Source organism: Phyllobates terribilis, unplaced genomic scaffold (assembly GCF_046119375.1).
Source record: "Phyllobates terribilis strain yellow unplaced genomic scaffold, ASM4611937v1 Scaffold_35__1_contigs__length_13245226, whole genome shotgun sequence".
Taxonomy (NCBI): domain Eukaryota; kingdom Metazoa; phylum Chordata; class Amphibia; order Anura; family Dendrobatidae; genus Phyllobates; species Phyllobates terribilis.
The window spans coordinates 4,047,771-4,110,443 of NW_027362795.1; the positions used below are offsets into that span (position 1 = coordinate 4,047,771).

Below are 62,673 nucleotides of genomic sequence, written 5' to 3' on the forward strand. Positions count from 1 at the left end.
TCTGAACTGAGTCCTGTCTATGTCTCCTGCCTTGCGGTATCAGTTCCCGTGTCTGAACTGAGTCCTGTCTATGTCTCCTGCCTTGCGGTTTCAGTTCCCGTGTCTGAACTGAGTCCTGTCTATGTCTTCTGCCTTGCGGTTTCAGTTCCCGTGTCTGAGCTGAGTCCTGTCTTTGTCTCCTGCCTTGCGGTATCAGTTCCTGTGTCTGAACTGAGTCCTGTCTATGTCTCCTGCCTTGCGGTATCAGTTCCCGTGTCTGAGCTGAGTCCTGTCTTTGTCTCCTGCCTTGCGGTATCAGTTCCCGTGTCTGAACTGAGTCCTGTCTGTGTACTCTTGCCTGCTGCCTTTCTTGGAGGCTGTATTTCCAGGCCTGTCTGAACACGCTCCTAGCCTGTTCCTCCCGCCTTCTAGGGGCCGATTACCTAGATCCATTCCTGTATCTTGTCGGTCCTGTCTGTACACGCTCCTTGCCTGTTCGTCCCGCCTCTCTGGGGGCCGATTACCCAGACCTGCTCCTGTATCTTGTCTGTCCTGTCTGAACACGCTCTTGCCTGTTCGTCCCGCCTCTCTGGGGGCCGTATTCCCAGACCCGCTCCTGTGTCCCGCTGCAGTGTAGGTCTCGTCCGTACACTCAGTTCCAGTCTGTACTCTCTCCTATCCTTTACCTGTTTTGCCTCTATGTCCGTTCCCTTCCTTTTTCTGCAGAGTCTGAACTCGTACCTAACTCCTGCTTGTTGTCTCTGTACTCCCGTTTGTGAGTTTGTGGTCCACTCGCTACTTCACTGCAAGTACCCTGTGGGTATCTGGCTCTGCCTTTCCCTTCCTGTCTGTTCCGTGTGAACAGAGCCCTGTCCCCCCTACTCAGCCTTGCCTGCTCTGACTCCTTTGCTCACCGCTCCGGCGGTTCTAGCCTGCTCTGACTCCTTTGCTCACCGCTCCGGCGGTTCTAGCCTGCTCTGACTCCTTTGCTTACCGCTCCGGCGGTTCTAGTCTGCTCTGACTCCTTTGCTTACCGCTCCGGCGGTTCTAGCCTGCTCTGACTCCTTTGCTCGCTGCTCCGGCAGCCTTGCTCCGCTCTGACCCTTTTGCTCGCTGCTCCGGCAGTCTCGCTCCACTCTTGCTCACCGCTCCAGGCGGCCTCGTCCTGCTTTACTCTTGCTCACTGCTCCGGCAGTCTCGCTCAGCTCTGACCCTTTGTTCACCGCTCCTGGCGGCCTTGTCCTGCTCTACTCTTGCTCACCGCTCCAGGCGGCCTTGTCCTGCCCTGTTCTCGCTCACCTCTCTGGGCGGCCTCACTCTGCTGTGTTTGTCCGCCACATCTGTGGTTCTGTTCCTGAGTCCCAGTGTGTACTGGGTCCTATCCCGCCAGTGTCCCTACCTGCTAGTGCCTCCCTGTCTGCACTCTAGCTGTGCTTGCCTGTCCCCCTCTGCCTGTATTGTTCCTGAGTCCCAGTGTGTACTGGGTCCTATCCCGCCTGTGTTCCTACCTGCTAGTGCCTCCCTGTCTGCATTCTAGCTGTGCTTGCCTGTACCCCCCTGCCTGCATACCCGCCTGCCTGCATACCAGTCGTGCCTGCCTATACCCACCAGTCTGTGTGCCAGCCTACCAGTCTGTTCCTGTATTCCCCTGTGTGGGTCAACAGCCGTGTCCGGGGTCTGTCCTGGAGTAGCACCTGGTCCCTCTGCTCGGTTCCTCCTTGGTGCACTGGCGTCGTATGCCGTCGTGCGACCCTGGTCGGATCGGGTGAATACCTAGTTAAGCCCCTCCAGGCATTCACTCTCCGGCACGGTCCAGTGGAATCACTACAATCACACGCACACGCCGCTCAGCCCGGGCGTGTGCATTACAATAGGATGGATAGAATGTTGTGCAATTCATGATACATTTGGTATTTGTACGTCAGGGAGGGATGATAGTCTTATGCAAAATCAGATGGGTGAGGGTTGAAAAGGGGGGGTTCTGGTAGGGAGGGATGGGGGTGTTTTTTTTAAATCCTGTAAATATGATATTTTATTATATGTTATATTTTCTGTATCAAACAGTCTGTAAGATTTGTATCAAACCTCCGATGCCGGCACCATTCCAGCGGTGTCGGCATGTGCGTTCCTGGGGCTCATGTGAGATTGTTACGTCGTGTGAGCCCAGTAAGTGCCAGAATCACTGTCTCCATGTTCAGAAAAATCAAACATCATGAGGAAATCTGAGAGCAGCTGCAGCCCTGGCTTCCAGTTGATGTTCAATATGTCCGAAGGTGGGGACAGTGAAGACAGCACTGACTGGGTGCAGGGCTCATGTGATGTAACAACCCCGGGAATGTGAGTCCCGGCACCGCTGGAACGGCGCTGGCATGGGAGCTGAGTATGAGTGTTTTTATTTTAGCTAGGCCAAACATGAGGAATGACACGGGTTGTCCTAGTAGTGAACAACCTCTTTAAGATGATACAATTTTCAGTTAAAACATTTTCAACATTTTGGACATGAAAAAGGCTTTTCCCTTGTCTTACTTTTCTAAAGTTTATTAAGAGTTTATTTTCAAGGAAAACATTTTCCACATTAAGAATATAAAAATGGCTTCTATCCTGTGTGACTGCTCTGGTGACTAAGAAGAGATGATTTCTTCACAAAACATTTCCCACATTGTGAACATGAAAAAGGCTTCTCCACTGTGTGAGTTCTCTGGTGTATAACAACAGCTGATTTCTGGTTAAAACATTTCCCACATTGTGAACATGAAAAAGGCTTCTCCCCTGTGTGAGTTCTCTGGTGTATAACAACAGCTGATTTCTGGTTAAAACATTTCCCACATTCTGAACATGAAAAAGGCTTCTCCCCTGTGTGAGTTCTCTGATGTCTGATAAAAGTTGATAACTGTATAAAACATTTTCCACATTCTGAACAAGAAAAAGGCTTCTCCCTTGTGTGAGTTCTCTGGTGTATAACAACAGATGATTTCTGGTTAAAATATTTCCCACATTCTGAACATGAAAAAGGCTTCTCCCCTGTGTGAATTCTCTGATGTCTGCTAAAATTAGTCATGTGTGGAAAACATTTTCCACATTCTGAACATGAAAAAGGCTTCTCCCCGGTGTGAATTCTTTGATGTCTGATAAAACTAGTCATGTGTGTAAAATATTTTCCACATTCTGAGCATGAGAAAGGCTTCTCCCCTGTGTGAGTTCTCTGATGTCTGATAAAAGTTGATATCTGTGTAAAACATTTTCCACATTCTGAACATGAAAAAGGCTTCTCCCCTGTGTGAATTCTCTGATGTTTGATAAAACTAGTCATATGTGGAAAACATTTCCCACATTCTGAACATAAAAAAGGCTTCTCCCCTGTGTGAATTCTCTGATGTCTGATAAAACTAGTCATATGTGGAAAACATTTCCCACATTCTGAACAGGAAAAAGGCTTCTCCCCTGTGTGAGTTCTCTGGTGTATAACAACAGCTGATTTCTGGTTAAAACATTTCCCACATTCTGAACATGAAAAAGGCTTCTCCCCTGTGTGAGTTCTCTGGTGAATAACAAGATTGGATTTCCTGCTAAAATATTTCTCACATTTGGAACAAGAAAATCTATTCTCTATCGTATGAATTTTTTGATGTATAGGAAAAGACTTTTCGTGGGGAAAACTATTACCACATTCTGAATGTGAAAATGGCTTCTTTGCTTTAGGAGCAGTTTGTTTTTTAGTGCTTATTTTGTGACTATGATTTTCCTTAGTAGTCGGTAATGAATCAGAAGACAGGACCTGTTTCAAAGGATCAGATGACAGATTTTTGCTGTGAAGGGATGATGGTATATCTGGAGTAATGGCATTCACTTCAATTGTATCCTGTGGGATCTCAAGATCGTCTGATTTAAAAATTGAAGATGTCAGCTGTTCCTCTGATCTCCTGGTACAGTCATCTGCTATGATAAAAATCAATTATTATTTTTCATTAAAATATCCTTGAATTTTATATTTTTTAACATTTCTACTTAAACTCTCTGTAAAAATATGAATTATTCAGCAAGACAATGACAGTTCACAGTCTAATAGAAAACCTCATAGGATGAACCTGGGGAAAATAATACCAATAAAAACTTCCACTCATCCCGCAAAGAACAAGCCCCCACTCAGGCCCATCATCTGTCAGTGGAAAAACGGAGGTTTCCACATTATTAGTGTCTCAAAGGCTCTTGAAGAGCAACATGGCTTCCATAAACCAATCCAGCAATATCTGCTCTCCCAAAGTCAAATCTCCCCCTCACTTCGGAGCCTTGCAGTGTGCCTAAACCACATTTAGCATCCATGTATTTGGCATAACTATAGTGAGAAGAATCCACTTAATTTACAGAGTGTGTCTCCTGGAGCACAAGGTGGGCACTATGTGTTGGGTAACAAAATGGCAAATGCACAATTTTCACTCTCCAACATCCACTGCGTGCTAATTTCCGAAAAGTACCTGTAGAGTCAAAATATTCCCTACTTCTAAAGATTAATTCATTCAGGGTTATAATTTCCAAAATGGAGTCACTTTATGGGGATTTCTACAGCTCTAGTTTTCTGCCTTTTGTCATGGCCCACCATGGCCCAAGCCTAGGGGTTTCTGTGTAAGTCCAGATACAGAGAAAACGGAGTAGATACTGCTATAATAATAATAATTTTTATTTATATAGCACCAACATATTCCGCAGCACTTTACAATTAAATAGGAACATGTATAGACAATATAAACAATACAATGTATCACATTTAAACAGCTACAGGAGGAGCGAGGGCCCTGCTCGCAAGCTTACAATCTGTATGGAAATGGGGGGACACAATAGTTAGAACATGGTCATCAGCCAGTATCAGTATCTGTGTGCTATTTGGTGCATGGAGGATGTGGAGACAGATGAATACGCAGGGGCAGATTAACATTTAGGAGGGAACATAGGAGAGTTAGGTTAGTGAGTTGAGGTGATACAGATGTGTTTTTAAAGCATGAAGACATGGGGGCTAGATATTAGTCGGATCGTTTGGGGCACGGCATTCCAGAAAACTGGCGCGGCACGAGAGAAGTCTCGGAGACGGAGGTGTTAGGTTCAGATTAAAGAGGATGTTGGTCTTAGATCAATTGCAGAACGGAGGGCACGGGAGGGGTGATAGAGAGAAATGAAAGATGAGATATATGGCGGTGCAGAACTCGAGAGAACCCCTTTACCCCCGAAGGAAAAAATCATTTACTTACACACAAAAATTGTAAGGCTTGTTTTGAGTTTGCCAAAAGACATGTGGGAGACTCCCCAAATGTAAGGAGGAAGATGCTGTGGTTAGATGAGACCAAAATTTAACTTTTTGGCCACAAATGTAAACAGGTGGCAGAATCATACTGTGGGGATGTGTTTTGGCAGCAGGGACAGAGAAAATGGTCCGAGTCGAGGGGAAGATGGATGATGCGAAATACAGGGATAGTGCTAAGCCTGTTCATGGTGACCATCTTTTGAGCTGCTAGGTGACCATGAACAGTGCCCCCAATACATTGTGTCTGCAAACTATTCCAGCAAGATCTGCATTCAAAAAGTTAAATGTCGCTCCTTCCCTTCTTAACCTGCCATGTGCCCAGACAGTAGTGTACAACCGTATATAGGGTATTGTCGGATTCAAGAAAAGGTGGAAAATAATTTGTAAGGTCCATCTGTTTCCTATTATCCTTTGTGAAGAATTCCAAAGTTATCACCACATAAAGTGACACACGTTAGATCTGAAAAATGGGCCCTGATAGGAACACAAAACTGGCTGCAGGAAGGGGTTAAATCAGAGTATTTTGGGAACTAACTACTGTAGTCAAAAACTGTGACTATAGACAATAACACATCTACTGAAATGATCAAACTCAACAGTCTCCATCAGAGAAAAATGAGTAACTAGTGGTGAAACCTCTCGGGGGTAATTAGAGCATGGGGCTCGGTGGCTCTTGGCAATCTAAACTATCGAAAGAGCCAATATTTTCTGTCAGATGAGTTTCAAGAAGAAATATTAGACATTCAAAGAGAACTTTTTATAATAGTGCAGAGCTGAGGTATCTTAAATTTAGCTTAGAGATATATCATGACACAGGTGTAATGTTTTTATGTAGTTTATCGCAATCCTGTTTGAAGTTAGTTGGTTTTAAAATAAATTGTAAAGTCAGGATAAAGGGAAACTTTGTTGTTATTGGACAGAAATTCACACTTGTCCCTCACTGCACATTTAATGTTGTCGATTCTAAAGGCAAAGTTTGGTCAGAAAGACTGGACCTGATCTTGTAGGGACCATATGAGAACATTCAGCAGCACAGAAAGGACTTTCAATGCCCAAAGTCATTTGAACAGTTTTGTTTTTGGAAGAGGAGAATGTTTTGATCTAGAGGCAAAATGATGATCACACGATTGTGATACGGCCGGACTACACCACCGATAAAGCAGCCACAGCCGGTGATTGAGAAGAATTTGTGACTTCTCTGCATTTAGTGGTTACTACTCACCTGGGTAGTCATATGTAGGAATCTCCTCTTTACACCGATCATCACCCCTCACATATGTCTCTGTAGTATTACTATGGGTCAGATCTTCACCCTGAAACAAATATTGTAAAAGTGACAGACAGATGGAGAAATCACATCTATGATCAGCTCTAATCCTACCATCTCCACCGTTCTCATTACACAAATATAAACCATATAATACTGGTGGATAAAACAAGACTGAGCACAAGACCTTCACAGCCGTCTACACATCATAGGGGAGATCTCATGACACCTTCTCTCATCTACCTGATGATCCTGAGGAACATTGGGATCTTCTTGTTTACAGTCCTGTGGAAGAAGAGGACGGGGACATCTCTCTGGTGTTGTCCGCTTACTGGATAGATCTGGAGGAAACACATACAGGGACTGAATTCATTCTTTACATACAGATAATTATAGGCCGTGTGTATTTAGTCCTGTCTATTACCTGGGGATGTGAGGGACTGGGGAACCTCCATCATGACGTCCTTGTACAGATCTTTGTGTCCTTCTAAATACTCCCACTCCTCCATGGAGAAATAGACAGCGACATCCTGACACCTTATAGGAACCTGACACATACAATGATACCGTCATCACCCCAATCCTTAATAGCGTTACTGTATAATGTCCCAGCATTCCCAGCAGTGTCACCTCTCCAGTCAGCAGCTCAATAATCTTGTAGGCGAGTTCTAGGATCTTCTGGTCATTGATGTCCTCATGTATCAGAGGGTGAGATGGAGGCCCAGTGATTGGGCTCAGGGGTCTTCCCCTTCCCTCAGACACAGGGTCCTGACAGCGCTCACTAGAGGTCTTCTTCACTACTGTGTAATCCTGGTTATGGAGAGACACATTAATACATCTCACTACAGACATTTCCAGAGTCCTCACCTCTCCAGTTCTGTCCATCTATTATTCCCATAGATAAGAATGATGTAATGTGATGTCATCAGAATCTCTCACTTCTCCAGTAAGCCGGAAGAGGATCTCTAGGGTGAGGTGGAATATCCTCTCCGCCATCTTCTCTCTGTTCATGTCCATCTTTGATTGGTAAATCAGGAAAATTCTCTTATATAGAAGATCTTCACTGAGAGGATCCGATATTGTAGAGATCTGAATGAGGAGAAGATGAGCCGATGTAACATCATAAAAATCCTGTGTAATAATACAATTACTGGAGACAATAAGGGAAAATTTATGAGGAGATTTAGGTTTTACAGTATCTAGTTTCCTTCTTTACATCTAGCAATAAAACCTATATATTTTAGGCCACAGACAACAAGCAGTTTCTTCCTCGGAGTCTATAGCTGAATACGTTTCTCACAAGATGGTGGTTTGATGGTTATTATGAGATGGTTGTCTGTTCTCGGCCCCGACCCTTTCACAACTCCTGTCTCCTGGTTTAATCACAAGAGAAACACATAATGAGAACCTGGCTTACACCTTTGGGTTTTCACAAATGCGGCATTGATAAATGTCCACCATGTAAATATGCCGAACACAAGAAATAGATTTAATCACATTAAATAAAACATTTCATTACACAATGTATCACCTGCAGCAGTGAATTTGTGGTATATTGTATTCAGTGTCTGGGATGTAATGTCAGATATGTCGGCTGCACCACCCGTAAATAAGGCAGAGAATTAATGAGCACATAGGAGACCCCACTAATCCCGCGGCGATTAACCCCTCCAATGTTTCCACACATTTCCTAAGGGACTGAAAGAACTTTCAGTTTTGTGGCAGTGAAAGGGTAAATAGTTCAGGTGGAGGGGAGATGGCGGAGGGGCATTGCTGAACTGTGAAGCTTCCTGGACACTGAGGCCAAATCCATCGTACCGGAGGGTATAAAGAGAAGGACGGATCTGATCTTACATTACCAGACCGGTGAAGGGGACATATTGTGATGACTGTAAGATGATTGTGTTTCTTTGTATCACATCTATTACATCTATTAATGCCGCCATTCATCCTGTGCACAGGAGCGGCTGCTCCAGAGACATTTATATCCTGCTCGGGTTTCATTCTTACCTTCGGTTCTGGGTAAGAAGTATCACTCCGAAACGCGTCACCTCCACCTTATCTCTCTGGATTCTTTCCTCCAATGTTCTGATGACGTCCCATCATTATTGTGACATAAGGTTATAAAATGAAGGAATAAAAGTTTTATGTTATTTGAGGTCCTGGATCATCCTCTATGTGTGGACGGTTATCACTACTATCTACATTACTGTGCTGGAACTAGGAGAGGAATAATGGCGCTGTGTGAGGACTTCTCTGGGCTTCTGTCCTTCATCCTGCAGTCGTCTGAATGGATCTAATGTGGACGGGAACCAGCTAAGCCGCATTCTGTCCACAGCTGTTACCTCACTGTTCACACCACACAGAGACCCCAAAAGAGTCTCCGTGCTGAAGGGGTTAATGCCCCCTGCGCCCAGTAATGGGGGTCTCCACATACCTCCACCTGCAGAGCCGCCACCACATATATGGCTGTTCTGTGCACACAGGACCTGTGATGAGGTCACAGGAGGGGAGGAGTCAGGGGTCACATGATCAGGGGCCTCAGTGGATGAACAGTGTGAACTGTGCGGCTCCTGTACAGTGATATCTGGAGCGAAGACGCTACATGGAGACGTCTCCGCAGTCAGTGACATTTCCGGCATTATTTGCCCCTCACTACTGGCACAATTACCCCGCGCCGCCTTTTCTACAGTTTTATGTGAGGAATGTAACGTGGGATTTTCCTGCTTGGAGACAAATAGACGACACATGAGGTGATTATCACCAGTTACCGGACGTCTACTATGTGGCGGCATAAGATTGTGCTATCCACTTCATACCAGGTGCTAAAAGGCCGAAATCTCGTATGTTTAACCCCTTCCAGGGAGGGCGGCCTTGATAGACTATATTCAGAGTCCGGCTGAGAGTTCGCTCACATCAGCGGATTATAAATCGCTCCGATGTCCATCCTGAATAATTGGACGAGTGTCATGGGGTCCCCCTATTTTTTTGTAACCAGCAAAGGTAAAGCAGACAGCTGAGAGCTGATATTATCAAGTTGGGAAGGTCCCTGGTTATTGGGCCCTCCCCAGCCTAAAAATACCAGCTCATAGCCACCCCAGAAGTGGCACATCACACGAGATGCCCCAATTATGGCTTTTTGCCTTTGCTCTTCCCTATTACCCAGATGCATTGACAATTGGTGTAAAGTATCTTGGGGTTAATGTCAGCTGTGGATTGTCAAAACTCACAGCTGGCATCAAACCCTGGTGATAGTAATGGAGAGGTGTCTATCAGACAACCCCATTACTGACCCAGTAATCAAAAATAAAAACACCCACGAAAAAATACTTAATTTGAATAAACACTCCCCAACACTTTTCCTGGTTCACTAATTTATTAAACCCCCCCCAAAAAAGCATGCAGGTGGTCCAACGTAGTCCACCGAATCCGATGATGATGGGCATTTCCGCCATATATGTAATACAGACCAGTCTGCACCACCACACTGCCAGCACAAGTCCGAAGATGCTACATAGCATAGTGTGACAATGGTACCATCTAGATAGAATCTTATCGTTTTTCTCTTGGGCACGGCAAGTAATAGATAATTTGTGGGAGAGTATGAATGTTTTTTGCCTATCCTTCTCTGAAATTTGACGACACAATTCCTTCTCCCAACCCTAGTAAAGGGTAGAGGGTCATTGCTGGTATCAATTTGTGTTGCTTTGTGTATGCAAGATAGAAGTTTAGTACAAGGACCTACTTGAGTGATTAAGGGTTCAAACAGAGTGAGTTCATCCTTTATACTAGAAATATGTTAGAATTTATAAATGACCTGAGCTGGAAATAAGCCAGGCAGGATAGACTCCTAATTGGAAAGGAGCCGCGAAGTTCTATAAAGGAAGGAAAAGAGCCTGATCCCATGAGAATGTGTCTCAATCTAACCCCATCAGATCAGTCCCAGATTAGAAATGAGTCTGTACCTTAAGCAGAGGGAAAATCTGGGTTGCCAAACATTGGCATTAATGGACCCAACCTACGTGGTATAGACGATGAGATTAAGACTTGATCCCATGTTTTCAAAAAGTGTTGAGTGGGTATTGGTAATTGTTTAGTTTGTACATGTATTTAGTCAGTCAATCCAAGGTAGAGATGTGAGTATCCACGGATAGAGGTCCCCTTCCAGTTTCACTCATTGCTTATGTTCCACAGACGTGAACCAGTCCACTGCTCTCATAAGAATCAAAGATTGATGGTAATTTTTTTAGGTCAGGCATACTAGTACCCCCCTTTATTTTTTGGAACATCACAATATTTTAAAACGAATACTAGACCTCAACATTCCCCATACTACCTAATAGCGTTGTCGAAATGGGAGAAAAAGGTCTGAGGCGCGCAGACAGGAACGATCTGGAATATATAAAGAAGTTTTGCCAAAATGTCCATTTTATCACATAAATACAACCAAACCAGGACAAGGGATTGAAGCTATAATTCATTAAATTTTGAAGAGTTTGTTCAAGGACAGTGATATAATTTAAACTATACAGATCATCCATGTTCCCTGGAGTTTACGTACCGAGGTACTTAGGTGTGTCTTTCTGCCACTTAAAGAGAAAGTTAAAAATTAGCTTTTGTCTTATGTTATTGCTTCTGATTTAGAGTAGTTGGCTTTAAAATCGCTTACTTGGCCAAATTCTTCGAATTCCTTTAGTATAGAAGGAAATGAGATAATTGGGTTTGAAAATAGAGCAACAAGTCGTCTGCGTATAGAGCTAGTTTATAGTGATGTGAGCCTATAGTAACTCCACTAATATCTGGATTTTTTTGTAATGCTACCGCGAAATGTTCCATCACCAATGTGTATAGGAGAGGTGATAAGGGACACTCTTGCTTTGTCTCATTTTTAATAGAAAATGTGTTATATAGAAGGCCGTTTACCCTATCGCTTTAGGGTCAGTGTAGAAGGAGAGAATTTTAGATAACAAGAAAGAGCCTAACCCAATTTTTCGTAATGTGCTCTACAAGAAAGTCCAGTGCATTCTGGCAAACACTTTTTCAGCGTCCACAGAAACAAGGCACATTGGGAGCCCCTGTTTTTTTGCACGTGAAACTAACAATGTTTTATTTGTAATATCACGCACTTCTCTACCCTTAACAAAGCCAACCTGATCATTGCTAACAATTGAGTGTAGGTAGTGGGAGAGCCATGGTGCAATTATATTAGAGAATATTTTGATGTGTATTAATGAATTTGGATGAACATTAGGGCAGGCATTTAGTTCTTTTCCAGGCTTTGATAAAACTGTTATGTGAGCCTCAAGTGATTGGGGGGCAAAGGGGGAGTCTTCTGAGATATTATTAAACACTAATGGTAATAACAGAGGTGCAAACATGTTATAAAATCTATTATTGAATCCATCTGGCCCAGGGCTCTTCTTCCCGATAGGGAATGATTTAATGGCCTCTCCTATCTGTTGTTCAGTGAAAGCTTTGTCTAGTATCTCCTGCTCAGGGGTCTGTAAGGAAGGAAGGGCAGAGTCCATAATATATTTGTAAATTTTTGTTTCAAGAAAATTAGGTGACATGTTGTGGTATTTTCCATGAATATTATGTAGTGAGCTATAACAGCAATGAAATATGTCAGCTATGTCAGTGGGGTTATGAATTTATAGCAGTCGTGCTCCTTTTGTTTTGGATACATACAGCTCTGGCAAAAATTAAGAGACCACTGCAAAATTTTCATTTTCTCTGATTTTTCTCTTTATAGGTATATTATACAGTAAAATGTACATTGTTGTTTTAGTCTATAAACTACTGACAACTTGTCTCCGAAATTCAAAGCTAAAAATTTTGTATTTATTTGCAGCAAATGATAAAGTGTCAAAATACTAAAAAAGAAACACAGTGCTTTCAGACCTCAAATTACTCAAGTTTTAAATGTGAAATCAATATTTGGTGGACTAACCATGATTTTTAATCACAGCTTTCATTCGTCTTTCCATGCTTTCCACCAGTCTTTCCATGCTTTCCAATAGAAAACTGTTCAGTGGTCTCTTAATTTTTGCCGGAGCCGTATGTCCTTTGCATCCGTGGATGTAACTTCCTTGTCAATGAGAGACCACATTTATCTGTGAATTCATACGAGTACCTTCACATGTGATCTTGATATTTTGTATATGTTTGATCTAGTAAAGACCTTCGCTCCTTTCTTTTTTTCAATCAGATCATTTTTATTTAAAAAAAGAAAGAAAGACCAACATTTTGTTTTTGTCATACAAACTTTGTGACAAAAAAAATAAAAAGAAAGAAAAAAGAAGTAAACAATACAAGAACCGGTTTACAAGGATATAAATCTCAATATCGCTCTATAGTACAATGTTTTGGAATAGTAATTTTACATTTGTACATAAATATCTGAATACTTCCTGACGGCTTTTTTTCCCCTATTGGGACATCAAAAGAAAAAGAATATATCTAAGAAGGGGCAATTGTGTGGACTGAGACCATTATTATTAGCTGACACCTTAGGTATCAGGATATAAATTCCTGGTTAACTGCAGGGATATGTACAAATGGTCCAGTATAGTATTTCTGAAGCAATACCTGGGGTAATTAACCATTGCTCCCTTATGTGTATGGATTTCTTGAGAGCGTTCCTTTAATATAAGCTCCACTTTCCAAGCATAGAGTGTCATTTATCCTGGAGTTTAGTTCTGTTATCGTTAGGGGAGAATTGTCTATCCAATGTAGTGCCAACAACTTTCTGGCTTGGAATAATATTCTTGAGCTGGCTACTGCCATATGGGAGTCTGGATCTACGACATCTCCCAGGAGTCCTAGGATACAGATTTTAGGTTCCAACTGAAGTTGTATCCCAAATACAGATAGTACAAGAGCGATCACCCCCTTCCAGTAGTCGCCAATATTTACACATTCCCACGTCATATGCATCAGGTGGACGTCATTTTGACCACATCTAGGACATGTTTCATCCGTTTGTATTTCAATTTTAAATAAAATACTTGGGGATCTATATACCCTATGAATGAGAAGAATTCGGGACAATCTTTGTGACTCCGACAATGAAAGTTTCGGTGTCAAATCCAGTATTTCCCCCATTGCTCCTCAGATAAGGGACCCTCATCTTCCTCCCATTTTGTCTTAACTATCAAAGGATATTTATCCAAATGTAGGGCCAGTAACTGCCTATAAATAAGGGATATTAGACCTTTTGTATCTAACGATGTAGTAATGGTATATATTGAGTGATGTCAATCAGTATGGCGTTTATTCTAGTTGTGTACTATATGCAAGATGTATTTGCAGATATTGATAAAACACTCTATGCGGAAGGTTAAAATCTGCCTTTATTTGTTCAAACATCTTGAATAATCCATCCCTCAAGAGTTGTGACACCAAACATATACCCCTATCCTTCCACTCACTAACATTTTTTAGTTTATGTAGCTCTGGTAAGTTATAGTTGTGCCATAAAGGGGTATAGTTTGTGTACTTTCCAATCCCCAGAATATTTTTACCCCTATCCCACGCCTTATATATTAACTTTAGTGTAGGACATTTTAAGTCATTTTCTCGAGAAGGCCCCATATCTAGTACCGAGAATGGAAGCTTCCACTTGGTTCCTTCCATAAGTAGGTGCCCTGAAATTACACAATATTTTCAAGTACCCATCCATAAAACTACTTTAGCTCCCTTCTAGCGTTAAGCAGGTCTGCATATACCTGGAGGGAAGCAGATCATTTATGTTGTTTGTCAAGGAGATCAATCCGCTCAAGCAAATGGGAGACTTTAGCTGTTCTCTCCTTTTTTTAGCCTTTATCTATGTTTTGTTATTATCCCTCTGAGGACGCATGTGAGTGCTTCCCATTTAAATGGTAAGGCAGTTTCATCATGCTCATATATTTGAAGGAGTCTATAGTCTCAAGAAGGTCTGAGACACAGAGTGAGTCTTTCAGCAGATTATCATTTAGGTTCCAACATCTGAAGCCTTGGTGGAGTCCGGCATAGTCAGATTACAATACACAGGAGCATGATCTGACCATACAGTAGTTCCTACCCGAGATGTAGGTTGCCATGTAGGCAAGTGATGGCTAATTAAGAAAAAGACTATATGGCTATGCATATTGTGTAAAGGAGAACAATAGGTATAATCCTTTACGTCTGGATGTAGTATCCTCCATACATCGACCAGTTGAGACCAAAGCACAATTAGCAAAGCTTTTGTTTGTGTTTTAGATTGGTGACTCCAGCCCAGGGACGGGTCTAAAGAAGGATCCAAGACAAAATTAAAGTCACCTCCAATGATGATAAGGTCCTCCGCAAAATATTTTAGTTTGTTTAAGTAATGACAACATGTCTTAATTTGGTCACAATTAGGGAGATAGAAGTTTGCCAAAGTCAAAATTTTGGAGTAGATGGAGATCTTAACAAACACGTACCTCCTCTCCGTGTCAGACAGTGTTTCTACAATAGTACGCGGCAGTGATCTGTGGCGGCCTATACTCAGCACCTTAGACTTCAAAACTGCATTTTTCTGGGACGCCAAGATGAATAATATCTATTAATAATCTGAGGTACAGTATATGATCCCCTCTAAAGTGTGACTCCTGAAGAAAGAGAAAATGTACGTGCTGTTTATGCCTACGATAAAACACTTGAGCTCCTTTCTCTGGAACATTAAGTCCTCTGACATTCAATGAGCAAGTTTTGAGTTGTGCCATATTATATGAAAAAAAGGAGGAATGGAAGAGAGAAAGATTAAAAGAGGAAGTATAGACGGTAGATAGTAACGTCTACCTCTCAGTGTCTAAGAAGTATAGATTATGAATATATCAAAACAGTAGGAAATTGCGAAACAAGCAGATCCCAATGTAAGTCCCTAACTGGGGGTTGTCTTTACAGACGTAAGTCAAACTTTCAGTTCTAGGATTCCTATTAGGTGGAACCATGGAATATAAAGCAAGTAATGTAATACAGCCTGATATTACAGTAGTATCATGTGAACTCAAATTATATGCCGGTCTAAGATCTTATATGAACTTAGACATTCTATATAGTGGAAGAGTGGCACCTAATGCTCTATTTAGATATATCTAATTATATGCTTAAAGAAATAAGTAAGCATCTGCAAACTGTCTCTCATCAGGGAAGACAAGATTCATTTCAGGAGCTCATATGATTAGCAGGTTCCTTTCCCATCTGGCTGCATCACCATCAAGTTCCTGATCCATTGAACACCTTCTGTGAAGTGCTGGAACTGTCAGTGGCAATGGTGGAGCAGGTGGCCAGTCAGATATATGGATTCTGGGAATGTCCAGGACATCACAAATACGTCTCATGTTGCTTGGATCTTTGAAAATATACAGGTGGAATGGGTACCCCCAGGAGTACATCAGGCCATTTTTCCGGATGGCATCAAGTAGTGGTTTCAATACCCTTCTTTTAGCAAGTGTCATTCAGGATAGATACAGTACAGACCAAAAGTTTGGATACACCTTCTCATTTAAAGATTTTTCTGTATTTTCATGACTATGAAAATTGTACATTCACACTGAAGGCATCAAAACTATGAATTAACACATGTGGAATTATATACTTAACAAAAAAGTGTGAAACAACTGAAAATATGTCTTATATTCTAGGTTCTTCAAAGTAGCCACCTTTTGCTTTGATGACTGCTTTGTACACTTTTGGCATTCTCTTGATGGGCTTCAAGAAGTAGTCACCGGAAGTGGTCTTCCAACAATCTTGAAGGAGTTCCCAGAGATGCTTAGCACTTGTTGGCCCTTTTGCCTTCACTCTGCGGTCCAGTTCACCCCAAACCATCTCGATTGGGTTCAGGTCTGGTGACTATGGAGGCCAGGTCATCTGGCGTAGCACCCCATCACTCTGCTTGTTGGTCTAATAGCCCTTACACAGCCTGGAGGTGTGTTTGGGGTCATTGTCCTGTTGAAAAATAAATGATGGTCCAACTAAACACAAACCGGATGGAATAGCATGCCGCTGCAAGATGCTGCGGTTGCCATGCTGGTTCAGTATGCCTTCAATTTTGAATAAATCTCCAAGAGTGTCACCATCAAAGCACCCCCACACCATCACACCTCCTCCATGCTTCACGGTGGGAACCAAGCATGTAGAGTCCATCCGTTCACCTTTTCTGCGTTGCCCAAAACAAGGTGGTTGGAACCAAAGATCTCAAATTTGGACTCATCAGACCAAAGTCCAGATTTCCACTGGTCTAATGTCTATTCCTTGTGTTCTTTAACCAAAACAAGTCTCTTCTGCTTGTTGCCTGTCCTTAGCAGTGGTTTCCTAGCAGCTATTTTACCATGAAGGCCTGCTGCACAAAGTCTCCTCTTAACAGTTGTTGTAGAGATGTGTTTGCTGCTAGAACTCTGTGTGGCATTGACCTGGTCTCTAATCTGAGCTGCTGTTAACCTGCGATTTCTGAGGCTGGTGACTTGGATAAACTTATCCTCAGAAGCAGAGGTGACTCTTGGTCTTCCGTTCCTGGGGCGGTTCTCATGTGAGCCAGTTTCTTTGTAGCACTTGATGGTTTTTGCAACTGCACTTGGGGACACTTTCAAAGTTTGCCTAATTTTTCGGACTGACTGACCTTCATTTCTTAAAGTAATGATGGCCACTCGTTTTTCTTTACTTAGAATTTGTATTATGGCAAGAAAAAAGCAGCTAACAGTCTATTCAGTAGGACTATCAGCTGTGTATCCACCTGACTTCTGTACAACACAACTGATGGTCCCAACCCCATTTATAAGGTAAGAAATCTCACTTATTAAACCTGACAGGGCACACCTGTGAAGTGAAAACCATTTCCGGTGACTACATCTTGAAGCTCATCAAGAGAATGCCAAGAGTATGCAAAGCAGTCATCAAAGCAAAAGGTGGCTACTTTGAAGAACCTAGAATATAAGACATATTTTCAGTTGTTTCACACTTTTTTGTTAAGTATATAATTCCATATGTGTTAATTCATAGTTTTGATGCCTTCAGTGTGAATGTACAATTTTCATAGTCATGAAAATGTAGAAAAATCTTTAAATGAGAAGGTGTGTCCAAACTTTTCATCTGTACTGTATGAGAGCAATTATATGCGTTTTCCATTGAAATCACCAGGACCCAACTCCTCTGCTTTCCTCACAATGGCCTCTTTTACATTGAAAAAAATGTATACGACAGATAATGTCCCTTGGACGCTCAGGATCTGGGCCATGATTGCCTATTGCCCAGTGCGCCTTATAAATCTCCACCTCCTTATCAATAGAATCACCAAGGATATTATTGAATAATGATTGCAGTGTTGGCATAATCACTTGTGCATTGATGCTTTCAGGTATACCCCTTATCCAGATATTATTGCCATTTTCTTGATCATCAACCATATTAAACAGATGGTTTATTTACTGGCTGTGAAGATCCAGTGTTAGTTTCTGAGCATTATGATGGCCTCTAACTTGGACGACATTATCCTCTAATCTCTGTAACTTGTCAGTAAGCTGTGACAGGATAGAAGTGAGGGGACGTATTTCAGTATTGTATGTGGTCTCCAGCCTCTGAATATATTGCTCCATATCTTCTTTAGTAGGGATAGACGCAATCTGATATACAAATGCAAATGATATAAAAATGCAAAGTACTACGTCTTGGCAATAAAAATGAAAAAAGCATATACAGAATGGGAGGTATAGAGCTAAGCAACAGTACATGTGAAAAAGACTTAGGTATACTAATAGATCATAGACTGAACAGGAGTCAACAGTGTGATGCAAAAAAGGCAAATACAATTCTGGGATGTATTAACAGAAGCATACAGTCTAGATCACGTGAAGTCATTATCGCACTTTACTCCTCTTTGGTCAGACCTCATCTGGAATACTGTGTTCAGTTTTGGGTACCATATTTTAAAAAAGACATTGACAAACTGGAGCAAGTTCAGAGAAGAGCGACCAGAATGGTGACCGGTCTGCAAACCATGTCCTATGAGGAACGGTTATAGGATTTGGGAATGTTTAGCTTGTAAAAAAGAAGACTGAGAGGAGACTTAATAGCTGTCTACAAATATGTCAAGGGCTGTCACATTGTAGAAGGATCATCTTTATTCTCATTTGCACAAGGAAAGACTAGAAGCAATGGGATGAAACTGAATGGGAGGAGACACAGATTAGATATTAGAAAAAACTTTTTGACAGTTAGGGTGATCAATGAGTGGAACAGGCTGCCACAAGAGGTGGTGAGTTCTCCTTCAATGGACGTCTTCAAACAGAGGCTGAACAGACATCTGTCTGAGATGATTTAGAGTATCCGGCTTTGAGCAGGGGGTTGGACCAGATGACCCAGGAGGTCCCTTCCAATTCTACCATTCTATGAAATAAGTTATGTTGTTCCCCATATCAGAATAACCTGTGGCTGGGGGGTAAATGTCCCTGTGAAGCAAGCACTGCTCAATCTGTGGGCTTCGGTGAGAGTAGAGGGAGATTTGTGGAGCTGTTTTCTTGTGAGGCCTACATTAAGAGAGAAGTTGGCGCAGGACTTACAGGCTGGAGCTGTCTGACATCATGATGGTTAAGACTGCTTCTTTTTCCACGCTGAGGTGAACGCTGAGGTGAGGCAGTAATAGCTCCGGAGCAGGAAGATAAGACCTTCCATAAGAAACGCTGCATACCAGACATGCTGACAGAGGTGGAGGACCTCAGATTAACCTCTGATCTCGTCTTTCTTTCCCATATCGAAAGTCATGTTTGAGGGTGTAAATTGCTTATAATTCCCCCAAGAACACGGTCTGAAGAGAGTGCGTTCAGTGTGTGCATTCTCTTGGTGCTATGTCCAGGCCATGTCCTTCCTGTTGATGTACAATACATCTGAAGGTGGCGTTGATTGGCAGCAGGATTGTGTGATGTAACAGCCTTACGGAAACGCAAGTTGTGACACCAATGGAATGGCGCCAGAACAGTAAGTGCGTATGAGTGTTTTTATTTTAACAAGGCCAAACATGAGGAATTAGAAGGAGTTGCCCTAGTAGTGGACAACCCCTTTATGAAGATACAATTTTCGGTTAAAAATGTAAAAGGCTTCTCCCCTGTGTGATTTCTATGAAGTTTGTTAAGAGTTGATTTCCGTGTAAAACATTTCCCACATTAAGAACATGAAAATGGCTTCTCGTCTGTGTGAGTTCTCTGGTGCTTAACCAAATCTGATTTATCTTTAAAGCATTTCCCACATTCTGAACAGGAAAAAGGCTTCTCCCCTGTGTGAATTCTCTTGTGCTTAACCAAATCTGATTTCCAGCTAAAATATTTCCCACATTCTGAACAGAAAAAAGGCTTCTCCCCTGTGTGAGTTCTCCGGTGATTAACCAAATCTGATTTCTGGATAAAACATTTCCCACATTCTGAACAGGAAAAAGGCTTCTCCCCTGTGTGAGTTCTGTTGTGCTTAACCAAAACTGATTTCCGGCTAAAACATTTTCCACATTCTGAACAGGAAAAAGGCTTTTCCCCTGTGTGAGTTCTGTTGTGCTTAACCAAATATGTTTTCCGGCTAAAACATTTTCCACATTCTAAACAGGAAAAAGGCTTCTCCCATGTGTGAATTCTCTGGTGTATAACCAAATATGTTTTCCGGCTAAAACATTTTCCACATTCTGAACAGGAAAAGGGCTTCTCCCCTGTGTGAGTTCTCTTGTGCTTAACCAAACCTGATTTCTGGCTAAAACATTTTCCACATTCCGAACAGGAAAAAGGCTTCTCCCCTGTGTGAGTCCTCTGGTGATTAACCAAATCTGATTTCTGGCTAAAACATTTCCCACATTCTGAACAGCAAAAAGGCTTCTCCCCTGTGTGAGTTCTCTGATATTTGATTAAACTTGATTTGTCTGTAAAACATTTTCCACTTTCTGAACAAGAAAATGGCTTCTCCTCTGTGTGACTTCTCTGGTGATTAACCAGATTTGATTTCTGGTTAAAAAATTTCCCACACTTGAAACAAAAAAATATATTCTCTGCTGTGTGAATGCTTTGATGTTTAAGAAAAGAAGTTTCAAGGGAAAAACTATTTCCATATTCTGAACATGAAAATGGCTTCTTTGTTTTAGGAGCAGTTTGTTTTTTAATGCTTATTTTGTGACTTTGATTTTCCTTATTAGTCGGTAATGAATCAGAAGACAGGACCTGTTTCAAATGATCAGATGACAGATCTTTGCTGTGAAGGGATGATGGTAAATCTGGAGTAATGACATTCACTTCAATTGTATCTTGTGTGATCTCAAGATCATCTGTTTTAAAAACTGAAGATGTCAGCTGTCCCTCTGATCTCCTGGTACAGTCATCTGCCAAGAATAAAACCAATTATTATTTATGAATAACATATCCTTAAAATTTATATTGTTGAATATTTCTAATTAAACTCTACGTAAAAATGTACTTTATGTAAAAGTATCATTATCTACCAAGAAAACATATCACAGAAAAAATCAGCCTTACCAACACCAAATCAGATAACAAATGCATTAGCATTTTAGTGTTGGTTGGGTGTACTGGGGTGTCTGTCCATGTGGGGTGCACTTATATAGCGCTGGGCAGCCTTCCTGATGTAATAGTATGGGCATCATCACTATCCTAAGCCAGACACTGCATCACACCTACCTGTGTGAGTGGCGTCCTATGCAAGCTTCTTCTGTGTGCATCTTTAATACTAGGCAACCACCCCCTGCATGAATTTGTAGGTTTGTGAGTGGTTGCTCCACCAGTATTTTGCACCTGCGTTGCCCCCCCCCCCCTTATCATGGGGGTCTGCTGCATCCTGCTAGTGCATTTGTTATATGATTTGGTGTTGGTAAGGCTGTATCTTTTTCTGTGATTTTTTTTAATTTTGCCCTATGTTAGCCGTCATTATTCATCAAGACAATAACAGTTCACAATCTAATAGAAAACCTCATAGCATGAACCAGTGGAGCGTAGTGTTCAACTGTCTGTTAATTCTGCCTCCCAAATATGGAATAAAAAGTCACCAAACAATGTTATGTAGGCAAAAATAATATCAATAAAAACTTCTACTCATCTCACAAAAAACAAGTCCCCACTCAGGTCCACCATCTGTCAATGGAAAACCAGAGGTTTCCACATTATTAGTGGCTCAAAGGCTTTTGAAAAGCAACATGGCTTCCATAACCCAATCCAGCAATATCCACTCTCCCAAAGTCAGATCTCCCCCTCACTTCAGAGCCTTGCAGTGCGCTCAAACCACATTTAGCCTCCATGTATTCGGCATTACTATAGTGAGAAGAACCCAATTAATTGATGGTGTGTGTCTCCTGGAGCACAATCTGGGCACAATGTGTTGGGTAATGAAATTATATATTTGTAATTTTCACTCTCCATCATCCACTGCGTGCTAATTTCCGGAAAGTGCCTGTGGAGTCAAAATAGTCACTACTGTTAGAACCTTGCTGTTAGGTTTTTTTTCCTTTGCTGGTCACATGACCTTGTTGGCCTATTTAATCCTGCTCCGCCCTTCTGGCTTTGCTGGACTTCATTGTATATCTACTTTCTAGCTAGCCTGTACTCTGTATCTAACTCTGTTAGTTTGCTTGGTCTACGGACCTCTATGTTCTATCTATTTTGTTTGTTCGTCTGTCTGCTACTATTTCTGTTAGGAGGTGTCCCATATTCCTCCCAGTCCTTAGTACTTGTAGGGATTCCCCCCTCACATCTTTAGGTCTCCGTACAGACTAGATTAGGACTTTAGCAGGTCTGATCGCAGGATCAGGTTCCCTGTTACATCGTAGGGATTCAGCTGAGTCTTATAGTAGGGACAGATCTCCTCTCTTTCCTTAGCTTTGGTAGCAGAACATAACAGTAAGTCCAGCCTGCAAATTCTCTAAGGAAAGATTTTTTTTTTTTTTTTTGTTCCATCATGGTGTCGGTTCAGGATTTGGCTAAACACCTGCAGGGACTCTCTCTGGAAGTGGCCGAGCTCCGTCAGCACGTGAGTAACTGTCCTGGAGCATATTTCTTGGAGCCTAAGGTATGTTTGCCGGATTTATTTTTTGGTGAACATCGAGAATTTTTTTCATTTAAAAATGCTTGCTTATTGTATTTTCGTTTGAGACCCAAGTCCTCTGGGGATGAATCCCAGCGCGTAGGGTTCATAATGTCACTTTTGCGCAAAGAGCCTCAGGAGTGGGCCTTTTCTTTGCAACCTAGTGATACATGCTTCAGATCAGTGGATAGTTTTTTTCTGCTTTAGGACTATTATATGATGATCCTGACCGTGTGGCATCAGCTGAGACTGAGTTGAGACGTTTAAAACAAGGATCAGGTAATGTTGAAAAATATTGTACTCATTTTCGTCGTTGGTCCACTCAAACAGGGTGGAACGATTCTGTTCTGAAAAGTCTATTTCTTGCTGGGCTCAGTGAAAGGGTTAAAGACCTGCTAATTGCTTATCCTACACCTGAGGATTTGCAACAGGCTATGCAATTAGCTATACGGGTGGATAGAAGACTGCGTGCTAGGGTTAATGAGAGCAAATCCTCTGCTATGTCAGTTTCTGGTTATGATAATGTGTGTACTAACAGTGGTGAACCGATGGAGATTGGATCGGTGGCACCTCGCTCTCAAGAAAAAGACCGTCGTTTTTCAGAAGGCTTGTGTTTCTATTGCGGAAAATCTGGTCATTTGATTAAAGGCTGTGAGCTTCGTATGAAGAAAGAAAAAAAAATGGTCAGTCACGCCCGTATTGCCTGTTTAAATTCCAAGGGTATATTTTTAGCTGCTTCCACGATTGCTCAGGAAAAATTAATGGAATTTCGGGTGTTTGTTGATTGTGGGTCTACACTGAATGTAATTGATGGGGGATTCGTGGAAAAACTCAATTTAAAACCTGAACCTTTATCATCCCCCATTGCTGTGGTTTCCGTGGATGGCTCCCCTTTGAAGAATATTACTCTCAAGGTCAGTGAATTTCCTCTCACTATTAATGGTGTTCACCATGAGAAATTGGATTTGGTAGTGTTGAATAACTTGCCTTCTCCAGTAATATTGGGTTTACCCTGGTTAAAATTTCACAATCCTGTACTGGATTGGTCTACCAGTGAAATTAAATCCTGGAGCCATAAATGTTATGACAAGTGTTGTAACGGGCGTATTGCAGCTTTGGATAGGGGAGAATTGCCTGTTCCTATTCAGGATTTTTGGAGAGTTTTTTCTGAGAAGGAATCGCAGGTTTTGCCTCCCCATAGAGACTATGATTGTTCTATTGAATTTGTCCCTGGAGCGACTCTTCCTAAAAGTCGTTTATTTAACCTTACCATTCCTGAGAGGAAGGCTTTGGAGGAATACATACAGACAAGTTTGGCCGCCGGTCACATTAGGCCCTCTAAGTCTCCTGTGGCGGTTGGATTTTTTTTTGTAAAAAAAAAGGACGGCGGTTTACGTCCTTGTCTGGATTTTCGTGAGATTAACAAAATTACTGTACGCAATCCTTACCCACTGCCATTGATTCCTGATCTGTTTAACCAGTTATTGGGGGCCAAGTGGTTCTCTAAAATTGACCTTAAGGGGGCATACAATCTGTTGCGCATGAAGGAGGGTGATGAATGGAAGACTGCTTTTAACACTCCTGTGGGTCATTTTGAGAATCTGGTTATGCCTTTTGGTCTTACTAATGCTCCTGCATTTTTTCAGAATCTGATTAATGACATCCTTAGACCTTTGATCGGTAAAAATGTGGTTGTGTATTTGGATGACATTTTGATTTATTCGCCAGATCTGGAGTCTCATTGGCGGAGCGTGCGTGAGGTATTACAGTTATTAATGGACAATTCGCTTTTTGCTAAGCTGGAGAAATGTGAGTTCGCTGTACAGAGAATTAGTTTTTTGGGCTACATTATCTCCAGCAAAGGTTTTGAGATGGATCCGGTTAAGGTTCAGGCTGTGCAGGAATGGCCTAGGCCTATTGGTTTGAAATCGATACAGAGGTTTTTGGGTTTCGCCAATTACTACAGAAAATTCATAAAAAATTTTTCTAGTATTGTCAAACCTCTGACTGATCTCACCAGGAAAGGTGCTGATGCGGTTCAGTGGTCTTCTGAGGCCATTGAAGCTTTTGTGTATCTCAAGGAGAGGTTCACCTCTGCTCCCATCCTTATGCAGCCTGATGTTACTAGGCCGTTTTTGGTTGAGGTTGATGCTTCCTCTGTGGGGGTTGGCGCAGTATTGTCTCAGGATAACGGGGATGGATTACATCCCTGTGCCTTTTTTTCAAAAAATTTTTCGGAGACTGAACTGAATTACGATATTGGTAATCGGGAATTATTGGCTATTAAACTCGCATTTGAACACTGGCGCCACTTCTTGGAAGGTGCGGAATTTCCCGTTCAGGTTCTTACGGATCATAAAAATCTGATATATCTTGATGCTGCCAAGCGCCTGAATGCCCGTCAGGCTAGGTGGGCACTGTTTTTCTCGCGGTTTAATTTCTCCGTTACTTACATCCCTGGTACTAAGAATGTTAAGGCGGATGCCTTGTCTCGCAGTTTTTCTCCCATAGTCGGTGCTGAGAAAGAGGAAAACATTTTACAAGAAGGTGTTGTGATAGCTGCTTTAGACTCCGTTTTGGAAGATGAGATTCTTAAAGCTCAGGAGAATGCCCCATCTAACACTCTTCATGGGAGGTTGTTTGTGCCTGGGACCTTTAGGAGAGATTTGTTTGTTGAGTGTCACGAATCTCGGTTGGCAGGTCATCCCGGAATCTCTGAGACCAAGAGACTGGTGGGTCGCAGTTTTTGGTGGCCTGGATGGCAGAAGGAAGTCATTAAGTGGGTGCGCCAATGTACTATATGTGCTAGATCTAAGTCCTCACATACTCCTGCTGCGGGGTTGCTTTGTCCTTTGGAGGTCCCCAGTGCTCCTTGGACACATTTGGCTATGGACTTTATAACTGACCTTCCCTCCTCTGAGGGTTTTACTGTCATCTGGGTGGTCGTGGACCGTTTTAGCAAGATGTGTCACTTGGTTCCCTTCGTCAAACTGCCCTGCGCTAAAACTCTCGCTAAGGCCTTTGTCAAGGAAATTGTCAGACTTCATGGCGTTCCTACTGACATTGTTTCTGATAGGGGTCCTCAGTTCGTGGCTCGTTTTTGGCGTGCCTTTTGTGACAGGTTGGGAATTCATTTGTCGTTTTCGTCCGGATATCATCCTGAATCTAATGGCCAGACAGAAAGGAAAAACCAGGATGTTGAGCAGTTCTTGCGTTGTTTTGTGGCAGACAATCAAGAGGGGTGGTCTGAGTTTCTGCCACTTGCCGAATTTGCTCTGAACAATCATACATCTTCTTCTGCTGGTTGTTCGCCTTTTTTTTGTTGTTCTGGGAGACATCCGTCGTTTGGGTCGTTCTCCAAGTTGGGATCTGCCGTGCCTGAGGAGGAGAATTTTTCCGGTGATTTGGAAAGAGTTTGGACGGATGTGCGTGGTAATCTTCAGGAGGCCAACAGAAAATCTAAAGACTACTTTGATAGGAAACGACAGGAGGTTTTGTTCGCTGTTGGTGACATGGTTTGGTTGTCCTCTAGGAATCTGCGGTTGAGGATTCCTTCTAAGAAATTGGGTCCCAAGTTTGTTGGGCCCTTTAAGGTGCTTCAGGTTGTCAACCAATCTGCTGTTAGGTTGGAGGTTCCTACCTCCTGGAGAATTAATCCGGTCTTTCATGTCTCTCTGTTAAAAAAAGCTGTTGTGTCGGATGGTGACGCCTCTGCCTCTGTTCCTCCGGTGGTGGAGGTCGGGGAATATGAAATTTCTCGCATCCTTGACTCTAGACGGTATAGAGGTAGTTTGCAGTATCTTGTGGCCTGGAAAGGTTTCGGACCCGAGGATAACTCTTGGGTGAGGTCAGATGATGTTTCCGCGTCCAGACTTATCAGAGCGTTTCACAGGAGATTTCCTGATAAGCCTGGTCCTAGGGGATCCGGAGGATCCTCTTAGAAGGGGGGGTACTGTTAGAACCTTGCTGTTAGTTTTTTTTTCCTTTGCTGGTCACATGACCTTGTTGGCCTATTTAATCCTGCTCCGCCCTTCTGGCTTTGCTGGACTTCATTGTATATCTACTTTCTAGCTAGCCTGTGCTCTGTATCTAACTCGGTTAGTTTGCTTGGTCTACGGACCTCTATGTTCTATCTATTTTGTTTGTTCGTCTGTCTGCTACTATTTCTGTTAGGAGGTGTCCCATATTCCTCCCAGTCCTTAGTACTTGTAGGGATTCCCCCCTCACATCTTTAGGTCTCCGTACAGACTAGATTAGGACTTTAGCAGGTCTGATCGCAGGATCAGGTTCCCTGTTACATCGTAGGGATTCAGCTGAGTCTTATAGTAGGGACAGATCTCCTCTCTTTCCTTAGCTTTGGTAGCAGAACATAACAACTACTCCTATAGATTATTTCACTGAGGGTTATAATTTCCAAAATGGTGTCACTTTATGGGGATTTCTACTGCTCTGGTTTTCTGCAATTTGGTCACATTAGGGCTTCTGCAAATGGTGGGTCCCATCTCCTCTGGGATCTGCTCCTGCGACGTCTGCTTCTCTCACCAGGAGCCGCCTTATTCATCCTGCAGGCGGCGCTGGTGATGGAGGAGACGTCAAAACCATAAGCTCTGGGCGGCGCAGGCTCTGTCCAGCCACTAAGATTAGGGTTGCTGGGACCAGTAGTACCATCCAGTCTGGCAGTATGGGTGTGTGTGCTGTCCAGCTGGAGTAATCTGCTCCTTGTTTCAGCCAACTGGAAAGCACCGCACCCTACTAAAGCTGGAAGCATATTACCAGAATCTGCCAGATACAGCGTTGTTCTCCTCTGGTTCAGTCCTCTGTGCTCAGCTCCCGGATTGTGTATTTGTTTCCTGTTGTGACCTCGGCCCGTTTACTGACTACTCTTGTGTGATTTTATATTTTCTCTGACCTCCTGGTTCTGACCTGGCTATCTGACTATTCTTCTTGCCAGCTCACACCACAGAACATTAGGTAACACTGTGGCCCAAGCCTAGGGGGTCTCTGTCTAAGTCCAAATCCATGTAGAGGGGTTAAAGGATGATGAGCAAGGCAAACCCTGGGATCTGGAAAATGGAGTAGATAGTGCCAAGCCTGTTTGTGGTAGCTATCTTTTGAGCTGCCAGGTGACAACGAATAGTGTCCCCAATACATTGTGTCTGCACACTATCCCAGCAAAATCTGCATTCAAATAGCTAAATGGCGCTCCTGCCCTTCTTAACCTGCCATGTGCCCAGACAGTAGTGTATAACCGTATATAGGGTATTGTCAGATTCAAGAGAAGATGGAATATAATTTGTAAGGTCCATTTGTTTCCTATTATCCTTTGTGAAGAATTCCAAAGTTATCACCACATAAAGTGACACATGTCAGATTTGAAAAATGGGCTCAGATAGGCACACAAAACTGGCTGCAGGAAGGGGTTAAATCAGAGTATTTTGGGCACTAACTACCATAGTCAAAACTGTGAGTACAGACCATAACACATCTACTGAAATGATCAAACTCAACAGTCTTCATCAGTAAGTAGTGAGTAACTAGTGGTGAAACCTCTCTGGGGTAATTAGAGTATGGGGCTCGGTGGCTCTTCGTAATCTAAACTATCGTAAGGGACAATATTTTCTATCAGATGAATTTCAAGAAGAAATATTAGACGTTCAAAGGGAACTTTTTATAATACTGCAGAGATGAGGCATCTTAAATTTAGCTTAGAGATATATCATGGCACAGGTGTAATGTTTTTTTTTGCTTAGTTTATCACAATCCTGTTTGAAGTTAGTTGGTTTTAAAAGAAATTGGTAAGTCGGGATAAAGGGAAACTCTGTTGTTATTGTACAGAAATTCACACTTGGCCCTCACTGCACATTTAATGTTGTCGATCATAAAAGTGAAGTTTGGCCAGAAAGACTGGACCTGGTCTTGTAGGGACCATATGAGCACATTCAGCAGCACAGAAGGGAGAGAAGGTAGATTCATCCAATAAGATATCAGGGTTCTAGGAAGCCAACAGCATCATTACCCTCCGCTTTCTCTTACAGTCCCATCATAATATTTTTTTCAAGTGATTTTCTGGCTTTGTGGTTTACAGATCTGGGCAGGTAGCGTCTCCTAATCACAGGGGGTAGGTGGATCCTCCTGGTTGTAAGTTCTATGGAAAAGGGTTTCAATGCCCAAAATCATTTGAACAGTTTTGGGTGGAAGAGAATGTTGTGGTCTAGAGGCAAAATGGCGATCACACGATTGTGATAAGGCCGGACTACACCACCGATAAAGCAGCCACAACCGGTGACAGAGAAGAATCTGTGACTTCTGTACATTTAGTGGTTACTACTCACCTGGGTAGTCATATGTAAGAATCTCCTCTTTACACCGCTCATAACCCCTTACATATGCCTCTATAGTATTAATATGGGTGAGATCTTCACCCTGAAACAAATATTGTAAAAGTCACAAACAGATGAGAAGTCACATCTATGATCAGCTCTAATCCTGCCATCTCCACTGTTCTCATTACACAAGTATAAAACATATAAAACTGGTGGATAAAACAAGACTGAATACAAGACCTTCACAGCCGTCTACACATCATAGGGGAGATCTCATGACACCTTCTCTCCATCTACCTGATGATCCTGAGGAACATTGGGATCTTCTTGTTTACAGTCCTGTGGAAGAAGAGGACGGGGACATCTCTCTGGTGTTGTCCTGTTACTGGATAGATCTGGAAGAAACACATACAGGGACTGAATTTATTCTTTACATACAGATAATTATGGGCCGTGTGTATTTAGTCCTGTCTATTACCTGGTGATGTGAGGGGATGGGGAACCTCCATCATGACGTCTTTGTACAAATCTTTGTGTCCTTCTAAATACTCCCACTCCTCCATGGAGAAATAGACAGCGACATCCTGACATCTTATAGGAACCTGACACACACAATGATACCATCATCCCCCCGATCCTTTCATAGCGTTACAGTATAATGTCCCAGCAGTGTCACCTCTCCAGTCAGCAGCTCAATCATCTTGTAGGTGAGTTCTAGGATCTTCTGGTCATTGATGTCCTCATGTATGAAGGGGTGAGATGGAGGTCCTGTGATTGAGCTCAGGGGTCTTTCCCATCCCTCAGACACATGGACCTGACAGCGCTCACTAGAGGTCTTCTTCACTACTATGTAATCCTGGTTATGGAAAGACATATAAATAAATCTCACTACAGACATTTCCAGAGTCCTCACCTCTCCAGTTCTGTTCATCTGTTATTCCCATAGATAAGAATGACGTAATGTGACGTTATTGGAATCTCTCACCTCTCCAGTAAGACGGAAGAGGATCTCTAGGGTGAGGTGTAATATCCTCTCTGCCATCTTGTCTTTATCCATATCTGTCTTTGATGGGTCCATAAGGAAAATTCTCTTAAATAGAAGATCTTCACTGAGAGGATCTGATATTGTGTAATAATACAATTACTGGAGATAATAAGGGGAAACATATGAGGAGATATATTATTTTACAGTATTTAGTTTCCTGCTTTACATCTAGTAATAAAACCTATATATTTTAGGCCACATACAACAAGCAGTTTCTTCCTTGGAGTCTGTAGCTGAACACGTTTCTCATAGACTCATCTTCCATAAAGCTAATTCTCGTCTCATTTACCGACACTGCAATCGGCATTAGCAATACTGCAGGAGATATTCATTACACGTGACATGAGAAATAACTACTTCATGAGGAGGACGACGACATCTTCAACTACGATTCTACAAACATATTTAGCCAGAGTTCTTCACTGACTACATCTCCTCCGGCCGTCTATATGAATGTTTCCCGTCTTCCCCGGATTGTAATCTTCTATCACGTTAGATCTCATGTCTGATTCACACACAGAAGTTTGAGGCTTTGATACATGGTAAAGTTTTTAATATTAAACAGAGTAGGACTATCCTGAATGGGTTCATTTTACCATGGTGGGATAGCTTTCATGCTATTTTTGATCAAAAACAGAGTTACTAAGAACCCTATTTTATTTAAATACACTTTTCCTTTTTATTTATTTATTTACAGCAGGGTTTATGATCATTTTTCTTCTTATAGGTTTTTTTCTGATTTATTGCCATAGTAAACATGCATTTATGTGCTGCATGGATACCAACTTAAACCAAGCTCAAATTCTGTGTTTTTTCACGGGCACCATAGTGGCCCTGTGGGCTGCTGCTATGGATGATACACCCCTAACTATCCAACTATCATATGGTAAAAATCTCATAGGTCCTGTATTTATTAGTATCTGCACGAAGAATGAGGCTAAGTGAGTATTTATTAAAGGGAATCCACTCCCCACGAACAGCAAGCATCAGACTCTTCACTGAATAAAAAGCCATTTCTCAGCAAACAGACCTCTAATATGAGGCATACAGGTATTTATCGACTCACATTTCTATCACCTGTATACCAATATTAGAGGTCAGATAAGTCCCAGGGGGTGACAGATTCCCTTTCATCAGCCGTGGGGTAATCATAAAACCAGATATGTATCAAGGTATTCTAAGGTGGTTAATGGTTGCATAGTCAATGGGAGGCATGTGTCACAGAGATGGCTGGTCTCTGTGATGTAACCCGGAGTGTTTCTCTAGGGCAGATAAGCACTAAGAGGATCGGTTGGTGCACCTGGGAGCCGGGTTACGGGTAGCTAGGAGAGAATGGGTGGGTCCAGCTACCCACATACCTCATCTCTGGGTGTGGTTAACAGCCTATAAAATGGAGGCTGTTGTTTGGCACATGGTCTGTGTGTTTGGAGGGAGAAGGCCTCCTGTGTATGTTTGTCTTCAGACCAAGCCAGGACACTGGACGCTACCCCAGCTTGTGTGCCACACAGGCCTGGCTGAGCAGAGACCTGCTAAGGACAATTACTTTGTTTGCCTGATCTAAAGGCTATTTTCTTTTCTGTTTGGCTTCTGGGTTTATGAAGAAATAAACCCACATGAACTTTTAAAGGAACATGCCTCCTGTTTTCCTCCGGTCACACCCAAGTGAGTAAAACCTCCACAATTAGTGTTAGACTTGCAGGCAGCGTTCCCAGCAGAGACGTATGAGTGCTACAGGATGGACTGCATGCCCTGGGTGAAGTCTGTCGCAAGCCAGCAAGCATCGCCAGACGAAATGGAGGACCTTCTTAAACACCTGGTCCAGTCGCAGCAGCATCAACAGGAGACCAACAGGCTGTAGTTACAGCAGATCCAGCAGCACTAGCAGAAACAACATCAGCAGATGCAGCTTCTGGCAACCGCCATCCAGGACAGGATGAGAGCTCCAACCCCAGGTCCGACTGATGACTCCCATGTCCGGAAGGCAGCATGACGAGCTTTGCAGAAAATGACCCTGGGGGATGAGACTTTCCTGATGGTGTTTCAAAGGGTCACCGAGAGGGAGAAATTTCCACAAGAGCAGTGGGCAGAGGTACTGTCGCCATACTTGACTTGGAGAGCCCCAGAAGTACGCGTAGTAGGCGTACTATGATTTAGCTTTGCAGGACGTCCTATTTAGCTTTGCATAGTACGCCCTATTTAGCTTTGCATAGTACGCCCAAAAGGCATACTATGATTTAGCTTTGCAGGATGCGAAAGAGTATGGCAAGCTAAAAACTGAGATTCTCGCACGCTTGGGGTTGACAATGACTATCAGGGCACAGCGGGTTCGTATCACTGGAACAAACCACCTCCGTCCCAAAGGTTTGACCTGCTGCACCTGGTCCAGAAGTGGCTGAGCCAGAGTCCTCAATGTCTGCGCAGATGGTAGAGTGGGTGGTGATGGACCGGTTTGTGCACTCCCTGCCGAGGCCCATACAGCCTTGGGTTGCCCAGGGTGATCCCCGGTATGCAGATGAACTGGTCGGACTGATCGAGAGATACCAGGGGGTTGAAGGTTCCTTGGGAAGGAAGCACACTACATGCTGGAGTTCCCAACAGGGGGTGGAGGCCCAAAAGGTGGTGGGACTTCCAAGGTCCAAATGGACGAGGGAGGTGGTGCCCAAGGTCCATACAGGTGATGTTGTTTGCTGGCGGTGCCACGGCCCAGGCCATATAGCTGCCTGTTGTCCCCTGACCCTTGAGCCAATGGACTGCAATGGACTGCAACATAGGACAACGTTGTTTATATTATGCTTATCCGGCCTGCAGTGTGAACTGTCCACCCAGCGAGGGGCCACAAGCATGTCACATGAAGGTGAACAGATGGGAAGTAAAGGCACTGCTAGACTCCGGGAGCCTGGTGACCCTTATGAGGGCCACCCTTCCTCTCCAAATTATCCCGGGGAAAAAAGTCGGCGTTCAGTGCATTCATGGTGATGCTAAAGACTACCCTACGGGCAAGAGTGGACATTGAAATGGCCCACGGTACAGAGTCCCACGAGGTCGGCGTCGTTCAGGACTTGTTGCACCCTATTATTATAGGCTGGGACTTTTGCTTGTTTTGGGATCTGTGGGGGAAGGGTTCTGGGTTCGCTGGCTCAGATAAGAAAAAAATTAACCCTAATGAGGTATCACCACACCCAGAGTCAGACAGGTTTCCCTTTTGTGTCCTTGTGGGGGATGAGGAGGTAGTGCCCCCTGAGTCTGCAATTCCAGAGTTAGGGGTGACCAGCGAGAATTTTGGGTCTGCCCAATATAGGGACCTAACTCTGAAGGGAGCCTTTAATAATGTCACTATTATAAATGGGGTTGCACAGGAGTCAGGGGCTGACACAAGGTTTCCCCATTTTATGATGAGTAAGGAGTTGTGGTACCAGGTCAAGAAAGTGAGGGAGGAGAGTGTGGAGCAGTTAGTGCCGGGCCCCTTTAGACGGAAGGTGTTGGACATGGCCCATTCACATGTCTTGGGGGGACATCTGGGAGTGGATAAAACGCAAGAACGGATCGTGCAAAGGTTCTATAGGTGAACATTGGACATAATTTCAAAAAACATCACAGTAAAAGATAATACCTTACCAACACCAGGTCAGATTGCCAATGCACTGCAGGATGCAGCAAGCCTGCATCATAAAGGCAGGGCCAGCACATGTGCAAAATACTGAAGCAGACAGACACTCACTAACCTACCAAATTCATGGAGGGGGTGACTGTGTAGTATTATACATGCACACCGATGGAGTCAGCATAAGGCGGGCGCCAGTCACACAGATATGTGTGATGCATAGTGCAAAAAAATGTGCAAAAAAGATGAAAAATAGTGTATAAGATAAATACACAACATGATAAATACCCCACCAGGCCTCTTTAGTGTTGGCTGGATGAATTGGGGCATATGTCTTGTGTGCTTGCATGTATATAGTGCTTGGCAGCCCGTATGATCTAAGGCTATGTGCCCACGATGCAGAAATGCTCAGGATTTTTTCCTGAGCGTGTCTGCATCTCCCTGGCAGAAAAAATGCATGCGGATTGTACATGCGTTTTCCTGCCGGGGACATGTGGAAGTGAAGCGTTCTTCACTTGCGTTTCCGCATGCGGGTTGACAAGCGCTTTCCAAGCGATTTTAGCATCACTTGGAAAGTGCTTGTCAACTTGGTCACACTATATAAATCCATGCAACCAGCATGGATTTATATAGTGTGACCTGAGAGAATGTAAAAAAATAAATCTATACATTCCCTCCGATGGCCTGCGCTGTCTTGCTTCGCTCGGTTCCGGCTGCCGGCAGTGGTAGACTGAAGGACCTGCCGACGTCAGCGTCGCGTCACCCGTCACAGGACTCTGACGTCAGAGCAGGTCCTTCATTCCATCGCTAAGTGCCGGGAAGCAAGGAGGAGCGCACCGCGGGCCGCCAGAAGGTAAGTATATATTTATTTTTAATTTTATTCTTTTTTTACAGCTTTTTTAATGGTACCTGGGTGTGGAGGAGAGTCTCCTGTAGGTACCATCTACACATTAGAACGCGCCAATTACGCAAGTACAGATGCAGTCTTTCTGAATTGGCGCGTTCTAATGCAAGTCAATGGCGGTGAAAACGCAGCGCTTCCGCAAAATAATTGGTAGTGCTGCGTTTTTTTCCGCAATGATAATCCGCACCGGAAATTTCCGCAGCACGTGCCCGTTTTTAATGCGTTTCCGCAGCAGCAAAAACGCTGCGGAAACGCATTAAAAACGCATTGTGGGCACACAGCCTAATAGTATGGGCGTCATCAATAGGCTGCAAGCCAGACAATGTGCATCACACATATCTGTGTGACTGGCGCCCTATGCAGACTACACAGCCACTCCCTCCATGAAATGGTAGGTTAGTGAGTGGCTGTCTGCATCAGTATTTTGCACATGTGCTGGCCCCGCCTTTATCATTGAGGCTTGCTGCATCCTGCAGTGCATTGGTAATCTGACCTGGTGTTGGTAAGGCATTATCTTTTAGGCTATGTGCCCACGATGCAGAAATGCTCTGGATTTTTTTCCTGAGCGTTTCTGCATCTCCCTGGCAGAAAAAACGCATGCGGATTGTACAGAAGTGAAGCGTTCTTCACATGCATTTCCGCATGCGGATTGTCAAGCGCTTTCCAAGCAATTTTAGCATCACTTGAAAAGTGCTTGACAACTTGGTCACACTATATAAATCCATGCAACCGGATGGCTTCTGATGGCCCCCGGTGTCTTTATCCGATGCGTCCTGGCTTGCCGGCAGCTCGCGGTAGACTAAAGGACCTGCCAACGTCAGCGGTTGCGTGACCCGTTACATGACTAATTGACGTCATGGCTAGTGTTGAGCGATACCTTCCGATATCGGGAAATATCGGATCGGACCGATACCCAAAAAGTATCGGATATCGCCGATTCCGATACCGGAAACCAATGCAAGTCAATGGGACAGAAATATCGGAATAAAAATAAACCCTTTCTTTCCTTGTAGGTTAATTCTACATGAAGGAAAACAACTAAGAATAATGTAGAATGTATTGGGGGAGGTGGGGGAGACAACAAAGGCATAGAGGTTTAGCCCAATCAAATGAAATAGCAGGAATTAATATTTTTTTTATGACGTTCTGAGTTACGGAAATATTGACTATGTTAAGTTTTTTTATATTTTGTCAGATATTTATGTTTCACTACTTCCATGCTCTTCACCTTCTTTTTTACTTCTCCCACACTTTCTCCTTCATTATCCTCAGCATCAGCATCTTTTTCATCAACTTCTTCTTCACCTTCTTCATCTTCTTCTTCTTCATCTTCTTCGTATTATTCTTTTTTTTTACATTCTTCATATTCTACTTCTTCATCTTCTTCATATTCTTCTTCTTCATCATATTCTTATTTGTGACAGGCATTCCTGTAGTTGTTATCTATAAAAGTTTGAACATTACACCTTTCGTTCTGCCCGTCACTAAAGATTTACAACAGGATTTGTCCGCGTTCAGTTTGGCCTGCAGCAGCAGGTCTTTTCCAGGGGCACCACGAGGAGGAACGGACTCACCCCCATACACTGCTTAGTCATCTTCTGCTTATAATTTAGATATTATCTTTTGCTCTGATTTTTAGTCTTATGCTTAATGTTCTTCCGCTTTTTGTTCTTCAGCTTCTTGTACTTCTGCTTCTTGGTTTTCTGTCTCTTGTTCTTCTGTATCTTGGTGGTTGTCTTCTTCTTCTTTGTCCTCTTGGTCAACTTCTTCAGGGTCATCTTCTTGGTCTTCTTTGGGGTGGTCTTCAGGGTCGTCGTCTTCGGGGTCCTAATCTTCGGGGTCCTAATCTTCGGGGTCCTCGTCTTCAGGGTCCTCGTCTTCTTCGGGGTGGTCTTCAGGGTCCTCGTGTTCAGGGTCGTCTTCGGGGTCCTCGTCTTCTTCGGGGTGGTCTTCAGGGTCCCCGTGTTCAGGGTCGTCATCTTCGGGGTCCTCGTCTTCTTCGGGGTGGTCTTCAGGGTCCTCGTCTTCAGGGTCCTCGTCTTCGGGGTCCTCATCTTCGGGGTCCTCGTCTTCTTCGGGGTGGTCTTCAGGGTCCTCGTCAGAGAGATCCAGAGTGATTACCAAGAACCATTTCAAAAAGCTTGAACTTGGAAATGTAGCAGAAGGTACAAGAAGGCTGAGGAACTGCCGAGAACCAGCTGACGGTACTGGAACCCGGATGGGTAGCAGAAGGTACAAGAGCAAATGGAATTACCGAGGACCAGCTGACGGTACTGGAACCCGGATGGGTAGCAGAAGGTACAAGAGCAAATGGAACTACTGAGGACCAGCTGACGGTACTGGAACTCGGTTACTATGCAGGAGGTACCTGTGCCAGAAAGCACTACCAAGGACCACCAGACGTTGGTGGAACTTGGATACCGAGAAGGAGGCACCTAAGCCAAAGGCACTGCCGAGAACCAGCTGACGGTACTGGAACCCGGATGGGTAGCAGAAGGTACCCATGTAAAAAAAAGTTGCAAGGCCGCAAACCGGCCGCAGCTACCGAAACCCACACTCCTACAGGGGGTGCTTGTCTTATTGGCACTATGGAACCAGCCTTCATTGCCAGATCCTGCAGCCCACATAGGAGTCACCTAAACTGCAGGCACCATAGAGTCGGCTAACCCAAAAGCAACACGACAGGACAACGCATTGGAGGCAAAGTGACGTTGACACTACCCGGAAACAGCTGGCGTGCTGGAACTAGGCTGGGCAGGAGGGAGTACCGTGCCAAAGACACTGCCGAGAACCAGCTGACGGTACTGGAACCCGGATGGGTAGCAGAAGGTACAAGAGCCAATGGAACTACCGAGGACCAGATGACGGTGCTGGAACTCGGTTACTAAGCAGGAGGTACCTGTGCCAGAAAGCACTACCAAGGACCAGCAGACATTGGTGGAACTTGGATACCGAGAAGGAGGCACCTAAGCCAAAGGCACTGCCGAGAACCAGCTGACGGTACTGGAACCCGGATGGGTAGCATAAGGTACCCATGTAAAAAAAAGTTGCAAGGCCGCGATCCGGCCGCAGTTACCGAAACCCACAGTCCTACAGGGGGTGCTTGTCTTATTGGCACTATGGAACCAGCCTTCATTGCCAGATCTCGCAGCCCACATAGGAGTCACCTAAACTACAGGCACCATAGAGTCGGCTAACCCGACCGCAACACGACAGGACAACGCATTGGAGGCAAAGTGACGTTGACACTACCCGGAAACAGCTGACGTGCTGGAACCAGGCTGGGCAGGAGGGAGTACCCGTGCCAAAGACACTGCTGGGAAACAGCTGGCGGTGCTGGAACCCAGGGTAAATACTAAAAACAGAGTGGAGCCAGAGGCGTAATTGGAGCAACTTTAAAATCTGTAGTAGTGTGAATGTGGACAGAGCAGGAGAATTTGCCGGACACACAGCTGGGGATCAGCTGACGTTACTGAACCCCAATAACACTGGAGCAAGCGTTGACTGTGCAGACGGCACTTCTGAGCAGCAACTAGCGGTATTGGAGCCCAGGGTAAATATTATAAACAGAGGAGCCGGAGGTGTAATTGGAGCAAGTTTTAAATCAATAGTACAGTGGATGTGGACAAAGCAGGAGAATTTGCCGGACACACAGCTGGGGATCAGCTGACGTTACTGAACCCCAATAACACTGGAGCAAGCGTTGACTGTGCAGACGGCACTTCTGAGCAGCAACTAGCGGTATTGGAGCCCAGGGTAAATATTATAAACAGAGGAGCCGGAGGTGTAATTGGAGCAAGTTTTAAATCAATAGTACAGTGGATGTGGACAAAGCAGGAGAATTTGCCGGACACACAGCTGGGGATCAGCTGACGTTACTGAACCCCAATAACACTGGAGCAAGCGTTGACTGTGCAGACGGCACTTCTGAGCAGCAACTAGCAGTATTGGAGCCCAGGGTAAATACTAAAAACAGAGGAGTCAGAGGTGTAATTGGAGCAAGTTTTAAATCAGTAGTACAGTGGATGTGGACAAAGCAGGAGAATTTGCCGGACACACAGCTGGGGATCAGCTGACGTTACTGAACCCCAATAACACGGCAGCAAGTGTTGACTGTGCAGACAGCACTTCTGAGCGCCAACTGGCGGTGTTGGAGCTCAGGGATTACAGTTCAGGTGGTAGAAACATGAACACAACAGGAGACCTGGATACTGTTGCCAACCAATTATTTATTCTGGAAGAGGACTGGCAAATTCATGCGAGATCCAGGCCTTGTTCATTTTGAGAAAAGTAAGCCGGTCAACGTTATCGGAGGATAGTCGCATGCGACGGTCTGTTAGTACACCACCTGCGGCACTAAAGACGCGTTCCGATAATACACTAGCAGCAGGGCAAGCTAGCACCTCCAATGCATACTGGCTAAGCTCTGGCCATGAATCCAGCTTACAGACCCAAAACTTGAAGGGAGAAGAGCCGTCTGGGAGTACACTGAGAGGGCAAGACATGTAGTCTGTCACCATCTGACGGAAACGTTGCCTCCTGCTGAGTGGAGCCGTCTGTGATGGTGTAGACATTTGTGGCGGCGGGGACACAAAACTTTGCCACGCTTCGGCCATACTGGTCTTGCCTTGTGCTGAGGCGCTGCTTCTGCTCCCTCTTTGTGCAGAGCTTCCTCCACTGCCTCGACGCACTGAGCTGCTTTGTAAAGCACTAGCAGCACTGCTCTCGGTTGGAATGGAGAACATGATGGAATGCACCAGTGCGTCTTGGTATTCCCGCATTTTACGCTCCCGGTTCAACGGTGTTATGAGGCTTTGTAAGTTGTCCCGGTAGCGAGGATCTAGGAGGGTGGACACCCAATAATCAGCAGTGTTGAGAATGTGGGCGATGCGACGGTCGTTTCTCAGGCACTGCAGCATGAAATCAACCATGTGCTGCAGACTGCCAACTGGCCAAGAAACGCTGTCCCCTGCTTGAGGCGTGATCTCTGCCTGCTCTGCATCACCCCACCCTCGCTCTAGATACTGACTACTAGAGCATTGTGTACCTCCCTCCTCTGGACAGATGTCTTCCTCCTCCATTGACTCCTCCTCATCCTACTCACAAAGTGTCCCCTGCCTAGGCCTTTGTGAGGAACCACGTTGCGCACACTGTAGAGAAGCAGATGGCATTTGTGACTCATCTTCCACCTCTTCCAAAACCTCGTCCCTTAGTGCTTGCAGTGTTTTTTCAAGCAGGCAGATAAGGGGGATAGTCATGCTGACTAGTGCATCATCTGCACTCGCCATCCGCGTGGAATAATCGAAGGCACACAAAACGTGGCAAATGTCCTTCATAGAGGCCCACTCAGTGGTGGTGAAGTGTGAACGGCGCGCACTGCGACTTGTTTGCGCCTGCTGCAGCTGGTACTCCATTACTGCTGCCTGCTGCTCACACACCCTCTCCAACATATGTAACGTTGAATTCCACCTGGTGGGTAGGTCACATATGATGCGATGTTCCGTAAGGCGTAATCAGCGCTGCAGAGCTGCAATGCGCGATCTTGCGTTGCTGGAACGCCGCAAGTGAGCGCACTCTATGCGGACCTTGTGAAGCAGTGCATCAAGATCCGGATAGTCCCTCAAAAAACTCTGCACGACCAAGTTGAGCACATGTGCCAGACATGGGATGTGAGTGAGGTTGCCTAGGCCCAGAGCTGCCACCAGATTTCGGCCATTGTCACACACTACCATGCTTGGCTGGAGATTCGCTGGCACAAACCACACGTCGCTCTGCTGCTTGATGGCATTCCAGAGCTCCTGCGCTGTGTGGCTTCGACTCCCCAAAGAAATTAATTTTAATACGGCCTGTTGACGTTTGGCCACGGCTGTGCTCATATCGGTCATCATAACAGGTAACCGTTCACGGGTCGATGTGGAGGTAGACCGTGACGGCTCCTGCAGCGCTGATTCAGAGGAACTGGAGTATGAGGAGGAGTCAATGTGTACAGACTGGATTCCTGCAATCCTTGGAGTTGGCAGAACACGTACAGCGCCACTCTCAAGATCTGTACCCGGCTCCACAACATTTCCCCAATGGGCAGTGAGGGAAAGGTATCGTCCCTGTCCATGCTTACTGGTCCACGCATCGGTGGTCAGGTGGACCTTGCTACTGATGGCGTTTTGTAGCGCATGTTTAATTTTTCCCTCCACATGCTGTTGCAGGGCAGGGACGGCTTGCCTGCTGAAATAAAAGCGGCTGGGCACATTGTATTGTGGGACTGCCAATGCCATAAAGTTACGGAAGGTGTCAGTCTCCACCAGCCTGAATGATAGCATTTCAAGGGCCAGTAGTTTAGCAATGCCAGCATTCAGAGCCTGTGCTTGAGGGTGGTTTGCCGAGTATGGGCGCCTTTTCTCCCATGCCTGTGCTAACGATGGCTGTAGACTGGCCTGGGAGTGTGAGGATGACAGGTAAAGTGGTGCTGTGGGTGGAATTACACTGTGTCTCTGTACAACAGTGCCAGAGATTCTTCCATGGCGATCCTGTGAGGAAGCCGAACCAGCTGTGTGTGAGCTGGAGGAAGATTCTACAACACGAGCTGAAGATGAAGAGGTGGTAGGTGGCGCTGTAGGTTAGCCTAGGTCTTCAGTGTGTTTTTGTAACTCCACCACGTGCTTGGTCCGCACATGTTTCCACATATTTGTGGTATTGAGGTTGCTGACACTTTTCCCTCTTTTCACCTTCTGATTACACAGCTTGCATTTGACAAAGCAAATGTCACCTGCAACTGTGTCAAAAAAGGACCAGGCACTGTAAGTCTTGGGAGCGCCCGCTTTGGATTTTGGAAGAGCCATGCTCCTAATGGGTGCCGAAGTGGAGGCTACAGGCAACCAAGTCTGCCCCCTCCCCCTCCCTCCTTTTTGGGCCGTTCGGGGAATCTCTTCCGCAGAGCTGCTCCCACCACCTTCCTGTCCCTCACGCCATGATGGGTCAAGGACCTCATCATCTACACCACCCTCTTCAAACAACTGCTTCTCCTGGGTAGTCTCGACAGCACAGTACGCACCAGAAAGTGGCACCTGAGTCTCATCATCAGATGCGTACTGAGGTGTGCTGCTGACCATAGGCACTGGCCCACCCGCCTCTTCAGATTCAGAGAGACAAAACGGTTGCGCATCACTGCATACTACCTCTTCTTCAAATTCTCGAATTCTGCTTGGCTGGCCCCCTCTTTCCAAGCCAAGAGATTCAGAGAACAGAAGTAGAGATGGCTCCTGTCCAGGGCTCTCTGACTGCCTGGGCAATTTGGCAGGTGGTGAAGAGACAGATGGGTGCTCTTCAGTGCTCAGGACCTGAGAGGATCTGGAACTAATTGAAGTCGATGCGTTAGCTGCCATCCATCCGACAACGGCTTCAATTTGGTCCTCCCGCAGCAGTGGGGTACGGCTAGCTCCTACAAAGCTGCGCATAAAGGACTGTTCCCTGGTAAAACTGGGGGATGCTGAGTCACTGGTGCCCGCAGCAGGCACAGAATCCCCACGTCCTCTTCCTGCAGGCACAGAATCCTCACGTCCTCTCCCTGCAGAAACTCCACGCCCACGCCCACGCCCACATGCCTTACTCCCTGCCTTCTTCATCTTGGTAGACTGATAAAGATAGGCAGAAAAGTACTAAGGGCTTAGTGTGCTTATTCCTGAACAGCTGCTAACAGGTATAAGAAACACTAATTTTATAAAGTGTGGACTAGACTTTAATATGAGCTAATGTGGCCTACAAAACTGTAAAGTGGAGTGTTTGGTGAACTTTATTTAGGTTTTTTTTGCCACAAAAAGACACTGGATGTGCCCAAAGATGTAATACCGATAGTATCACAAACTTTTTGTAGCTATTACAATGTAGGAAGGTAACCTACAATGCAATAGATGAGGCTACAAAAAATAGGCTAATACTAATCTGGCTGGGGCTGCAGGGCACAATGCTGCAGAAAGGCTCCTCTAACTACTCCTATATAGTGTGTTTGGAACCAATTTAGCTGAATACGGATGGAACCACCACACTAATAGGAGATATCAGGAAAAATTATGAATTAGCAAATAAGGACAATGTATGAGGCAGTGACACACACTGAGTGCACTACAACCAGACGTGTTTGAAGCACACACTGCAGGGTGAGCTGCAGTCACACACAGAGACCTTGCAGACAGCGGTGAACAGCACAGAGAACTGTGCACTAGTGCTGCAAGGCACAGCGATTTATAAAGTAGCTTGGGTAAAGCAGAATAGACCAAATAGGTAGCTAAAACTGTCCCTCAGAACAACAGCGTCCTATCCCTAACTGAATTCACAGCAGAGTGAGCTGAAAATGGTGGCGGCGGCTTTTATAGTGCATCATGACATCATTTCAGCAGCCAATCACAGCCATGCCATTAGTTAAGATGCCTACATGCCTAACAGGATGTGCCCACACTTCTTAGGATCCTCATTGGCTGAATAAAATGAAACTGGCTCATTGCAATATGGGAACTTCCGATTCCGGTATACGATATTGTAAAAGTATCGGAATTCCGATACTGAAATATCGGGTATCGGCCGATATTCGCAGTATTGGAATTCTCAACTTTAGTCATGGCAGGTCCTTTTCAGACCATCGTGAGCTGCCAGCAAGCCGAGACGCATCACTAAGGACACCGGGGGCCATCAGAAGGAAAGTATAATGTATATTTTTTATTTTATTCTTTTTTTTACAGGTTCTATGGTACCCAGGTCCGGAGGAGAGTCTCCTCTTCTCCAAACCCGGGTACCATCCGCACCTTGAAACGCATGGATTGAGCATCTGCAGATGCAATGATGCGGATTCCATGCGTTCCAATGCAAGTCAATGGCAGCGAACATGCCGCGCTTCCACAAAATAATTGGTAGTGCTGCGGATTTTTCCACAATAATAATCCGCAGCGGAAATTTCCGCAGCATGTGCACAGCACATGGGATTATCATTGGGGAACATGGCAGACCTTCTACCAAGCGTTTTTTAAGCGTTTCTGCAGCGGAATTGCCGCTGCGGAAACGCTTAAAAAACGCATAGTGGGCATAGAGCCTTACTGTGATGTTTTTTGAAATTATGTCCAATGTTCACCATTTTTAATGTTTAGTGTTAGGACTCGCAAGTATGAGGACCCTTGACGTTTGGGTTGCGAGCTTGTGTATTTTGGCCAAAATATCGACCAACACCTCATGTGTTGTATTTATCTTCTACACTATTTTTCATCTTTTTTGCACATTTTTTTGCAGGATGCGGCCAGGCCTCTTTAGTGTTGGCTGGGTGAATTGGGGCGTCTGTCTTGTGGGGGTGCACGTATACAGTGCTGGGCAGCCCGCCTGATCTAATAGTATGGGTGTCATCAACAAGCTGCAAGACAGAAACTGTGTATCGCACATATCTGTGTGACTGGCGCCCTATGCAGACTCCATCGGTGTGCATGTATAATACTAGACAGCCACCCCCTCCATAAATTGGTAGGTTAGTGAGTGGCTGTCTGCATCAGTATTTTGCACATGTGCTGGCCCCGCCTTTATCATGGAGGCTTGCTGCATCTGGTGTTGGTAAGGCATTATCTTTTACAAAGGTTCTATTGGCCCAGATGTCACCGGGAAATATTTAAGCATTGCAGGTCTTGCACTACGTGCCAGTTAACCGACCCCACCTCTCACTTTTGAAGTCCCCTCGTGCCATTGAACATTATTGAAGTGCCATTCGAGAGAATTGCTATCGACTTGGTCAGTCCCCTGGTTGAATCTGCTCGTGGGCATCAATTTATATTGGTTATCCTGGACTATGCCACACGCTATCCTGAAGTGATTCCACTGAGTAACTCCTCCGCAAAGAATATATCCCGTGAGTTGGTCCACGTTTCCCCCCCCCCAACAGGCTTACCAAAGGGAGATACTCACTGACCAGGAAATTCCCTCTATGAGTAAGGTGATGAGGGAGTTATGTAAAGCCCTCCAAATCTCCCAACTGAGGACTTCAGTATACCATCCTCAGACGGATAGCCTAGTCGAAAGGTTTAACAAGACTTTGAAGAGTATACTGAGGAAGGACATAGAAAGGGACAGTAGAGACTGGGACTGTCTCCTACCATATCTGTTGTTCTCCAACCGAAAGGTTTCACAGGCCTCTACAGGGTTCTCGCCATTCGAACTTCTGTATGGCCGACATTCGCGGGGTCTTCTGGATGTCACAAAGGAAATCTGGGAAGCCTAATTCATGCCCCATAGGAGCGTCATCGAGCAGGTTGCTCTGATGCAGGAGAGGATTGTGAAGGTGATGCCCATCGTAAAAGAACATCTCCTCCAGGCACAAGAAGCTCATGCCAGAGTCTACAACCGGTCAGCCAGAGTGAGGCAAATCAATCCGGGAGACCGGAGTCCTCATGCTAATTCCTACAGTGGAAAGTAAGTTCTTGGCCAAGTAGCAAGGGCCGTATAAGATGGTGGAAAAAGTGGGTGAAGTGAACTACAAGGTTCATCAACCGGGACGACGTAAGCCGTACCAGATATACCACATCAACCTCAACAAGACGTGGCAAGACAGAGAGGCTGTGGAGGAGTCGCAATAGCGGAAACGCTAACGAAGGCCAAGAAACAGCAGTGTCGGGAGTTGATGCAGAAGAACAGGGATCTGTTCTCGGAATTGTCGGGCTGCACAAGGGTCATAGAACACAAGGTTCTGACGGAGCCACATGTGCGGGTGAACTTGAAGCCTTATCTGATAACGGAGACCCGACGAGAGTTGATATCCAAAGAGGTAGCTTGTATGCTGAAGCTCAGTGTCATTGAAGAATCCAAGAGCAGTTGGTCGAGCCTGATCATCTTGGTCCCAAATCCCAATGGTGAATGGAGATTCTGCAACGACTATCGGAAGTTGAATGAGGTTTCCAAATTTGATGCATATCCCATGCCACGCGTCGTCGAGCTGATCAAGAGGCTTGGGCTAGCAAGGCACATAACCACCTTGGATCTGACGAAGGGATATTGGCAGATCCCCATGGCATAGGTAGCCAAAGAGAAGATTGCGTTTTCTACACCGGACGAATGCTTCCAGTATGCCCGGATGCCGTTTGGACTGCAGGGGGCCCCTGCAAAATTCCAGAGAGCTATGGATTGCATCCTTGCATCCCATAAGAAAATATGCCGCAACACACCTGGACAATACTATCTTCAGTCCAGACTGGGAGAGTCATCTGGAAAAGATTCAGGCTGTGTTTGATGCTCTGAGGAAGGTGGGGTTTTCAATAAACTCGAAGAAATGTGGCATGGGAAAATAAGAAGCCAAGTACTTCGGATATGTAGTGGGTAGAGTCGAGATAAAACCCCAAAATACTAAAGTAGAAGCAATCCAAAATTGGCCGAGACCGGTGTCGAAAAAGCAAGTCAGAGCCTTCCTGTGAATCGTGGGATACTACAGGAAATTCATCCCAAACTTCGCCATGATGGCTGCACCCCTAACTGACCTCCTTAAAGGGACAAAATCAGCCAAGGCCAAGTGGACTGCAGAGGCGGAGACGTCCTTTCAAAAGATGAAACTGGCTCTGTGTAGGCAACCGGTCCTGGTTGCCCCGGACTTCAAGAAAGAGTTTATACTCCAGACAGATGCCTCAGATGTCGGGTTAGCAGCAGTCCTTTCCCAGGAGATACACGGGGAGGAGCACCCTGTCCTCTACCTGAGTAGAAAGCTGTCCTCCTGCGAGAAAAATTATTCGGTCATAGAGAAGGAACGCTTGGCTATAAATTGTGCGGTGGAAACCTTACTGTACTATCTGTTAGGTCGAAAATTTAGATTATTATCCGACTATGCTCCACTCAGATGGATGAGGGGAAAAAGTGAAAAAATGCCAGAGTCACCCTCGGGTTTTTAGCCCTACAGGACTCCTACTTCCCTGTAGAACATAGAGCAGGGAAGCAACATGGTAATGCCGATGCTCTCTCGAGAATCCCCTGTCTGGTAGTAAAAGGTGTCAAGCCCAAGGCTTTAGGCAGAGGGGGGGAGGTATGTAAGGTGGCTAATGGTCGCGTAGTCGATGGGAGGTATGTGTCACAGAGATGGCTGGTCTCTGTGATGTAACCCGGAGTGTTTCTCTAGGGCACATAAGCACTAAGAGGATCGTTTGGTGCACCTGGGAGCCGGGTTATGAGCAGCTAGGAGAGAATGGGCGGGTCCAGCTACCCACATACCTCACCTCTGGGTGTGGTTAACAGCCTATAAAATGAAGGCTGTTGTTTGGCACATGGTCTGTGTGTTTGGAGGTAGAAGGCCTACTGTGTATGTTTGTCTTCAGACCAAGCCAGGACACTGGACGCTACCCCAGCTTGTGTGCCACACAGGCCTGGCTGAGCAGAGACCTGCTAAGGACATTTACTTTGTTTGCCTGATCTAAAGGCTATTTGCTTTTCTGTTTGGCTTCTGGGTTTATGAAGTAATAAACCCACATGAAATTTTAAAGGAACATGCCTCCCGTTTTCCTCCCATTGTGCCCCAGTGAGTAAAACCCCTACAATATGTATAAAGGAAAGGGTATGGTAGTCAGAGAATGTTTCAATAATCCGCCTCAATGCATTTTCCCAACAGGTTCATTAGGAGGCTTGATAGAGGGATGATAATTCATGATGTTCAGCATAGTGTGCCTAATAGCCAGGTGTCCATGTTTAAATATCCCATTTCATCCCAAACCCCTCCCAGACTAGGAGGCTCATTCCCATTCCTATAGGTGAATTGTCACAGTATATACAGAATAGAGTCTGTCTACAATAATATACTGCGCCTACGCTACTTCTCATGAGCTAGAGGTTCGATAATGTCCATCACCTAGTGTGCATGTAGGGAAGTGACGTGCTTTATGCTGAAACACCAGATAAACTGATTGCCGCCGCGCAACTCGTACCTGTGACTGCGCATGCCCGTAGTTATCATTCCATCTAGGATCATTGTTAACAAATGTGCATGCCCAGATGTCTGCGTTCCACACCAGAGCGCATATGGTATTGGATTGCATTCAACCAACAGAAAAATCCTCTCTCTGAGATCAGTGTCATGGGAGACTAAAATCAAGTATTGCACATCCTCCCATCATGCAATCGGCATGTGGATCTACTTTATCACTACAAAATATATGGGATGGTGGCCCACAGTATACTCCTAAATGGTCATATTTGACCCCTATTGCATAATTAGAGATACACAAGGAACACCACACTTGTTAGTTACTAAATGGTATAAGTGGGATATAACGGATAAGAAATAATTCTGACATAGAAGCTCAGATCTCTTGATGAAGTAAAACAATACAGGGAACTGAGTAGCAATGGGTAGAGTATAAAATCCTAAAATGTAATCCGGAATGGGACTGTATTCATACAAAACAGGCATAGGAAATTTGCTCATTCAGTCCCTTAGGGCCTAGTGAATCCCGTCTGGAAATCCACTCACTTTTTTTGAGAATACATTTATTGAGATCACCACCTCTCACATTGGGTTTAACCACCTCAATGATGCAAAAGGAGATGTTTCTTGTTTCACCTCAATGTGCACTGTTCATGTGTCTCACTAATGGGGTGTCCCGATGTCACGCCAGGTGTGAGTGCAACACAGAGAGTCACGCCAGGTGTGAGTGCAACACAGAGGAGAAAGGGAGCCCAGATACTAGGGAAAAGGGGGAAGAGGTGACTTTCTAATCTGGACTAGCATCACTCTGTCTCCCCCCTCCGCAGCTGTTGCCCATCACATGCCTCGCCCAACTATCCCTGGCATAAGGCTATAGCTGGGGGTGGAAGGAGATGAGCACTAGTCAACCTCCGCTAGCACTCTAAAGACAACACAGGGGAATTACAACACAGGGGAATTACAATTTCGCTTTAGAAGAAACTCCAACAGGGCACACGGCCTCAAGACTCCAAAGAGGACGTGATGCTGCTTCAGCCAAGTTCCAAGTAGAAATGAGTATACCCGGCGACGCCAACATAGACACACCAGGTGTATATACACCCAGACTAAATGGAGGTAGAATCTGGGTCCTAAACACAGCCATCCATCTAGGCAGCTGTCTGCATTGCCAAACGTGGAGATCTCCTGCAAACCCCTGCAGGGCGACTGTCTGTCACCTCTGACACACCCGTGACACCCATGGCATATTTCGCCCAAATGCCCCCTCCACACTCCTCTTAGACTGCCTCTTGGTCGTGCATACATAATCTAGGAGGTAGGTGCATGTGGCCACATACACAAGTCCTGAGGTTTTATAGTTGGAATAATCCCTCTGGAGAAAGGTTTCACCTGTAGAGGAACTCGAGAAAGATTTACATGGTCTTATCCAATTACATGTACAACTTTCTACACATCTAAATAAACCACAGATTCTTCTATCTAGCCATGTCCCCTTGGGTGCAGGTTTTTATAGAAACTATGCACTAAACGGTCCCTAATTGACCAACTCTTTCTGAAAGATATTGTGGGAGTAGATCACACAGCACCCTCAGGTCCAGGTCGGCCACAAGTACATCCTAGCGTTTTCTGAGGATAATAAAGATATGGTCACTCTGATTGTCACAAGTTCCTATTACTTGTGTTATCCCATATTTTTCTTGGTGTCTTGGTTAGGTATGTAGGAGTATCTCTCTCTCCTGTTTTTCTGCAAACAATAATGCGGAATCCAAAATGTACTGTGGGTACCTTTTTCCCTGAATCTGGTGTTTCTGTCTATTGCCTGTATATTAATATCTGTGACATTAGAGCAGTTTCTTCTCAACTGTAAATATTGTCCCTTGGATATTGCTTTTTTTTAGTAGGATGCAGTGGTGGCTATCCCACTTTAATAGTTTATGGTAGATGAGTGTCCCTAGGGTCTAAACCAGAGCTGTGGAGTCGGTGCCCATTTTGGTGGAGTTGGAGTCGGTATAAAATTGACCCACTCCGGCGCCTAAAATAAATAATAAATTGGGTACAGTAGTTCAATGCAGTTTGTGAGGAATATTTTTTCATAAGAATTTGGTAAAGTTATGAAATGTCCTATAAATGTCTTTCCTATTCCTGATCTAAGGGTCTAGACTTTTAGCTGAGAAAAATTTGTCCTACTGTAAATTTATCACTTAAACATGAGCCATGTATGAGGGAGTCGGAGTTGTGAAGTCGGAGACGGTGTCATGGAAATTTAGGAGTAGGAGTCGAAGGTTTGGCTTGCCGACTCCACAGCCCTGGCTCCCATCCCGTACTTTCTTGATTGGTACATCAAGGAAAGGCAACTGGTAATAATTAAACTCTGATATAAATCTAAGGTCCACTCTATGGTTATTGAGTTCCAAATTCAAGAAATTGTTCACTCGTCCCTGACCAGATGATAAAAATGTTGTCAATATATCTATATCATGCCCCAATATATGGTTGCCACCACTTATAATCATCCCTGAGTATGTTGTTTTCCTCCCATCAGCCCAGGAATAGATTAGCAGATGAGGGAGTACAGGGGCTCCCCATCGCAGTACCCCTGAGCTCGGGTAAGTACTTCCTGTCAAAAATAAAGACGTTATGAGTAAGAATGAATTTTAGAAGATTGTCCATGAAGTCATTATGTCTGCTACACTCTATTGATCTCGATTTCTATAAACATCTTACTCCTCTGATATCATCCTCATGCGATATATTACTGTACAAAGCCTCAATATCTAGTAAGGCCTGCAAAAGGGGCATAATGGGGGCATTACACTGTGTGGGGCATCATACATCCTGCATAAGGGGCATAATGGGGGCATTACACTGTGTGGGGGCATCATACATCCTGCATAAGGGGCATAATGGGGGCATTACACTGTGTGGGGGCATCATATATCCTGCATAAGGGGCATAGTGGGGGCATTACACGGTGTGGGGGCATCATACATCCTGCATAAGGGGCATAATGGAGGCATTACACTGTGTGGGGGCATCATGCATACAGCATAAGGGGCATAATGGGGGCATTACACTGTGTGGGGGCATCATACATCCTGCATAGGGGGCATAATGGGGGCATTAAACTGTGTTGGGCATCATACATCCGGCATAAGGGGCATAATGGGGGCATTACACTGTGTGGGGCATCATACATCCTGCATAAGGGGCATAATGGGGGCATTAACACTGTGTGGGGGGCATCATATATCCTGCATAAGGGGCATAATGGGGGCATTACACTGTGTGGGGGGCATCATACATCCTGCATAAGGGGCATAATGGGGGCATTACACTGTGTGGGGGATCATACATACTGCATAAGGGGTATAATGGGGGCATTACACTGTGGGGCCAGTAAAGGGGTCCTGTATTATGAGAACAATACGTTTCCTCCCTTCCTGTCTCCATAGTCAGGTCGTATGTATCTATTACAGGAAACAGAACAAAAACCTTATGATTCTTATAAAGGGGCAACACAAGACCCCAAAAGAGTCTCCGTGCTGAAGGGGTTAATGCCCCCTGCGCCCAGTAATGGGGTCTCCACATACCTCCACCTGCAGAGCCGCCACCACATATATGGCTGCTCTGTGCGCACAGGACCTGTGATGAGGTCACAGGAGGGGAGGAGTCAGGGGTCACATGATCAGGGGCCTCAGTGGATGCAGGACTCTGCTGTGCTGGTTGTCATGGTGCTGGATGAGCTGAAGTTTATGTGTGGGGTCAGGAGGGGTTTACAGTGTGGATGTAGCAGAGCCGTGTGTACGAGGTGTACGGAGCAGAGCCGCGCGTGTACGAGGTGTACGGAGCAGAGCCGTGTGTGTACGAGGTGTACGGAGCAGAGCCGCGTGTGTACGAGGTGTACAGAGCAGAGCCGCGCGTGTACGAGGTGTACGGAGCAGAGCCGTGTGTGTACGAGGTGTACGGAGCAGAGCCGTGTGTACGAGGTGTACGGAGCAGAGCCGTGTGTGTACGAGGTGTACGGAGCAGAGCCGTGTGTGTACGAGGTGTACGGAGCGGAGCCGTGTGTGTACGAGGCGTACGGAGCAGAGCCGTGTGTGTACGAGGCGTACGGAGCAGAGCCGTGTGTACGAGGTGTACGGAGCGGAGCCGTGTGTGTACGAGGCGTACGGAGCAGTGCCGTGTGTACGAGGTGTACGGAGCGGAGCCGTGTGTACGAGGTGTACGGAGCAGAGCCGTGTGTGTACGAGGTGTACGGAGCAGAGCCGTGTGTGTACGAGGTGTACGGAGCGGAGCCGTGTGTACGAGGTGTACGGAGCAGAGCCGTGTGTGTACGAGGTGTACAGAGCAGAGCCGTGTGTACGAGGTGTACGGAGCAGAGCCGTGTGTGTACGAGGTGTACGGAGCAGAGCCGTGTGTGTACGAGGTGTACGGAGCGGAGCCGTGTGTGTACGAGGCGTACGGAGCAGAGCCGTGTGTACGAGGCGTACGGAGCGGAGCCGTGTGTGTACGAGGTGTATGGAGCAGAGCCGTGCGTGTACGAGGCGTACGGAGCAGAGCCTGTGTGTACGAGGCGTACGGAGCGGAGCCGTGTGTGTACGAGGCGTACGGAGCAGAGCCGTGTGTACGAGGCGTACGGAGCGGAGCCGTGTGTGTACGAGGTGTATGGAGCAGAGCCGTGTGTGTACGAGGCGTACGGAGCAGAGCCGTGTGTACGAGGCGTACGGAGCGGAGCCGTGCGTGTACGAGGTGTATGGAGCAGAGCCGTGCGTGTACGAGGCGTACGGAGCAGAGCCTGTGTGTACGAGGTGTACGGAGCGGAGCCGTGTGTGTACGAGGTGTACGGAGCGGAGCCGCGTGTGTACGAGGTGTACGGAGCAGAGCCGCGTGTGTACGAGGTGTACAGAGCAGAGCCGTGTGTGTACGAGGTGTACGGAGCAGAGCCGTGTGTGTACGAGGTGTACGGAGCGGAGCCGTGTGTGTACGAGGCGTACGGAGCAGAGCCGTGTGTACGAGGCGTACGGAGCGGAGCCGTGTGTGTACGAGGTGTATGGAGCAGAGCCGTGCGTGTACGAGGCGTACGGAGCAGAGCCTGTGTGTACGAGGCGTACGGAGCGGAGCCGTGTGTGTACGAGGCGTACGGAGCAGAGCCGTGTGTACGAGGCGTACGGAGCGGAGCCGTGTGTGTACGAGGTGTATGGAGCAGAGCCGTGTGTGTACGAGGCGTACGGAGCAGAGCCGTGTGTACGAGGCGTACGGAGCGGAGCCGTGTGTGTACGAGGTGTATGGAGCAGAGCCGTGCGTGTACGAGGCGTACGGAGCAGAGCCTGTGTGTACGAGGTGTACGGAGCGGAGCCGTGTGTGTACGAGGTGTACGGAGCGGAGCCGCGTGTGTACGAGGTGTACGGAGCAGAGCCGCGTGTGTACGAGGTGTACAGAGCAGAGCCGTGTGTGTACGAGGTGTACGGAGCAGAGCCGTGTGTGTACGAGGTGTACGGAGCGGAGCCGTGTGTGTACGAGGCGTACGGAGCAGAGCCGTGTGTACGAGGCGTACGGAGCGGAGCCGTGTGTGTACGAGGTGTATGGAGCAGAGCCGTGCGTGTACGAGGCGTACGGAGCAGAGCCTGTGTGTACGAGGCGTACGGAGCGGAGCCGTGTGTGTACGAGGCGTACGGAGCAGAGCCGTGTGTACGAGGCGTACGGAGCGGAGCCGTGTGTGTACGAGGTGTATGGAGCAGAGCCGTGTGTGTACGAGGCGTACGGAGCAGAGCCGTGTGTACGAGGCGTACGGAGCGGAGCCGTGTGTGTACGAGGTGTATGGAGCAGAGCCGTGCGTGTACGAGGCGTACGGAGCAGAGCCTGTGTGTACGAGGTGTACGGAGCGGAGCCGCGTGTGTACGAGGTGTACGGAGCGGAGCCGCGTGTGTACGAGGTGTACGGAGCAGAGCCGCGTGTGAACGAGGTGTACGGAGCAGAGACGCGTGTGTACGAGGTGTACGGAGCAGAGCCGCGTGTGTACGAGGTGTACGGAGCGGAGCCATGTGTGTACGAAGTGTATGGAGCGGAACCGCGTGTACGAGGTGTACGGAGTGGAGCCGCATGTGTACGAGGTGTACGGAGCGGAGCCGCGCGTGTGTACGAGGTGTACGGAGCGGAGCCGCGTGTGTAAGAGGTGTACGGAGCGGAGCCACGTGTGTACGAGGTGTACGGAGCGGAGCCGAGCGTGTACGAGGTGTACGGAGCGGAGCCGAGCGTGTACGAGGTGTACGGAGCGGAGCCGAGCGTGTACGAGGTGTACGGAGCAGAGCCGCACGTGTACGAGGTGTACGGAGCGGAGCCGCACGTGTACGAGGTGTACGGAGCGGAGCCATGTGTGTACGAAGTGTATGGAGCGGAGCCGCGTGTACGAGGTGTACGGAGTGGAGCCGCATGTGTACGAGGTGTACGGAGCGGAGCCGCGCGTGTGTACGAGGTGTACGGAGCGGAGCCGCGTGTGTAAGAGGTGTACGGAGCGGAGCCACGTGTGTACGAGGTGTACGGAGCGGAGCCGAGCGTGTACGAGGTGTACGGAGCGGAGCCGAGCGTGTACGAGGTGTACGGAGCGGAGCCGCGCATGTGTATGAGGTGTACGGAGCGGAGCCGCGTGTGTACGAGGTGTACGGAGCAGAGCCGCGTGTGTACGAGGTGTGCGGAGCCGAGCGTGTACGGAGCGGAGCCGCGTGTGTACGAAGTGTACGGAACGGAGCCGCGTGTGTACGAAGTGTACGGAGCCGAGCCGCTTGTACGAGGTGTACGGAGCCGCGCGTGTACGGAGCGGAGCCACGCGTGTACGAGGTGTACGGAGCGGAGCTGCGCGTGTACGAGGTGTACGGAGCGGAGCCGCGCGTGTACGAAGTGTACGGAGCGGAGCCGCGCGTGTACGAAGTGTACAGAGCGGAGCCGCGCGTGTACGAAGTGTACGGAGCGGAGCCGCGCGTGTACGAGGTGTACGGAGCGGAGCCGCGTGTGTACGAAGTGTGCGGAGCCGCTTGTACAAGGTGTACGGAGCGGAGCCGCATGTGTGCAAGGTGTATGGAGCGGAGCCGCATGTGTACGAGGTGTACGGAGCGGAGCCGGGCGTGCACGAGGTTTACGGAGGTGTACGGAGCGGAGCCGCGCGTGTACGAGGTGTACGGAGCGGAGCCGCACGTGTACGAGGTGTATGAAGTGGAGCCGCGCACGTACAAGGTGTACGGAAAGGAACAGCGTGTGTACAGAGCGGAGCCGTGTGTGTTCGAGGTGTACTGTGCAGAGCCGTGCGTGTACGAGGTGTGCATATCTGTACGCTGTAAGGTGGCTGCCGGACAGGTCGTGGACGGGAGGTATGTGTCCCTGAAGTACCAACCTTCAGTGATGTAGGACCCGGAGAAGCAGGCACCAGCACACATAGTGCTGAGAGGGAGTTAATGGGCCAGGATTAAAGGGCCGGGTTTTACGAGCAGCTGAGAGAGCTGGACACTTACCTCCAGTCCAGGTCTTGGAAGGCCTAATTTAAGACAGCTGCGCCTGTCTCAGTGTGCTGTGTGTTGTGCAAGGTGAGCAGACCTTGCATGTGCTGCTCAGAGTCTTCTGGAGGCAGAGGAAAGCTCTACATTTAAACGGCTGAAGCCGTGCTGCATATGGACGGGTTATTTTGCGTTTTGTTCTATTATACCTTTTGTGCCAGAAAAAGGCTGTTATGTTTTGTTTTCCTAGTTGGTTTATGGACATTTTATAAACCACCAGTTTGCTTTGGAACCTGAGGACTGCATTTGTGTGTGAACCTGCACCTACCCGAGAACTAATCTGTCACAAATTGGTGGAGAATGTGGGCACAAATCCCAAGGGGCAGTGTGACTGCTACAGGAAAACGTATATGTCCTGGGTGAAGGCCAGCAAGGTTCCTCCGGCAGCATGGAGGAGCTGATAAAGCAACTGGTGCAGGCGAATATGCATCAGCAGCAAGCTCAGCAGGAGACTAACAAATTGATAGTACAACAGTTCCAGCTTCAACAGCAATAGATGCAGCAGCAACAGCAGTAGGAACAGATGACGCTCCTGGCGGAGGCCCTCCGTATCAGTGAAGCCGCACCACCTCCAGGCCAAAGCGAGAGCCAGGTGAGGAAAACCGTGAGAGGGGCGTTGCAAAAGATGACTCCTGGGGATGACGTTGAGGCGTTCCTGGCCGTCTTTGAGAGGGTGGCGGACCGTGAGAGACTACCACCGGAGCAGTGGGTGGAGGATCTTGCGCCATATCTGATCGGGGAACCACAGAAGGCGTATTTTGATCTGGCACTGCAGGACTCTAAGGAGTATAGCAAGTTTAAAGCTGAGATCCTGGCGTGGCTGGGCATAACCCTGGCAGTCAGAGTACAACGAGTCCACCTGTGGGACTTCCACAGGGACAAACCTCCTTGGTCACAAATGTTTGGTCTTCTGCACCTGGTACAGAAGTGGCTGCAGCCAGAGAATTGTTCCCCAGCCAGATGGTCAAGAGAGTGGTCATGGATTGGTTTATCCACTCTCTGCCAAAGCCGATTTAGTCCTGTGTTGCCCAGGGAGATCCCTAAAATGCAGACAATCTGGTGGGCCTAGTAGAGAGGTACCGGGAGGTAGAGGGTTCCTTGGGTGGTCAAGCAGTGGTTAGGTCACCTTTCTGGGGCTCTAAAAGAAGGGGACTAAATCTTCTTCACTGGGCGTTCGTCCAAAGTCTAAGAGGCTGATGAATCGCAGCTGGGGAATCAGTCCCAATCCATCCTCTGTTGGAGTTGTCATGCCCCTGGCCATATAGCTGCTCGGTGGCCCAGGAACTCTGAGCCAATGGACTGCAGCGTAGGCCGGCATTGCTCCTACTTTGCCTACCCTGCCTGTAGCGCGGTTCATCAACGCGGCGAGAGCCCTCAGGCGTGCTCAGTGTCCGTGAACGGATGCAAGTGTCTGGGCTGCTGGACTCAGGAAGTTTGGTAACCCTGATAAGCGCCAAACTCCCTCATTGGCTGGTTCCTGGGAAGGTGGTGGGTGTCCGGTGTATCCATGGGGACGCTAAAAAATGTCCTGTTGCCCGGGTGGATGTAAACGTGGACTGTGGCACCACAGCTCAGGAAGTGGGGGTCGTTAAAGACTTGTTGCACCTGACAATAATCGGACGGGACTGTGCATTATTCTGGGACGTGGGGGAAAGTGGTGACACCTGGTTGCTCAGATGACAGCCAGAACACCCCTGAAGAAACCTCGCCGCAGGCCGTAACCGAAGAGTTTCCCATGTGTGTTTGTGGGTGATGAGGATGGGGCAGCATCCCCTGATGCCAACATCCCTGAGCTGGAGGTGTCCGAGGGAAACTTTGGAACTGCCCAACTCAGGGATTTAACTCTTAAAGGGACATTTGATAATGTGTCTATACTTAACGTTGTTGCTCAAGAGCCGGGGGTGACACCAGATACCCATACTTTGCCGTCAATGGGGACTTGCTATACCGAGTCACCAAGGTGAGAGGAGAGCTCGTCGAGCATACAGTCGTAAGGTATTAGACATGGCCCATGAACATGCGTTAGGTGGTTGCCTGGGGGTAGAAAAAACACAGGAACTAATCCTCCAGAGGTTCTATTGACCCGGTTGTCACTGAGAAATTGTAAATTATTGTAGGTCCTGTCCCACCTGCCAGCTGACCTCCCCGGTGACACGCCTCCGGTGCCGTCACCTATCATTGAGGTGCCCTTTGATCGCATAGTCATGGATCTGGTGGGGCCCCTGTTAAAGTCCTCCAGATGGCATCAGTATATCCTGGTGGTACTCGACTATGCGACATGATATCCGAAAGCTACCTCCAAGTGTATAGCTCGGGAGTTGGTCCATTTTTTTTCTAGAATGGGGTTACCTAAGGAGATCCTAACTGATCAAGGGACCCCATTTATGTCAAAGGTGATGAGAGAGTAGTGCAAAACTCTGCAAATCACACAACTACGGCCCTCAGTCTACCATCCACAGACGGATGGCTTGGTGGAAAGGTTCAACAAAACCTTGAAGGCCATGTTAAAGAAGGTCGTAGAGAAGGACGGCTGAGACTGGGACTGCCTACTTCCATACCTTCTCTTCTCCATCAGAGAGGTACCACAGTCCTTTACTGGATTGTCCACTTTTGAACTGTTGGATGGCTGACACCCCAAGGACTCCTGGATGTGGCAAAGGAGACCTGGGAGGCGGAGTCTATACCCTACAGGAGTGTAATCGAACACGTGGCCCAAATGCAAGAGAGAATTGCCAGGGTGATTCCCACCATGAAAGAGCACCTCCTCCAAGCACAAGAGGCGCAATATAGGGTGTACAATAGATCAGCACGAGTGAGACACTTCAACCCTAGGGATCGGGTACTGGTACCTACAGTGGAGAGCAAATTCCTGGCGAAGTGGCAGGGCCCCTACAAAACAGTTAAAAAGGTTGGTGAGGTCAACTATAAACTCCACCAGCCAGAGAGAAGGAAGCCCTACCAGGTGTACGTCAACTTGATTAAGCCATAGCGAGATAGGGAACCCGTGGAAGCATCGTGTTTAGTGGCTGAGCCTGACGCTGATGTGAAAGAGGTCAAGGTGGCAGAGTCACTGTCACGTGCCCAAAAGCAACAGTGCAAAGAGTTGCTACAGTAAAATAAAGACCTGTTTTCGGAGTTGCCAGGACTCACTCGAGTCATAGAGCATGAAGTACTCACAGAGACTCATGTTCGTGTCAACCTAAAACCATATCGGAGCCCAGAGGCCTGCAGAGAGGTGATCTCGAAAGAGGTGAAGCGGATCCTGAACCTGGGAGTCATTGAGGAGTCCAAGAGTGGCTGGTCCAGTCCTATAGTCTTAGTGCCGAAAGCAGACGGAGAATCACGGTTTTGCAACAATAATAGGAAGCTGAACGAGGTCTTGAAGTACGACGCCTACCCAATGCCTAGATTAGATGAGCTTATTGAAAGGCTAGGACCCGCTCGGTACATCACCACCCTGGACCTCACCAAAGGATATTGGCAAATTCCCCTGTCCAAAGAGGCCAAGGAGAAGATGGCCTTCTCGATGCCAGACCGATGTTATCAATATTTCAGGATGGCGTTTGGGTTGCAGGGAGCTCCGGCCACCTTCCAGAGAGCCATGGACTGGATCTTAGCACCCCGCAAAAAGTATGCAGCGGCCTACCTAGATGACATCATCATATTCAGCCAGGACTGGGAAAGTATTCTTGGAAAAGTTCAAGCCATACTTGACGCCCTAAGGAAGGCGGCTTTACCATCAACCTGAAGAAATGTGCTATGGAGATTGAGGAAGCAAAGTATCAGGGCTACGTGGTTGGTAGAGGGGAAATAAAACCACAAATAAATAAGGTTGAGGCGATCCTGAACTGGCCACAGCCCCTCTCGAAGAAGCAGGTCAGGGCATTTCAAGGCATCGTGGGCTACTATCGAAGATTTGTCCCTAGCTTTGCCCTGATAGCAGACGGATCTGCTGAAAGGGATGAAGTCAGCTATGGCCAAGTGGTCCACGGAAGCTGAAGTGGCCTTCCAGGAATTGAAACTGGCCCTCTGTAAACAGCCAGTCTTGGTGGCGCCCAACTTCTCCAAAGAGTTTGTGGTCCAGATGGATGCATCGGATGTTGGGGTGGGAGCAGTCTTGTCCCATCAGATTAACAGAGAGGAACACCCTCTAATGTACAGTACAGACCAAAAGTTTGGACAAACCTCATTTAAAGATTTTTCTGTATTTTCATGACTATAAAAATTGTACATTCACACTGAAGGCATCAAAACTATGAATTAACACATAGTAAAGAAAAAGAAGTGGCCATCATTACATTTAGAAATGAAGGTCAGTCAATCTGAGAAATTGGGAAAACTTTGAAAGTGTCCCCAAGTGCAGTTGCAAAGACCATCAAGTGCAACAAAGAAACTGGCTCACATGAGGACCGCCCCAAGAAAGGAAGACCAAGAGTCACCTCTGCTTCTGAGGATAAGTTTATCCGAGTCACCAGCCTCAGAAATCGCAGGTTAACTGCAGCTCAGATTAGAGACCAGGTCAATGCCACACAGAGTTCTAGCAGCAGACACAGCTCTTCAACAACTGTTAAGAGGAGACTTTGCGCAGCAGGCCTTCATGGTGAAATAGCTGCTAGGAAACCACTGCTAAGGTCAGGCAACAAGCAGAAGAGACTTGTTTGGGCTAAAGAGCACAAGGAATGAACATTAGACCAGTGGAAATCAGTGCTTTGGTCTAATGAGTCCAAATTTGAGATCTTTGGTTCCAACCGCCGTGTCTTTGTGCGAAGCAGAAAAGGTGAACGGATGGACTCTACATGCCTGGTTCCCACCGTGAAGCATGGAGGAGGAGGTGTGATGGTGTGGGGGTGCTTTTCTGGTGACACTGTTGGGGATTTATTCAAAATTGAAGGCATACTGGACCAGCATGGCTACCACAGCATCTTGCAGCCGCATGCTATTCTATCGGGTTTGCGTTTAGTTGGGCCATCATTTATTTTTCAACAGGACAATGACCCCAAACATACCTCCAGGCTGTGTAAGGGCTATTTGACCAAGCAGGAGAGTGATGGGGGTGCTACGCCAGAAGACCTGGCCTCCACAGTCACCAGACCTGAACCCAATCGAGATGGTTTGGGGTGAGCTGGACAGCAGAGTGAAGGCAAAAGGGCCAACAAGTGCTAAGCATCTCTGGGAACGCCTTCAAGATTGTTGGAAGACCACTTCCGGTGACTACCTCTTGAAGCTCATCAAGACAATGCCAAGAGTGTGCAAAGCAGTCATCAAAGCAAAAGGTGGCTACTTTGAAGAACCTAGAATATAAGACATATTTTCAGTTGTTTCACACTTTTTTATTAAGTATATAATTCCACATGTGTTAATTCATAATTTTGATGCCTTCAGTGTGAATGTACAATTTTCATAGTCATGAAAATACAGAAAAATCTTTAAATGAGAAGGTGTGTTCAAACTTTTGGTCTGCACTGTACCTCAGTCGGAAACTGTCCACATGCGAGAAGAACTACTCTATAGTGGAAAAAGAATGTTTAGCCATCAAGTGGGCATTGGACACTCTGAGATATTGCCTGTTAGGTAGAAGGTTCAGGTTAGTGTTGGACCATGCCCCACTGCGGTGAATGTGAGAAAAGAAGGGGAACAATGCCCGAGTAACTAGATGGTTCCTAGCCCTACAAGATTTTAGTTTCCAGGGAATGCTGATGCCCTATCAAGGGTCTATTGTATGGTGGCAGAATGTGCCAAGGCCCCCGCTTTGGGCAGAAGGGGGGTATGTAAGGTTGCTACCGGACAGGTCGTGGACGGGAGGTATGTGTCCCCGAAGTACCAAGCTTCGGTGATGTAGAACCCGAAGAAGCAGGCTCCAGCACACATAGTGCTGAGAGGGAGTTAATGGGCTCGGATTAAAGGGCCGGGTTTTACGAGCAGCTGAAAAAGCTGAGGGAGGGGAACAGCTGCTCACCTCCAGTCCAGGTCTTATAAGGCCTGATTTAATACAGCTGCGCCTGTCTCAGTGTACTGTGTGTTGGGCAAGGTGAGCAGACCTTGCATGTGCTGCTCAGAGTCTTCTGGAGGCACAGAAAAGCACTACATTTAAACGGCTGAAACCGTACTGCATATGGACGGGTTATTTTGAGTTTTGTTCTGTTATACCTTTTGTTCCAGAAAAAAGCCTGTTGTGTTTTGTTTTCCTGGTTGGTTTATGGACATTTAATAAACCACCAGTTTGTTTTTGAACCTGCAGGCTGCATTCCTGTGTGAAACTGCGCCTACCCAATAGCTGATCCGTCACAGCATGTACAAGGGGTGCGAAGCGGAGCCGTGCGTGTACGAGGTGTGCATAGCCGTGCGTGTACAAGGCGTACGTAGTAGAGCTTTACGTGTACGAGGTGTACAGAGCGGAGCCGTGCGTGTACGAGGTAGAGCCGTGTGTTGTGGTGTTTACAAGGCGTTCTTTATACTCCATTTAAAGTCTGGCAGTTGTGTGTTGTTCCAAACTATTCACACTTGGTCGCTGACCAATACCATACTACAAGGCCAGTACCTAAAACCGTGGTCATCAGACATATCAGATATTACTGCAATACTAATCCATAAATTTTTAGGGAACGTGTCAAATATTCCCTCACCTACTGTACTCACCCATCCTTTGTAGATTGTGAGCCCTCGCTGGCAGGGTTCTCTCTCCTCCTGTACCAGTCGGTGACTAATTTTTGTTCAAATTATTGTACTCGTTGTTTGCTATGTATACCCTTTTACACATGTAAAGCGCCAAGGAATTAGTGGCGCTATAATAGTAATTATACTCCATTTAACCCCTTAAGGACTGAGCCACTTTTGTGGGTTATTGACCAGGCCATTTTTTTTCAATTCTGACCACTGTCACTTTATGAGGTAATAACTCTGGAACGCTTCAACGGATCCCACGGATTCTGAGACTGTTTTTTTTCTTTTTTGTGACATGTTGTACTTCACAACATTGGTAAAATTTCTTTGAAATGACTTGCGTTTATTTGTGAAAAAACAATGGAAATTTGGCGAAAATTTCGAAAATGTCACAATTTTCATACTTTGAATTCCTATGCCTTTAAATCAGAGACATATTTCACAAAAAATAGTTAATAAATAACATTTCCCACATGTCTAACATGTCTACTTTACATCAGCACAATTTTGGAACCAATTTTTTTTTTTTTATTAGGTAGCTATAAGGGTTAAAAGTTGACCAGCGATTTTTCATTTTTCCAACAAAATTTACAAAACCATTTTTTTAGGGACCACATCACATTTGAAGCGACTTTGAGGGGTCTATATGACAGAAAATACCCAAAAGTGACACCATTCTAAAAACTGCACCCCTTAAGGTGCTCAAAACAACATACATGAAGTTTATTAGCCCTTCAGGGGCTTCACAGGAATTAATGGAATGTGAATGGAAAAAAATGAACATTTTATTTTTTCCCACAAAAATTTTATTTTGTCCAAAATTTTGCATTTTCACAAATCTAACATGAGAAAATGGACCATACAATTTGTTGTGCAATTACTCCTGAATACGCTGGTATCCCATATGTGGTGGAAGACTAATGTTTGGGGTCACGGCAGGGCGCGGAAGGAAAGGAGCACCATTCGACTTTAGCAACAAAAAATTGGCTGGAGTCGGTAGTGGACGCATTGTTGCGTTTCAAGAGCCCCTGATGTGCCTAAATAGTGGAAACCCCCTACAAGTGACCCCATTTTGGAAA

The 62,673-nt window shown here is 46.1% G+C and overlaps 2 protein-coding genes across 5 annotated transcripts; both read right to left on the reverse strand.

The window, feature by feature from the left end:
• Positions 1-2,230: 2,230 nt before the first annotated feature.
• LOC141182598 (uncharacterized) lies at positions 2,231-9,060 on the reverse strand. Of its 3 annotated transcripts, XM_073660758.1 has the most exons (8): positions 8,977-9,060; positions 8,550-8,627; positions 7,479-7,628; positions 7,170-7,349; positions 6,964-7,087; positions 6,783-6,880; positions 6,495-6,585; positions 2,231-3,915 (listed from the first exon to the last, which is right to left on the reverse strand). In XM_073660758.1, the coding sequence occupies exons 3-8, from the start codon at positions 7,554-7,556 to the stop codon at positions 2,576-2,578; spliced, it is 1,911 nt and encodes a 636-aa protein (XP_073516859.1). In that variant the 5' UTR covers positions 7,557-7,628; positions 8,550-8,627; positions 8,977-9,060; the 3' UTR covers positions 2,231-2,575. The 3 variants fall into 3 exon arrangements, with proteins under 3 accessions (XP_073516859.1, XP_073516860.1, XP_073516858.1); XM_073660759.1 differs by having other exon boundaries at positions 2,231-3,912; positions 8,550-9,032; XM_073660757.1 differs by having other exon boundaries at positions 8,550-9,032.
• A 9,580-nt stretch (positions 9,061-18,640) lies between these two features.
• LOC141182600 (uncharacterized) lies at positions 18,641-51,065 on the reverse strand. 2 transcript variants are annotated; one of them, XM_073660760.1, is made up of 7 exons: positions 50,981-51,065; positions 29,907-30,065; positions 29,598-29,777; positions 29,400-29,523; positions 29,219-29,316; positions 28,931-29,021; positions 18,641-20,886 (listed from the first exon to the last, which is right to left on the reverse strand). In XM_073660760.1, exons 2-7 carry the CDS (start codon positions 29,997-29,999, stop codon positions 19,697-19,699), a joined length of 1,776 nt encoding a protein of 591 aa, XP_073516861.1. In that variant the 5' UTR covers positions 30,000-30,065; positions 50,981-51,065; the 3' UTR covers positions 18,641-19,696. The 2 variants fall into 2 exon arrangements, with proteins under 2 accessions (XP_073516861.1, XP_073516862.1); XM_073660761.1 differs by lacking the exon at positions 50,981-51,065 and adding an exon at positions 35,700-36,067.
• Positions 51,066-62,673: the final 11,608 nt, after the last annotated feature.

Excerpts from the sequence above, each read along its gene's own strand:
- LOC141182598 (XM_073660758.1), bottom strand. The coding sequence starts at position 7,556 with ATGGACATGAACAGAGAGAAGATGGCGGAGAGGATATTCCACCTCACC. Across the intron at positions 6,881-6,963 it reads CCAGTCCCTCACATCCCCAG|ATCTATCCAGTAAGCGGACA; the intron begins GTAATAGACAGG and ends TGTTTCCTCCAG. Across the intron at positions 3,916-6,494 it reads TCCTACATATGACTACCCAG|CAGATGACTGTACCAGGAGA; the intron begins GTGAGTAGTAAC and ends TTTTTATCATAG.
- LOC141182600 (XM_073660760.1), bottom strand. The coding sequence starts at position 29,999 with ATGGACCCATCAAAGACAGATATGGATAAAGACAAGATGGCAGAGAGG. Across the intron at positions 29,524-29,597 it reads TTGAGCTGCTGACTGGAGAG|GTTCCTATAAGATGTCAGGA; the intron begins GTGACACTGCTG and ends TGTGTGTGTCAG. Across the intron at positions 20,887-28,930 it reads TCTTACATATGACTACCCAG|ATGACTGTACCAGGAGATCA; the intron begins GTGAGTAGTAAC and ends TATTCTTGGCAG.